Source organism: Balaenoptera ricei, chromosome 15 (genome assembly GCF_028023285.1).
Source record: "Balaenoptera ricei isolate mBalRic1 chromosome 15, mBalRic1.hap2, whole genome shotgun sequence".
NCBI classification, from domain to species: Eukaryota; Metazoa; Chordata; class Mammalia; order Artiodactyla; family Balaenopteridae; genus Balaenoptera; species Balaenoptera ricei.
In genome coordinates this window covers 58,205,641-58,277,729 of record NC_082653.1, presented here as the reverse complement: position 1 = coordinate 58,277,729, position 72,089 = coordinate 58,205,641, and the positions used below count along the sequence as shown (strand labels likewise).

The 72,089-nt window shown below is 45.9% G+C and overlaps 1 protein-coding gene across 1 annotated transcript; it reads right to left on the bottom strand.

The window, feature by feature from the left end:
- Positions 1 to 41,872: 41,872 nt before the first annotated feature.
- Positions 41,873 to 68,355, bottom strand: HAPSTR1 (HUWE1 associated protein modifying stress responses). The gene is made up of 4 exons (XM_059898623.1): positions 67,964 to 68,355; positions 67,270 to 67,350; positions 56,916 to 57,191; positions 41,873 to 44,902 (listed from the first exon to the last, which is right to left on the bottom strand). The coding sequence occupies exons 1-4, from the start codon at positions 68,187 to 68,189 to the stop codon at positions 44,658 to 44,660; spliced, it is 828 nt and encodes a 275-aa protein (XP_059754606.1). The 5' UTR covers positions 68,190 to 68,355; the 3' UTR covers positions 41,873 to 44,657.
- Positions 68,356 to 72,089: the final 3,734 nt, after the last annotated feature.

Here is a 72,089-nt window from a genome sequence, read left to right as displayed (position 1 = left end):
TTTTTTTTTTCTTTTTTGGCCGTGCCTCGTGGCATGTGGGATCTTAGTTCCCCAACCACGGATGAACCCATGCCCCCTGCAGTGGAAGCACAGAGTCCTAACCACTGGACTGCCAGGCAAGTCCCTCCTGACTCTAATTTTAGTTGAGGTTTCCTTTATTAATTTTCAACTGGCAATTCCTTTTTTATTATTATTATTATTATTATTATTTATTTTGGCTGCGCCAGGTCTTAGTTGCAGCACGCAGGATCTTAGTTGTGGCATGCAGGCTTCTTAGTTGTGGCATGCAGACTCTTAGTTGTGGCATGCGGACACTTAGCTGTGGCATGCGGACTCTTAGTTGCGGCACGCAGACTCTTAGTTGCAGCATGCAGACTCTTAGTTGTGGCATGCATGCGGGATCTAGTTCCCCCACCAGGGATCGAATCCCGGGCCCCCCTGCATTGGGAGCACAGAGTTTTACCCACTGGACCGCGAGGGAAATCCCGGCAATTCCTTTTTTAACTTTTTCATATTTATCTAATGGTCAAAAGGCTTACAAATATGTGTTTTAAATTGTTTGCCCCCTTTTTTATGGGTATTTTGTCACACACACACAAAGACAGAAACTCACATAGAAAAGCCAAGGGGTAAAAAGTAAAGTGTCAAATGTTTCTAAACCATTGTATTTATTTTTACACTTAATGTTTATTTATTGTTTGTGATATTGGGTTTCCACTTACAATAGTGTTATAAAGTTTCCTGTTTAAAATTGAATTAATGTGTTCCTTTAATTGATATATATTAGATAGGTTATAAAGTTTCTTGTATAAATTAAATTAAGATATTAATTTCATTTTTTAAAAGAGTCGGATTCATATTCAGGAAATCATAGAATATGGATATGGATATGGCAAAAACTACACAGGTAGTGAATGACTACCTGTGAATGACTCAATTTTAGGCAAGACTGGGAAGGTTGATTCTTTTTTTAGTATTTGGCTTCTTGAATTTTAACTTTTGGAAACAAGAGCCACATTCCCGTCTCAGGACAGGAGGACCCAAAGGCAGCTTGGCTGGCGTGGAGCTGGAAGGGGCGCCGGGTGAGCAGAGCTGCAGAGGACAGCGGAATGCATTGCCACAAGACTCCCAAGTATGTTTCTAGCACCTTGGAGCCAGCAGCCAGCTTGTCAAGGCCCCGCCTCTTGGCTAATAAGCCGGGAACAGACGGAGAGCTATTGTATAGATCAAGATGGGATATTTTAAAGGAGGCCATTTAACGAGCAGTGGTTTGAATTGAGACCAATTTTAATGTCTTTTTTGTTTTCCACCAACCGTCATAGAAATTGCCACAAATGATGTGTTAATTCTGTTCCCTAGTGGGTCTCTGATATGGCGAAGGATGAATTTTAAATTGTTTGATCAGAATTAGCATCATTAGTCACTGCAAATAGCCTTTTGATTTCCACAGAGCTGCCAAGGGGAGCAAAAATAGAATTGGCGAGGAAGGTTCCAGCAGGCAGATGTGTTGGTGGTGGATGAGGCCACGTGACTTTGTTGCTGGGGGGGTCCTGCAGGGCATCTCCAGGTGCCCCGGCTGGGTCTGAGCCCCAGCTTTTGACTTCCTGTGGGTGGGAAGGGGGTGCCCTCCCAGCAGCTCCGGAATCTGACTGTGATGCCCTCCTTCCTCCTCGGAGCTGCAGTGGTCCAACCACTCCTGCCCGAAGACCACACCCCCTCCTCCCAGCTCTGGCTGCATCTTCTCAGGTCCCCAAGGGCACCTGCCACCTGCTCCTAACAGGAATGCCCCATTCCCACCTGGTGCCACCAGAGAGACCTTTTAATTCCTAAAACAGACAAAACACTCCTCTGCTTAAAAGTCTCCAAATGGTTCTCCTTGCGCTCAGACTAAAAACTAAGTTCCAAAAAAAATTTGTTTTAATTTAAACACTTTTTTAAAATAAGATAAAATAAATAAACAAAAACTAAGTTCCTCGTCTTGGCCCACAAGGCACTCTCCTCCTCGCTCTCTCCACTCCCCCGCTCTCTGGCCTCCCTGCCCCTTCTAGAACACTCCAAGTCATTCCTGCTAGAAAGATTTTTCGCTGTAGTATACACCCCCTACCTCACGTTTCCCCAGGCTGGCACTCAGCTCGACAGCCACCCACTCAGGGAGTCCCCAACACCCCACCTAGAACAGGGACCCCTCACTCCACCTGCCTCGGTGCCCCCTCATTTCCTACCTAGAATTCATCATCATATCTAAGCGTTTCTGTGGTTGGTTTGCGTGATGGCATAGTTGCTGTTTTGTTGTACTTTTTCTGTTTGCCCATCTCCTCCCACTAGATTATAAACTCTACCAGGGGAGTTACAGTACCAAGCCTGGTGCCTAGAACAGCATCAGGCACCAGAGAAATCCTCAGTAAATAACCGTGAAAGGAACCAGTGAATGAATGAATGAATGAATGAATGGACAGCCCCATTCTTCCAGGCAACTTGCTTCTTGGTCTGGGTTGCTGTAGCTCCTTCCTCCAGAGCTGGGTTCTGCATCAGTTTTGCCTCCAGCCTCGCTGGTCCACTGCGGATTCAGCCTCCACCCTGGCCTCAAGTGTCACTCTTCTTACGTGCAAATCTCGCCTGTCGCTTCCTTCTTCTTTTTTTTTTTTTTTTTTAATATTTATTTATTTATTTGGCTTAGTTGCAGCACGCGGGATCTTCATTGCCGCATGCGGGATATTTTTGTTGCAGCATGTGGGATCTAGTTCCCTACCCAGGGATCGAACCCGGGGCCCCTGCATTGGGAGCGCAGAGCCTTAGCCACTGGACCACCAGGGAAGTCCCTGTGCTTCCGTCTTACTACCACTCAGTGCTCACCACTGCCTTTAGGGTTAGAACAAGCCCTTGAGCACAACAGGGTTTGGATCTTGTTTATAACTTAGCATCTGTGAACCCGGCTGAACTTCTTAACCTCTGTGTGCCTCTGTTTATTCTTCTGTAAAATGGGGGTAATAGTGACACCTACATTGTGAGGCTGTTGAGAGGATAAAGGGGTTTAGAACAGTGTCTGACACAGTAACCACAGCCAATGTCAGCTCTAAGAATGATTATTATGTTATCATTATCATTATCATTGTGATTATCTGAGCCACACAGAACAAAGCCCAGCTCCAGCTCAAAGCTGCCATGTAATCCCAGGGCCAAGGGCGAGGTCATGGTCTTTGATTTTGATGATGCGGGTTAGTGGTTCTCCACCAGAGGCAATGTCCCCCTCCCCAACCCCAGGGACAATTGGCAATGTCTGAAGACATTTTTGGTTGTCACAACTGTGGGGGGCTGTGCTCCTGGCATGAAAACTAGGATGCTGCTACACTTCCCGCAGTGCACAGGACACCCTCCCAACAGAGGATGATCCAGCCCCAAGTGTCATACACCAAAACCGTGATGTAGGGACTTCCCTGGTGGTGTAGTGGTTAAGAATCCGCCTGCCAATGCAGCGGACACGGGTTCGAGCCCTGGTCCGGGAAGATCCCACATGCCGCGGAGCAACTAAGCCCGTGCGCCACAACTACTGAGTCTGCGCTCTAGAGCCCGCGAGCCACAACTACTGAAGCCCGCGTGCCCAGGGCCCGTGCTCCGCAACAAGAGAAGCCACGGCAATGAGAAACCTGCGCACCGCAACAAAGAGTAGGCCCCGCTCACTGCAACTAGAGAAAGCCCACGCGCAGCAATGAAGACCCAACAGCCAAAAAATAAATAAATTAATTAAAAAAAAAAAAAGAGGGAGATGGGTAACAAAGTTCAACTTTGTATGAACTTTGTATGAAGCAAAGTTCATACAAAGGCTAGAAGACAAGAAAGAGTCTAGGACATTCTCAGATCTAGATATACTTTCATGTTGCTGAAAGTAGGTAAATGAGAATGAAGCGTGTGGACACGAGGGTGGGCAGCAAACAGGTGGCCATGTCCAAAGAAGCCCAGTTGTCACGATTTTGGATTTCTCTAGAGCTTTTCACAAAGTCCAGAAGGCAAGCTCCCGACCTCTGAGAGCCAACAACCAGAAAGGGCCCATTGAGTCTCCATCCACCAAAGCCACGAGGAAATAATGACAAGATTTAGGGCCAGTGGCATGGAGAGAAAAATGCTGGAGCCGAGGACAGTGGACGGATGGGGGAGGGGAGCCAGAGGAAACAAGTGACTCTCTCTCTTTGGGTTTATCCAACGAAGGTGCCTGTCGTGACACAGAGGAAGAGGAGGATGGGAGAGAAGATGACCCGTGCAGGAAGGTGGAAGAGCTCCTGGGAAAGCTAATGAGCGTCTGTTCTTATCCCATTAAACTGGGGCCTTTTACATGGAGTGTAAAAACCCAACCAGCAACTCCCGGATGGTAACTTTGCTCAGCCTGGTTCATCATAACTGTGACGCAGCAGAGCAGCCTTTCAAATTAACAAGCCATGTCTCTATCCCACTGTAGGTTTATTTAACTGCTCAACACACCCAACAGATGCCTTCTGGGAAGGACGAAAATTTTAAGAAGGTGGGAAAGGGGGTGGGGGGAAGTTCATAAAGGGTGTCAAATGAACAGGTGCAGGCTTGTTAGTCACGGGGAATGCGTAAATCTTTGAAATTAATTTCACTGATGGTTCATTTTTCATTAATGTTTTCCTGGCCATAAAAAAGGAACACTCTATTCTCCTGCACCCCAGGGGACAAAGACATGTTCTTGGAGAGAGGAACAGACTCAAACACTACACATAGGTTCTCAGAGACAGAGCCGCAGCGTGTCAGGGAGAAGCAGGACCCACTGGGAAGGGAAGTTGTTGGAGGAAGACCCTGGACCACGAGCTGGAGATACAGATGTGTCTCCTTCACACCACCTGCTGGTTGAGGGGACATGAGCATGTCACTGGCACGTCTGATCCTCAAGTCTTCCCAAAGAAGGGAAAGAAGTCATGCATCACAAGACTGTTATAAACAGGAAACAAACCAAAGATGAGGGGGCAGTGCTTAGTCAACTGAGCACTGAGCTCGTATGTATTCGTTAAGCTTTGGGGTTTTTGCATGTTTGATTCTGGCAGATAATAAAAATTAACTCTGGCTAAAATTAGAGTAATTTTTCAAAAAGAAAGAAAGAAAATGTAATTGGAAGGATCCAAGGACAGCCAAGGTACTGGGGCAACCTAAGTTCATTTATTCTTTCTTCCTTTCATTTGTTCATCTTTCACTGTCCAATAGGTACTTTATGAGGTCCTGCCATGTGCCAGGTAGAAGTTTAGGTGATGTGAACAAGATTAATATAATTTCTGCCCACTCTGAACACACAGTCTGGTGAAGATTTTAGAGAGGTAAACATCTTTCTTGGTAATTGTGGTAGTGGGGTCAAACATACGTGATGAGCACATAGAAAAAAACTTGGTATCTGTCAGCTACTGATGTGTAACAAACCATCCCAAGAGGCACACAATACTAAGTGATCATTCGCATACTCCACTGGGGCAGCTCTGCTTCAAAGTGCAGGGCTGCAAGGACTCCAGGGCCTGAGGTGACTCTGCTCCTTGTCCCTCCTTCCTCAAGGACCAGCAGTGACCCAGGGAATGTTTCTCATGGCTGTTGCAGAAGTGCAAGAGAGCAAGCCCACTTCAAGCCTTCATTTGGGCCATGTCGGCTATCATGCCGTTGGCCAATGCAAAACCTAAGGCCAAGTCCAACATCAATGGGATGGAACAGTCTGTTCCTAAAGTTTCAGATTCCAAGGCCCCACCCCAGATCGACAGAGGCCACCTCTCTTGGGTGGGGCTCTGGAGTCTGCACATCAACAAAAGCCCTGTGAATCCTTACAACACGCGAGTTCTCAGCACAGCCTTGTCTGTTCTTCCGTCCTCCACCTCTTCTTTCTCCTCTGAGCTCCTCTGGCAGGATTTCCTGCATGTCTACCGTCCTTCAAAAATAATAATAATAAATAGACAATCTCTGAAACAATATTCTCGGAGCAAGGACTTCTCCCGTCCACCCCTAAACGTGTCCAAGTTTGGCCTATTTCTGAAGAGCCCTAGACATCTCTTCTAATTGTGGGCACACACGCAACTTAGAAGCACCAGTTCTGTTATCTGCAAGTACCACAGTGCAGGATAGAAGACAGGATAGTTAAATAGACACCCTCTCACATCCAGGTGACCCCAAATACAGGCACCATTTCTTCTCCATTAGGAAAAACTGGGAAGAATGAAAACGAGGGAGGAAAATGGAGTGGTTTAACCTTAAAGTTCAAGGTCACATTGCATTTTCACAATTCCAGGCATAAGTTTCAACAGTCAGTCATTTTTAGGGGGCTAATCCTACAGGTAAAATGGAATCAAACCTAAATTTCTTGACTCTGAATTATAATTATGTAAACATTTGGCCCATCTTCCATTATAATCACCTGTGATTGATACAGGAAAACCTCACTGGTTCCAAAATTGCCATGGTAGAAAGGAAAGTCTTGTATCTATCAGAGAAGTGTTAAATTATAAAACACATGAAAGAAATGCAGTTTGTCTTTTCTTTCAAATACATGCATTAAAAAGAAATGACAAAGCATCACCGAGTGGGAGCCGGTTCAGACTTGCTTACTCCACCCTAACCTATTTACATGTCACTGATCTGTCCCACTTCACCAGCTTAAAGTACAAAAGGAGGTCAGAGTCCTTTTTAATATTCAAATTCAATTACTCTGGGGGCAAAAATTGGTTCAACCTTTTTAGAGGGCAGTTGGATAGCACCTCCCCAAATTTGAAATGTGCTTCCCTTTGAACTCAGGAATTCTCCCTCCAGGAATCCCTCCTACAGAAAGACTTGCCCAAATACATAAAGACCTAAGAGTTGGTTAAAATGTGTTTGTTGCAGCATTGTATGGGAAAGCTGGGAAAGAAATGGGAGCAACTTGATTGCCAATTCACAGGGGACTGGCTGAAAAGAATGAGGTGGGTGTAAATGTGCTTGGTCCAGAAAACTTTCTAGACCATCATCTAGGGATAAGAGAAAGTCACATAACCACCCAGACAACACAATGGCATTCGTATTTAAAAATACACTCTCTGTATCTATTTATACCTATAGATATGTCTATACCTTTATCTATGTCTGTGTCTTTATCCAAATCTGTGTCTACATATATAGAGATGTCCACATCTAAGCTATAGCTATCTATCTATATCTACATCTGTTTATATCTATCTGTGTCTAGATCTATATTCACACTTATAAAATAGTCTGAGAAAGAAAATACCATCAAGAGACAAAGTGAAAGGAAACGATCACGGATCACTCCAAATATTTCTGTGTTGTTGGAGTTTTTTCATCTGTTTGTATGTTACTGGTGTAATTTTCAAATTCACGTGGCCCTGAGTCATGTCCTGTATCCCAGTGAGGAGGTCTTTCTTCCTGCCCCAGGGACCCCCAGCCACAATTGCACCGGGAATGCCAGTCCCGGTCAGTGTCACGGGAGAGGGAAATGGGGCCATGCAGTGGCCTGCCCAGGGGCACACTGCCATGAGGCCAGCCACGCGCAGCCCAGGGCCAGCTCCATCTCCTGAAGGAAGATACCCACCAGAGGCACAGAGCGCGTGGCAGCTTTGCTCGTGCTCCTGGAAGGAGCTCAGAAGTGAGGGACCCCTTCAGAGAGCATCAGGCCTCTCTGTGCGGTGGCGGAGCTGCTGAGGTTGGCCCCTGCATTGGCCAAGACAGAGCTGGACCAGAAAAACGTTGCCACCTTGACTTGCAGGAACCAGACCCAAGGACCAGAAAAACCAGGTCATGTCAGCCCAGAAAGGTGGTGGCACACAGCCGTGACCCCATCAGGCCTCAGCTCACAGAGGCCCCAGTCCCGGGGGAAGGAGCTGGCGAGGACCCCGCAGACGAAGGTGATGGCCAGTCTCCAAGGCAACAGGCTGAGGGCTCAATTCAGGCATGAAGTTACCTTGCTCACACGGCGGAAATTGTGAGCCGAGATCTTTACACTGCACAATGCACACACACACACACACACATGTGCACATGTGCGTGCCAGTGGTCAAGACTCGCTCGCCAAGGCCTGTCTCAGAAGCAGACCCTGAGATGGAAATTCAAGTGCCAGGTGCTTACCTGGGACAGGATCCCAGGAAACACAGGCAGGGGATGAGAAATGAGACTGGGCAGGGCAGACAGTACAGGATGTGCTTGTCACAGGTGATCACCATGGCAAACCGGGCTCCACCTGCCAGGGCCCTCTGGGAGACAGGGTACCCCACCAGGGAGCCAGGGGACTTATCCACAGCTCCCATCAGTCACCGGTGGAAGGATGTTCCCTGCATGTGGGTGTGTGTGTTAGCCCCCCGTGTTAGTTTCCTGCGGCTGCTGAACAAAGTAGCACACACTGGGCAGTTTCAACAACAGACACTTACTGTCTCCCAGTCCTGGAGGCTGGAAGTCCAGGGTCAAAGTGAGGTCGGGAGAGAGACTGCATGCCATAAGTCTCTCCTAGTGTCTGGGGGGTTTGCTGGCGATTGTTGGCATTCCTTGGCTTGTAGGTGCATTATCTTGATCTCTGCCTTCATCTTCACAAAGTGTTTTTCCCATGTGCATGTGCAAATTTCCCTTTTTTCATAAGATCAAAATCGTATTGAATGAGGGCCCACCCTAATGACCTCATCTTAACTTGGTTATCTGCAAAGTCCCTATTTCCAACAGTCACAGGTACGGGGATAGGACTTCAACACAATTCAACTCATAACATCCCCCCAGCTCTCCCAGCCATGCAAAGGCCAGCAAGGAAAGCCCTAGACAGAGTCTCAGGTGTCACAGGTGCTCAAAGATTGAAGATCCTGGGACCAAGGGGACATGGGCAGGACACCAGGAGCATCTGCTCCAGCCTCGAAGCTTGTGAGGCATGTTCTCCTGGCTGCGCTTACAAAGCAGAGCAAATTGGGTTAGAGCCGAAAAGGCCATCAAGCCCTCAAGCATGGCTAAAAGAGTAAGCGTAGTGCCTTAAAACCAAAACCCAAGTGTTTGTTCAGCTCAGCTGCCAAGCGGTTATCTGCCCAGTAACGGGAAGTGTCTCCTAATGGCCCTTCAAATCATTTTATTAAAAGTTGCAGTGATGCCTACAGCTGAATCCGAGTGGTGCCGGGAAGGCCATTAGGTTAATCAAAGTACGAGGAGAGCTCACCATCTACTCGTAATTAACAAATTAGGTCCCACTTCCAACTCAGCAAAACGGAGAGCTGGCCAATGACCCTTGGGGCGGTCAAGATGCTCAGAGCATACTTCCATCACTGACAGCCGGTCAGAACATAAAGGGGGACCTCAGTGCCTGGACAGGTGAGTTGGAAGACCTCCAAGACAGCTTTTTTACCACCAAATACCTACCATCCTCTAATATTTGTTTATCTGTCTCCCCCATGCTAAAATGCAAGCTCCAGAGGGTGACCACCCATCTTAGTTTGCACAGGACTGGGGAGTTTCCTGCAACAATGGAACTTCAGCGCTAAAACCAGGGCACTCCAGGGCACACACCAGGACACTTGGTCACTCCAGCTGCATGAAAGAGCAATTTAGTCTGTTTTGTTCATGGCTGTATCCCCAGGGCTACAATGCCTGACACGTAGCAGACCTTAAATCAATATTAATTGAATGAAAGCATGAATGAGCAAATGAATGAATGAGATTATGAATGAACAAATGAATGAATGAGTTTCTCGCGCTCACCAATCCCACAAAGAAACCAATTCAAACAGCCTGGAATGTATTCTTTCACGCTTTGCTTTTCTTTATGCACGCAGACACACAGACACACAGACACACACACAGATGGGTACACATATTATAGTGTTAGGGAACTGTTGACCAAAACCACCTGCTGTGGCCAGGCCTGCTTGCCTGAGTTGTCTCACAGCAGGAGGTCCTGATAAGGAATAGGGTGTCGCTGAAAACTAACCAGGAGAATTCAGGAGGAGCCAAAAGAGGGAGGAGACAACCAACCTCCCAGAAGCCCTCACCCTGGAATCCATCCTGGCTGAGAGATGCGCGTGCCACCAGGAAGGACCCTGAGTCAGACTATGGGCCGAGCAAGACAACTGGCCAGAGACAACCCGGAAACTAACCCCATCACCGTAAAACCTGAGACTGCGAGCCACGTGGCAGAGCAGTTCTCCTGGGTTCCCTTACCTTGCTGCTCTCCGCCTGGTCGCTCCTTCCCAATAAAGTCTCTTGCTTTGTCAGCATGTGTGTCTCTTCGGACAATTCATTTCCAAGTGTTAGACAAGAGCCCACTCTGGGGTCCTGGAAGGGGCTTCGCTTCCTGCAACAGTAGGAAGGCTTTTTCCTAAAAAGAAAAACAAAAAGAAATCACGTCACAGGCATGAATAAGCAATTTGCTTTTTCACTTAATAATATATAGTACAACCCTCTCCAGATCAATACATATAGATCTACTTAATTCTTTTTAATGGTTTGTGATGCACCATAATACTGAATGCACAATAATTTATTCTATTATTCACCTATTGGAAAAGTTATGTTTCCAATTTTTTCCAGGGCAAACAATGCACCAATAAACATCTTTGCACCCATATCCTAGCATGCTGGCAATTTTTTTGTATTGGGATAGAGTCCTAAAGGTCAAGGGGATGGTGCATTTAAATAGACATCAGGGCTGACCTGGGTTAAGACAAAGCAGAGAAAGGTCACCCCAGCCTGGTCCCAGCAAGACGGTAAGATAAGAAGTCCCGTAGCTGGACTTCCCTGGTGGCGCAGTGGTTAAGAATCTGCCTGCCAATGCAGGGGACGCGGGTTCGATCCCTGGTCTGGGAAGATTCCACATGCTGTGGGGCAACTAAGCCCGTGCACCACAACTACTGAGCCTGCGCTCTAGAGCCCACGAGCCATAACTACTGAAGCCTGTGCGCCTAGAGCCCATGCTCCGCAACAGAAGCCACGTTAATGAGAAGCCCGCGCACTGCAATGAAGAGAGTAACCCCCTGCTCACCGCAACTAGAGAAAGCCCGCACGCAGCAACGAAGACCCAATGCAGCCAAAAATAAATAAATAAATACAAATTAAAAAAAAAAAAAAAGAAGTCCCGTAGCTAAACCTCTCAGATGTTCACTTCCCCAGCCCTCACACAGGACCAAGGTATACATAAGGGATTGATAAGGCCCTGGGGATGCAAATAAAATATAATGTGGTCCTTGCTCTAAAAAATTCCACTGTCCAAGAAAAGGGAGCAGGGAAGGAGAGCTGTCATGTGCTGAACCTCCACTGGGAGCCGGTGCTTGTCCTAGGTGCTTCTATACACAGGATGCTTACTGCAACATTCATTCCATCTTTAAACAATCCTGCAAGGAGGGAAGATTATCTCGATTCTAAGACTAGGAACTGTGGGCCAGAGAAGTGATATGCTTTGCCCAGGGACAAACAGCTAGTAAGTGATAAAGCTGAGATTTTGAACTTGGGTCTGGCTAACCCCAGAACTACTTTAGACTACACCAGTGGGTGTGACCTTGGCTATACTGGAATCACCTGGGGGAGTCTTAACAAACCACAAAAGCTGGTTCCAGCCCTAAGGGGCCTGATGTCATGGCTCTGGGCTGTGGTGCCCGCTTCAAGGCTTTAAAAAGCCAAGTGAACGATTCCAACTTGCAGCTGAGGCTGAAAACAGCTACGGGACCCCACTGGTCCTCACACTTGGGCATGCATGACACCCACCTGGAGGGCTTGTTAGGGGCCAACTGCAACCCCCAACCCCAGGGTCTGATTCAGGAGATTGGGGGTGGCTCCCCAAAATATGCATTTCTAAGAAGTTTCCAGGTGAGGCTGCTGCTGCTGGTCTGAAGTCCATGCTTTGGAAACACTGCCCTGCACCGTGGACCTGTCTGTGATATTTCTCCATCCCGTCTTCACGGATGGAATCATCACCGACCAAGACAACACAGGCAGCCGTTGGGGGCAGTCGTACAGTCTCGCCTCGCAGGTTTCTTTGAGGTTTTAGAGGCTAATAGAGTGTCATTTGTAGGTCCTTGGTGCCCACTCCCGGCTCAATCTTACCATTTTCTTTCTGCCCGGTATCTGTCATGCGTTTACCGGGCCGGGCCTGCCTTTAATTAAAGAAAGCCCTGGCTTTTTTTTCACCATTAATTCCTCTATAAACACATACGTTTTTTCTTTATCACTCCTAACCACAAGGAGTGATAAAGGGAACATGCTGAAACTCCAGAATGACATCCACCGCAACGAGGGGAAGATTTTCATTTTATTTCACCTCCAGGGAAAGGGGGCTGCTCTACCAAGCTCCCGACTGCTGCTAGCTAGTTCCAGGCAGCTCATCCCCGCGTCTCCCTCTGCAAAAAAGAGCTGAGATTCACCGGGCAGAAAAGACGCTCTGAAGTCATCTCGTCCATCTCGCCGCCGTCTCCCATCTCCTGGCTGAGCGCAGCTGCACCACTTCCCGCCACCCAGAAGAAAGCGGTCCCCCGGCGCCCCCTGCTGGCTGAGTTGGGAATGGCTGCACAGCCGAAATTAACGGGGACTTCCAAGCTCTCTCCTACCCTGGCTCCCAGCTCTCCCTGCCTCCTCTTGAAGGATGCAAATTCCCCTGGAAGAGGCTTCATTCTTTCCAAAAGCACCTTGAGCACCTGCAATATGCCTGCCTGATCACATACCTATTTACAACTATTTCCCACAATTGTATCTCTAAGAGAGAGATAGACATTCATTTTCTCACTGGAGGCTACAAAGGTCCAGCCTTCCGTGAGGCACTCACAATATAAAGGAAATTACACATGTTTTGGAGACATTCACAGTCCAACACAGGGGTTGGCAAACTATGGCCAACTGGCCACATCCAGCCCATTGTGTTTTTGTGCAACCCACAAGCAAGAATTGTTTTTACATCTTCAATTTGTTTTAAAAATCAAAAGAATATTTTGTGACATGAAAATGATAGGAAATTCAACTCTCCAAGTGCACACTGTTGAATCGGATGAACACAGCACATTCATTTGTTTGCATACTGTCTGTGGCTGCTTTCCTGCTGCAACAGCAGAGTTGAACAGCTGCAGCAGAGATTGTGTGGCCCGCAGAGCCTAAAATATTTACTCTCTGTCCCTTTCCAGAAAAAGTGTGCCAATCCCTGGCATACTAGAAAGAAAGGAGAGTTAAGAGAGAACTGGGTTTAGTTGAGCACCTGCTATATGAGAATTTCTGGGCCAGGCGCTCTACAGACATGATCTTCTGAATCCCCGGTATAACCGAGCAGGACCCTATGAGGTCTTCCCAGAATAGACCTCCACCCATGTCCTCTGCCTGCCTTTTGTCTGTAGAAAAACTTTAGTCAAAGAATAAATTTAATCAGAGAATTGAGAAAATGCAGAAAGAAAGAAAACAGTCAAGCAAGACAAAATGATACTTCAGCCATTAAACCAAGTCAAGGACCTTTAGTTCCTCCTCAAGGACTACAGATAATATTCTGAGCCATGTCCTTTGAGCTGTTTTGCAGATACTGAAACCCAGGTGGAAGAAGTTAACTTCATGCTGCCCACCAGCACATAGACCCCAGACCGGTTGGAACCAGTAGGTTGATGATGCTGACTCCTGATTACCTCACTACCAACCAATCAGAAGAATATGCACGAGCAGGTCACAGGCTGCTCCTTGAACACCATAAGACTCCTCACTACCCCCCTCCAGAGCGGGACACACAGGCTTGAGGGCATTAGCCCGCTGTGGCCTCCTTTGCTTGGCAAAGCAATAAAGCTATTTCTTTCTACTTCACCCAAAACTCTGCCTCCGAGATTTAATCTGGCACCAAATTTCGGCAACACCAGGACAACCCTAGAGGCTGCCCTGACTACCCATATGTTACAGGTAAGGAAACTGAGAGAGGGGACTCCAGGTACCCAAGGCCACACAGCTAAGAGGTGGCAGAGCTGAATTCACACTCAGGTCTCTCTGACTCCAAAACTCGTGTTTATTCTACTCCCCTAAGATGTCTCCCAGCTCACAAATCTTAGCATCGATTCCCACTTTACAGATGAGAAATCTGTGGCTCACAGAGGTCAGGGGACTTGCTCGCAGGGCACCCAGCTAGTGGTGGAGGAGGGCCTTGAACCCCAGCATCCAACTGCAATCCAGCGTTCCATCCTAGACTGAGTCTCCGAACATGTGATAGGGAATCAGTATATCAAGAATATTACAGATTCTCTGTAATAATGAAATCTTGAAACATAAGAGTAGACACCAAGATGGAAAGAAGTGACGGATTTCACATTATTACTGCCAGCCCCAGACTGCCGGTTCTTCTGCAAATTGGGTACAACCCTCTGGGGCCGTGGTTCATAACCTGTGCTCTAGGGAAAGCACCAAGGGCCGACAGGTTAGGTGAGAATAAGGATGTCAAAAGAGTGGAAGCAGGCAGCTCCTCCCTCGCCTTCAATCAACTGGAATAATCCTGATTTTCTGTTTGGTACACTAAGCTGTCAGATAAGGCTTCATTTGGAAAAGACAGCTGAGTGGTTAAGGAAGTAAAGCTTGAAAACGACCACTTGCACGAGTCATTCCGAGCTGGCTCAGGGGTCCCGGAGCAGAGTGGGAGTGCGCATCAGTCTCAGGGGCTGCACAGCGAAGTACTGCTGACTACGGGGCAGCTTCAGCAACAGGCATGTATCCTCTCACAGTCCTGGAGGCTGGACGTCCCCGATCAAGGAGTTGGCTGGTTGGTTTCTTCTGAGGTCTCTCTCTTAGGCTTGCAGGTGGCTGCCTGTGCGTTTACATGGTGTTTCCCTCTCTCCGAGTCTATGTCCACATCTCCTCTTCTCATAAGGTCACCAGTCATATTAGATTAGGGCCCACTCTTATGACCTCACTTTAGCGTAATTCCCTCTCCACAGACCCCATCTCCAAATAGAGTCACATTCTGAGGTTCCGGGGTGGGGAGGACATTTTCGCTCATAACAGAGTACATTAGGGCAATCAGGGTCACCTGGCCCCCCTCTCCCACGGGGCCCATCCGAAGGGACAGGAGGGATTGCAGGGCAGGGGGAAGGCCCGGAGGGTCCCCTCAGCGGGCAGGGCTGCTAACGGCCAGAGCAGGTCCAGCACGGCTGCGTCTGATGCTCAGCCTGCCGGGCACCCAGACTTAGCTGCATAGGATTGATCACCACAGTCACCAGGGTACTTAGAGAGAAGCAGGCTGTCAGGGGCAGGTCCCGAGGACAGTATTTCAGCCTCGACTCCCTTGCCCAAGCCCCTCCATACTCCATGAGTTATCACCCCGCACCCCCCGCCCTCACCTCCCATCCCAGGCTGTGCAGAGACGGGTATATGTCTTTATGAAGGGCTTTTCAAGGTCGTCTGTTTGAGCAGCCTGCCCTGGTCACTCTCTCTGAGGGGTGCCCCTACCTGACGGGCCTGCAGCTCAGCTGCACCTCCACAGGCCTGATTTAATGGATCTGGGGTACGGGACTAAGAGCGACACAGCCCTTCTCTCAGGACCCCAACTCCAGATCTGAGCAGAGAACTGCCCAAGTTCAGATCCCGCCTAGCTGGCTCCAAGCTCTCTCTCTCTCTGTCTCTCTCTCTCATCGCAAGCAGGAAGCCACATTAAAAAGTGTCTTCTTTGGGGCTTCCCTGGTGGCGCAGTGGTTGAGAGTCTGCCTGCCAATGCAGGGGACACGGGTTCGAGCCCTGGTCTGGGAGGATCCCCCATGCCGCAGAGCAACTGGGCCCGTGAGCCATAACTACTGAGCCTGCGCGTCTGGAGCCTGTGCTCCGCAACAAGAGAGGCCGCGATAGTAAGAGGCCCGCGCACCCGATGAAGAGTGGCCCCCGCTTGCCACAACTAGAGAAAGCCCTCGCACAGAAATGAAGACCCAACACAGCCATTAAAAAAAAAAAAAAAAAAAAGTGTCTTCGCCTCCCCTGCTGGGCTCCCATCCTAGCCCTGGACCCCTTCCCCCTCCCCCAACCTCTCCCTTTTGCATCCCCTCCCCAGGTGAGAGGCCACCTCTCAAGCCTCTGGCTCCCCTCCCTGGTCCCGTGCACCACAAGACTCAGACAGTCCCTCTGGGAAGATATCTCATCCGGGCCCTTCGCCCTGATGGGTCACCAAGAAGATGTGAGCTGTGAATCAGGAAGAGATGGGGGCCCTCATGTCCACCTGGAACCTCAAAAGGTGACCTTATGTAGAAATAGTGTCTTTACAGATGCAATAGTTAAGATGAGGTCATATTGGATTGGGGGAGGGGAAGGCCCTCAATCAAATGATTGGTTTCTTTACAGAAAAGGGAAATTTGGACACAGAACACAGGGAGCGCACCATGTGAAAACGGGCAGAGATGCAGCGAGGCCACTACCGGTCCAGGAGCACCCAGGATTGCCGGCGCCCCCGGAAGCCGGGAGCGAGCCAGGGGACGGATTCTCCCTCAGAGCCCCCCAGAAGGAACCCACCCTGTGGACACCCCGATTTTGATTTTCTGGCCTCCACAACTGCAGGACAATGAATTCCTGTTGCTTGAAGCCCCGCAGTCTGTGGTCTGTTGTTATGGCAGCGACAGGAAACTGATATAGAGCCCAAGAGGAGGTGCAACCAGAAAACCCCAGACAGACCTGGAACAAAGCTGACCTCAGACTTTGACAGCCAAGGGGTGGGGAACAGTCCCAGAGAAACTGGCCTGCGTGGTGCCAAGTGAGAGGTACCAGGGATGCCCCCCCCAACAAAGAGACACACGATTCAGGGGAGTCCTGGTGTCCAAACGCGGGGCCAAGAAGGACGTGGCGGCTGGGAGGTTTGCATGAGATCCGGATACTCGCTCAGCCTCAGGTCTTCCTCCCCGAATTGGGGTGTGAGCATCTGCCCCACCGGCTGTGCCGTGGTTGGCAGGCAGGTCAGCGTGTAGTTGATGCCCAGACCCCAAGGATGATGTGAGGCGCAGCTCTGGGACCGGGGAGGAGGGGCTGGGAGGACAGTGCCAGGATTTCATCCGGTATTAAATCACTCTAGGACACAGCTAACACGGGAACCCTCTGCCCCCAGCCCATCTTTAAATACCTGGCAGTTCCGTTACTGTCTGTACCAGGCAGACACCTCATAGGTGAAATTTACTTTGAGGGTTTTAATAAAAAGGGATCTTACATGAGCTTCAACTGATATTCCCAAAGCAGAAGGCTCAGAGCAACGTGGGTTACCCAGAAAATTACATAGAAAAACATCATGAAGTTCGATTGCTGGACTTCCCTGGTGGTCCAGTGGTTAAGAATCCGCCTGCCAATGCAGGGGACAAGGGTTCAATCCCTAGTCGGGGAAGATCCCACATGCTGCGGAGCAACTAAGCCCGTGCGCCACCACTAGTGAGCCCACACGCCGCAACTACTGAAGCCCGCGTGCTCTAGGGCCCGCGTGCCACAACAAAAGAAGCCATCGCAATGAGAAGCCGGAGCACAGCAACGAAGAGTAGCCCCCGCTAGCCGCACCTGGAGAAAGCCCGCGCGCAGCTACAGAGCCCCAGCGCAGCCAAAAATCATAAATAAATAAATAAAAAGTTCGACTGCTGACAATTCCATACTCCTTGGCCTCTTGGAGAAGAGTTTCAGTGGGGACACAGTGACTTATGCCTGAGCGAGAGCCACACCCCAGAATAGAAAAATTCCTAAGTGTGAGGTAGAGACCTGTCAGTGGCAAGAGCAGCATCGGCCTGTGTCGATCATGCTGGGGCATCAGTTAGGTATCAGAGCCCGCGACGCAGGATGAGTCGGGGGGCGTGCTGGGCTCTTCCTGCACCTGAACTCCAAGGCTCATCCACAACCTGGCGGGTCGGGGAGCAGCTGCCCTGATGGCGGCGACAAGAGACGGTATCTCATCTACACAGAGCCGAAGCCAAGAATGAAATGGACCACAAGATGGACTGCTTTTTATCCTCACCATCGCAGTACTCTTCCCCCAAAATACCTTCGCTGGCCTAAGTTCCAAACAGTTGCTGCCGTTAGTTACCGCTGAGTTTTCATAACAGACACATAAACTTCAAAGCAGCACGTTTTTATTACTGATACTTGTCCCTTCATAAACATTGTATTCTAAATGGCAATTCATTCTGAGAACGCCCAGCCACACAGCCAGCCAGACTCAGCTGCCCACATTTGTTTTGGGAGTAAGTTCCTACATGCTGGGTGTCACCCTCTCCGGGTGCAGGTCGAGACACTGACAACCCCCTGGTGTTTAGTACGCCGTGTGCAAACAGCAGAGTCCATGTAAACAAGGGGGGCCCCGAGACGAGGACGCCAAGCTGGAGTTACCTCCTAAAATCTTGGCATTTTGATTTGTGTGGGCAGTTTTGCTTTTGGTTTTGTTTTTTGGCCGAGCGGATCGTCATGTGGGATCTAGTTCCCTGACCGGGGATTGAACCTGTGCCCCCTGCATTGGGAGCTCATAGTCTTAACCACTGGACCACCAGGGAAGTCCCTGTGTGGACAGTTTAGGACAGTGAGATGGGGGAACCCTCGAGGTGTCCTATTTTTGTTCAAATAAGTGCAAATTCTAGTTCACACATGAAACACCTTCCTGAATTCAGATAACATCTTTAAAAATGAAACATATGCTTCTCTTTTACTTGTTACTCGCTTGTTTTAAAACCAAAGAACGAATCCAGAAGATGATTGTTACCGACATCACAGAAGATCATTTTGTCATAAAGAGGAGGTGCTAACGTCATTAAGGCCACTTAAAAATGGTCAAAACGCGAAATCATGCAATATATATTCCATCACAAGTTTTTAAATTACTATGCCAAAAAACATTGAATTGTACTTTCAATGGGTGAATTATATAGGATGTGGATTAGATCTGAATAAAGCCAAAGTTAGGGGGGAAGGAGTGTTGTTTTTTATTTTTAATGACCCGCTCCAGGCATCATATAAGCTAGATATGCCACTAGGTGGTGGTATTGCTGTTCTATAGAAGAGGAAACAGAGGCTCAGAGAGGTGAAGTGATTGCTAGAGGTCCCACAGCTGTTAAGTGGCAGAATCTGGATTCCAGGTCAGGTCTGTGTGAGCCCTTTCTGCTCTCCCATCCCGCAGCCTTCTTTTTTTTTTTTTTTTTTTTTTTGAATTTTTGAATTTTATTTTATTTTTTATACAGCAGGTTCTTATTAGTCATCCATTTTATACATATTAGTGTATACATGTCAATCCCGATCTCTAAATTCATCACACCACCACCCGCTCCCCGCCACTTTCCCCCCTTGGTGTCCATACGTTTCTTCTCTGCATCTGTGTCACTATTACCCCGCAGCCCTCTGCACCTGCCGTGGCCCCTCCCACAGAGACCTTGGCAGTGGGGGGCTAGCCAAAGCAGCCACGCCACAGCTCACCTGGAGAAGGGAGTCAGGGCCAAGCGTGGCGACTGAGGGAACAGGAGGTGACGTGCCGTGGAGCTGCGCATCGAGGACAGGGAGCGGACCCACACTTGGGTTTCTGGGGCAGCACCTGATAGCTTAGCATTTAGATGTGACTGACCCCAGGTACATCAGCCCCCTTGGCCAGAGCCCAAGCCATGGAGAATTCAGGAGACCCCTGGCGCTTAATTTGTTCACTGGGTTCCAGGGAGAGACAGAAAGGCCCGGGATACGCAGTAGTTACCCATCTGCTGAGGCAGCTTTTGGAAGCCAAGACACAGGCCATAGGCCGCTGTCACTCGTGTTTATCCAAAGCCCAAAAGAAGGGGTCTCAATGAGAGGAACCTCCAGGTTTAACAAGCACCCACCCCGTGATCTTGCAGGTGCTCTGAGACCCACATGGGCAGAACAGGCCAACATTCTTCTTGGCCTCGGTCCCCGTTCCCACTCTTTTGCCAGCTCACGGTTCAACCCCATGGAAACTGAGACGGGGGCGGAGTACAGGCCAGAAGAAATGCGGGTGATGGGGTGCAGCCTGGCTTCCCAGCCCTGGGGACAGTCAGCCCTGATTACTTGCTCGTGTTGGCCAGAGACAGAGAGAGACAGTTGATGAGAGAGAGACCGAGGGATGAAGAAGGGGACAGGCCAGAGGTTCTCCAGGCTACTGTGTCCCCCAGGGGGCAGCTGGCAGTGTCTGGAGACAATCTGTGTTGTCACAACTGGGGAGGGGGTGCTATTGGCATCTAGTGGGTGGAGGCCAGGGTTGCTGGCCAGGTGCCCTGGACGGCCCCACAACAAAGAAGGATGCAGCCCCAAATGTCAATATCGCTGGAGTCAAGACAGGGATAAGGAGACAGAACAGAGAAACAGCAAGTGACACAGAGACACAGACACAGGAACTGGCATCATTTGGGGAGAACAAAACCAGGAAGGAGCTCGGCGGGGGGGGGGGGGGGGGGGGGAGGAACTGGGGAAGGAGGGATGGGGAGGGGAGGGATGGGGGAGAGATGGGAGTGAGGAAAAGAATTTGGTCCAAAGGCCCCATCGGATTCAAGTTCCATATTCAATAGACTAATGTTTCAAAGATTTAAATAATAATAAGAATGCCTGCTCTTCAACAGAATATATTATCTGTATCCAACCCAAAGGCTGGCAGAGTTCTGCCAGCAGCAGTGCAGGAGAAGGCAAATGAACTAAATTCAGCCACTGGTGGGCACAGGAGAAAAAGAGACCCAGGCAAACAGTGGGCTTCAGTCACCCCTAGGAAAAAAAATTTTAAGTCATTTCTAATAAATAAGACTCTAGATGTTGAAAGGGTGTATTTGTCTGCTTCCAAAAGTTTTCAGAGCACCCATTTCTGGTCCCAAACTAAGAAGACCCAGATACAACCCCAAGAACTCCCCAGATCTGGCCCCTTTGCAAAGCCCCAACATCCCCCAAGTACAGGGCTGAGCTCTTCGAGGTCTGGACTGTCCCCAGTACCAGATAGTTCCTGGGACAAGGCAGAGCCCAAAAAATATGAGTGGAATGTTTGCAATGGCTAAACTTGAACTCTTTGTAAATCCAAGATCCTTCCAGCAGCCTCTGTGCCTCTCTGACTTCACCTCCTCCTCCCTCTTTTCTCTGCTCCCCTGCTCTCCTCCAGGCACACTGGCTTCCATCCTGTCCCTCAAACCCACCAGGCACCCTCCTGCCCCAGGGCCTTTGCACGTTCTGTGCCCTCATGGCTCACTCCCTCCTCCCCTTCAGGTCTTTAAATTGCCACCCCCTCTCTTTCCCTTTCTACCTCCTTCCCATTCTTTGCTTTGTTTTCCCTGCAGCACTTATATCCTTCCCACTTGCTAAATAAGTCCCTCATTCATTTGTTTAATATTTATCTCTAGATAGACTCCTGCAGTAAAAGACCGCAATATATATTTGTTGAATGAATAAATGGGCTTTAAGCCTCATAATGACTCTCTGTGATGGGGAATATCATTCACCCCATTTAAAGATGGGAAAACTGTAGCTCAGGGACCTGAAGTTGGTCACCCAAGATCACACATCCGAGAAGTGAAGTCAGGATTCTGATTGCAAGCCAAGCCTCGGTGCAGGACAAGGGTCACAGCCACCCTCGGAGGAATGGCCCTGAGATGGACAGCAATTGGCTAACCCTTCGTGAACACTCGCTGCTCGCCAGGCCCAGTGCTGAGCACCCTGTAAACGGCCCTTCTTCTTTTTAAAAAAAAAATTTTTTTTAAATAGGATAATTATTTATTTTATTTATTTATTTATTTTGGCTGCACCGCATGGCATGCGGGATCTTAGTTCCTCGACCAGGGATGGAACCCGCGCCCCCTGCAGTGGAAGCGCCGAGTCTTAACCACTGGACCGCCAGGGAAGTCCCCAATATGGCCCTTCTTCTGATCCTCGTGATTGTGAGGAAACTGAGGCTCGGAGAGGTCATGCGACCTGCTCAAGGTCACAAAGCTAGCGAGTTCCACAGCCGGATTCCAGCTTAGGCAGGTGGCCCAAGGTTTTCCTTCACAACCTGTGGCTATGGGGCCTCCCAGGCAAAGCCTTTCCCCAGAGTCCTGTTCTGTCCCTGGACCGGGACCTTGGGCAGGTTCCTTGCCCTGGGCCGGCTCACCTGGAAAGGGGACCGTCTGGATTCTTCAGAGATCCTTCAATGATTCCCACACTAGAGATTTCGTAAGATTCAAGTGCAGTTAGCAGCCCCCTTTCACATGGGTAAATACGGAGCTCTAGAGTGATGTGATGTGGAATGTGGAAAGTTAGAGAGAGCTGGGAGCTAGTCCCCGCTGGCCAGACATACACTGTGGGGCCTCCCTTGAGGAGGGTGGATGCTTGGGCCCCCTCCCCAAAAGATGTCAAAGTCCTCACTTGCAGGACCTTGGAATGTGACCATATTTGAAGATATCAGATTAACTGAGATAATCAATTTCAAATGAGGTCATTAGGGTGGGCCCTAATCCAATAGGGCTGATGTCCTTATAAAAAGGGGAAATTTGGACATAAAGACACAAACAAAGGGAAGACAATGCAAAGACACAGGGAGAAGACGGCCATAAGTCAAGAAACACCTCAGGCCACCAGAAGCTGGAAGCGAGGCCTGGAGCCGTTTCTCCCTCTTTTCCCCCATAGGGAGCCCCCCTCAGCACCTGGATTTTAGCCTCCCAGCCTCCTGAACTGTGAGAATAAATGTCTTTTCTTCCAGCCAGCCAGTTTGTGGTCATGTGTTACAGCAGCCCTAATCCAGTGGATACCCCAATAAATTTTGAGTTCTGCGGAAAGTGAAGAAAAAGAGAAGGGGGTCACTGCATACGTGCTGAAATCACACACAGTCAGGGACTTCCCTGGTGGTCCAGTGGTTAGGACTCGGCGCTTCCACTGCAGGGGGTACAGGTTCGATCCCTGGTCGGGAACTAAGATCCCGCATGCCACACGGCACAGCCAAAAAAAATAAAATAAAATAGAATATACAGCATGAGAAAGAAATATTATTCACACACACACAAAAAAAAAACCCACAGTCAACTTGACTCAAATTCTTGAGGCAAAGTCCTTGTTCTATTTGAACTTCAATTCTATCCTTGACTCCTGACTGGATGGTTCCTGCACTCTGTTCTCAGAAATTCTCTTGGCTTTTATCTCTAGATCCACTCTTCTGATTCTTCATGGTTTCCCATTAAGACACAAGGCAGGGACTAACCTGGTGAGGCAGTGGTTAAGAATCCGCCTGCCAATACAGGGGACACGGGTTCGAGCCCTGGTCCGGGAAGATCCCACATGCCGCGTAGCAACTAAGACCGTGAGCCACAACTACTGAGCCTGTGCTCTAGAGCCCGCGAGCCACGACTACTGAGCCCGCGAGCCACAACTACTGCAGCCCATGCGCCTAGAGCCCGTGCTCCGCAACAAGAGAAGCCACCGCAATGAGAAGCCCGCGCATCGCAATGAAGAGTAGCCTCCGCTCGACACAACTAGAGAAAGCCCACGTGCAGCAACGAAAACCCAACGCAGCCAAAAACATAAATAAGTAAAAAATAAAAATTAAAAAAGACACAAGGCAAGGTGTCTGATCACAAGCTACTTATGGAACATGACTTACTCGATTTTATTCTTGCCCAGATACTAGGGATGCTTTAATAACAACCAAAAAACTGTTCATAAATAGGGATGGGTGCCTTATCAAGCACATTAAAAGTATTCGGTACCTGTTCTTCAGGGAAGGGCAGCTAAAACCTTGATATGGATTGGCCTAAAGAAAAATAATCAGACGAAATACAAGAACAAGAAGGACGATGAATAGGAATTTCACTTCACACAACTTAATTTTAAGAAAAGCATGGTTATCTCAATAAATGAAGCTAAAGTTTCTCCTGGACCTCAGAACTCGAACCATATTTATAAGTATATAATTCAGCTACCATTTAGTTTAAATGGGCCTGTTGGGCTAGCTTGGGAAATGTTATTATTTTACTATTTTCTACAGAGAAAATAGCTTCCAATTTACCTGTCGAACGATTGATGGGCTGTTAAAATACAACCCATTTAAAAATTGAGTTAACATATAAAATAGTGCTTTCTGCCATAATAAAAATATTAGTACTTACAGGTTTGTTTTAAATTATATCAATGTAGAGTAGTAATAGGCTTTATCCACCCCCCCAAATGTTACATTTAATATTGTTGATTTTGAAGTTTTTTTTTGTTTTTTTTTTGTTTTTTAATTTTTATTTATTTATTTTTGGCTGTGTTGGGTCTTCATTTCTGTGTGAGGGCTTTCTCCAGTTGCGGCAAGTGGGGGCCACTCTTCATCGCGGTGCGCGGGCCTCTCACTATCGCGGCCTCTCTTGTTGCGGAGCACAGGCTCCAGACGCGCAGGCTCAGTAGTTGTGGCTCACGGGCCTAGTTGCTCCACGGCATGTGGGATCTTCCCAGACCAGGGCTCGAACCCGTGTTCCCTGCATTGGCAGGCAGATTCTCAACCACTGCGCCACCAGGGAAGCCCTGAAGTTTTTTTTTAAACATTAAAGAGTAACCATCTTGGTCTGGGAAGATCCCACATGCCGTGGAGCAACTAGGCCCGTGAGCCACAACTACTGAGCCTGCGCGTCTGGAGCCTGTGCTCCGCAACAAGAGAGGCCGCGATAGTGAGAGGCCCGCGCACCGCGATGAAGAGTGGCCCCCGCTTGCCGCAACTGGAGAAAGCCCTCGCACAGAAACGAAGACCCAACACAATCAAAAAAAATAATAATAATAAATTAATTAAAAAAAGAAAAGAGGGCTTCCCTGGTGGCGCAGTGGTTGGGAGTCTGCCTGCCAGTGCGGGGGACACGGGTTCGTGCCCCGGTCCGGGAGGATCCCACATGCCGCGGAGCAACTGGGCCCGTGAGCCACAATTGCTGAGCCTGCGCGTCTGGAGCCTGTGCTCCGCAACGGGAGAGGCGGCGATGGTGAGAGGCCCGCGCACCGCGATGGAGAGTGGCCCCCGCTTGCCGCAGCTAGAGGGAGCCCTCGTACAGAAACGAAGACCCAACACAGCCATGAATAAAATAAATAAATAAAAAACAAATACTTAAAAAAAAAAAAAAAAAAAAAAAAAAAAAAAGAAAAGAATAGCTCTTTAAAAAAATTTTAAAAAAAGAGTAACCATCTTGATTTTTATCTTCTCTTTCCTTTCATCCATTGATAACAAACCTTGTTACAATTTTCTTCCTTCAGTTTTACTCTGCTTGTGCTTTTTCCCTTGGGATTCCTTAGGAATCAAGGTTTGCATTCTAAAGACTTGCAGTATTTTGCAGAATCAAAATACTGAGAACGTGAGAGCTAAACGGGACCTTAGAAACAGCTGAGTCAAACAAATGTTAATTGGACACAGTAGATATCACTGAATATTTGATAAATAGACCACCCATAGGTTACAAAGCACAAAGCTGAACTGGGGCCATTGACTCTGGGAAAGCGTTCCAACATGTTTTCTAAAACAGAGAAAGCCAAGGAGAAGAATGCACCTAAATTGTTTTGAAAGGCTGGGTTTCAAATGTGGAACAATGGAGCTATGTGTTTGTAAACACAGCTATTTAAAAGAATGTATGCTTCCTGCCAATGCAGGGGACATGGGTTCGAGCCCTGATCCGGGAAGATTCTGCATGCCGTGAAGCAACTAAGCCCATGCGCCACAACTACTGAAGCTTGCACCCCTAGAGCCTGTGCTCCGCAGCAAAAGAAGCCACCAAAGACCCAATGCAGCCAAAAATAAATAAATAAATAATAAAATTTTTAAAATAAAAGAATGTATGACTTATCTTGCAATTAAAATACCATGCAAACTTGGAAAGCTGAGCTTTGTCAGCTAAAGCTAGTAAACAGAAGAGCGCAAATGAAATCATTTCTAACTGAATTCGTTGTTTATGAAGATGATACTGTTGGGGTTTTTTTGGTTGTTTATTTTGTTTTGTTTTGTTTTTGGCCGCACCACGTGGCTTGCGGGGTCTTAGTTCCCCAACCAGGGATCGAACCCAGGCCCTTGGCAGTGAAAGCGCAGAGTCCTAACTACTAGACCGCCAGGGAATTCCCAGATACTATTTATTGTTTGGAACCAACACAGTCTTGATCATGTTTCTTTCCGGAAGGACTCCCCTCTAGAGCTCTCATTGGAGATGAGGGACAGCTATTATAACTAGATGCTAGAGAAGTTACAACAAGAAGCCAACATTTACTGAGTGTTGATAATGCGCTCGCTAGCTCTTGCAATAAGCAAGTTGTACATAGTCTCTCATTTAATCTTTCCAAGAACTCTATGAGGTCATGCATTTAATAGGCCTAAATTCAGTTACAAGTAACAGAGACCCAAAATGACAGTGGCCTAAATAAGATAGAAGTTTACTTTTCTGTGACATAAAAATCTGTTATGGAGTGGTCCAGGGCTGGTGTGGCAGCTCCACGGTATCACAGAAACAACTTTCTTCTGTCTTGTCCATCTACTATGCATGCCCTCCACTCTCCACTCCTAAAACGACTTCACGTTCCAGACGGCTGCTCCATCTCCAGCCATTGCACCTGCAGTCCAGCTCAGGGGAAGGAGGAAAGGGGAGAAGAAGGGCAACAGCCCATCTCAGAAGTTCCCCACATCACTTACGCCCTATTGGTCAGAACTTGGTCACAAGGCTAAACATAGCTGCAAAGGAAACTGAGAAATGTAGTCTTCATTTGGCATAGCCCTGGCTAAAATTCAGGGTGGAAAGGATCTTGGGGGAAAATGAGCAGTCTTTACCACAGGTAAGATATTCTTGTTAATCCTCTTTCACAGATGAAAAACTTAGAAGTTAGTAACTTGACCAAGGTCACAGCATTAATAGGTGATGAACTAGGATTTGCAAAATCCTATTTTGTGACACTTTTTCTCATGTACCTGGCAATGGTAAGGTATTAGTTACTAACTCTACTATGTTGCTCAGAAGAGAGAAGTTATACAAACACAGTACATTTAGAATTTTACTCTATTACACTCAAATCACTGCTTATTTTATCAATCAGAAATTTTTAAAGTGCAGCTATCCCCATGACAGAGAATAGTGAACAGACTAACAAAAAATAGGGTTTCCCCCTTCTCCAGGGTATGTGGGTGAAAGAGCCAGCCCCACTCATGCCCCAGAGGGTTTATGAGGAGCAGATCAGCATTCTCTCTCTCCAGGGCTCACTGTGGCTATGGCTGCAGCATCTTACACCCTTCACAAAAATTAACCCAAAATGGATCATACACCTAAATGTAAAACTCTTTTTTTTTCACACACACACGCTATATTTTATTTTTACAAGAGATAAATAGACTGACACCAAGCATTGTAAATAGATGACCACAACAAAAGCAACAATGATTGCAATTACCAAACACGAAACACACTCATACTATGTCATAATATTGACATTCAGTCCAGTAATCCTCCACTGTAACAGCTCCTTTACTTTGCAGTGAAAATTGATTTGTATAGTAAAATGTAAAACTCTTAAAACTCCTAGAAGATAACACAGGAGAAAACCTAGATAGATAATCTTGGGCATAGTAATAACTTTTTAAATATAACACCAAAGGCATAATCCATGAAAGAAATAATTGATAAGCTGGACTTCATTAAAATTAAAAACTTCTGCTCTACAAAAGACAGTGTCAAGAGAATTAGAAGACGAGCCACAGACTGGGAGAAACTGTTTGCAAATGACACATCTGATAAAGGTCTGTTATCCAAAATACACAAAGAATTCTTAAAACTCAGCAATAAGGGGCTTCCCTGGTGGCGCAGTGGTTGAGAATCTGCCTGCCAATGCAGGGGACACGGGTTCAAGCCCTGGTCTGGGAAGACCCCACATGCCACGGAGCAACTAGGCCCGTGAGCCACGACTACTGAGCCTGCACGTCTGGAGTCTGTGCTCCTCAACAAGAGAGGCCGCGATAGTGAGAGGCCCGCACACCGCGATGAGGAGTGGCCCCCGCTTGCCGCAACTAGAGAAAGCCCTCACACAGAAACGAAGACCCAACACAGCCAAAAATAAATAAATAAATAAATAATTTTTAAAATAAATAAAACTCAGCAATAAGGAAATAAATAACCTTATTTAAAAATGGGCCAAAGACCTTAATAGACACCTCACCAAAGAAGAAACACAGATGGCAAATAAGCATATGAAAAAATGCTCCACATCATATGTCATCAGGGAAATGCAAATTACAACAACAGTGAATACCATTACATACTTACTTAAATGGCCAAGATCTGAAATATTGACAACATCAAATGCTGGTGAGGATGTGGAGCAACAGGAACTCTCATTCATTGTTGGTGGGAATGCAAAATGGTACAGCTACTTTGGAAGACAGTCTGGTGGTTTCTTACAAAACTGAACATACTCTTAACCATACAATATCCAGCAATCTTGCTCCTTGGTATTTACCCAAAGGAGCTAAACACTTAGATCCCCACAAAAACCTGCACGTGGATGTTTACAGTAGCTTTATTCGTAAGCTGTGGTACATCCGGACAATAGAATATAATTCAGCACTAAAAAGAAATGAGCTATCAAGCCATGAAAAGATATGGAGAAATCTTTAATGCATATTATTAAGTGAAAGGAGCCAGTCTGAAAAGGCTATGTACTATATGATTCTAACTATATGACGTTCTGGAAAAAGCAAAATTAGGGAGACAGTAAAAAGATCAGTGTTTTCCAGGGGTTGTGGTGGAGGGAGGAATGAATAGGTGGACCACAGGGGATTTGGGGGGCAGCAAAATACTCTGTACGATACTATAATGATGGATACCTGTCATTATTCTTATGTCCAAACCCATAGAATATACACCACCAGATGAACCCTAATGTAAACTATAGACTTTGGACAATTATGATGTGTCAGTCTAAGTTCGTAAGATGTACCACTCTGTAGGGGATGTTGATAATGGGAAAGGCTACCTGGTGGTGGTGGGGGCTATAATATGGGAATCTCTGTACTTCCTCTCAATTTTGCTTACCTAAAACTGCTCTTTAAAAAGTCTTAAAATGGAGTCAAGGAACCTCCTAAAATATATCTATCTATATGTATGTTTCTAGGGTCAAAGGCTCTATGCCAAGCTCTGACCCCCATTAAATTATAAAATATCAATGGTCTATCGATGGCTCTCAAACCTCAATGTGCCACAGACGTAGAGAACAAACGTATGGATACCAAGGGGGAAAGGGGCTGGCGGGATGAATTGGGAGATTGGGACTGACATATATAAACTATTGATACTACGTATAAAATAGATAACTAATGAGAACCTACTGTATAGCACGGGGAACTCTACTCAATGCTCTGTGGTGACCTAAATGGGAAGGAAATCCAAAAAGGAGAGGATATATGTATGCATATAGCTGATTTACTCTGCTGTACAGTAGAAACTAACACAACATTGTAAAGCAACTACACTCTAATAAAAATTAAAAACAAAAACACACTTCAATGTGCATCAGAATCACCCAAAGAGCATGTTAAAATTCTAGCTATTCAGCACCCCTGCCCACCACCTCCCCCCAGCAAGGTCTGATTCAGGGGGATTGGGATGTACCCTGGATCTTTACTATTAAGTCTCCCACCAGCTGACACAGATGCAGGTTCAAGGGCCACATTTTAAGAAACACGGCCCCAAAGGCTTCCTTGATCCCTGTAAGGATCTTGACTTAAGGGTCTTTCTAGCATTGACCAAGCAGACCTCCCATGGGGCGGGGTGCAGGGTTGACCGGGCCCTCTCCACCCCTGGGGCTGGAGCCCAGGGTCAGAGGGCGGGGCTGCAAGGGACAGCTGCCCTGTGGGCCAGGGGCCTCTAGATGGCAGTGCTCAGCCAGAAACAGAGCCAGCTGATGGTCCAGGGACCCCCCCCCCCCCACAGGGGGAAGGAGCCTGGGGCCACTGCTCTACAACCTTCCCCAAATGGCTCACACAGGGTGGACCAGGCAAGGAGCCGGAACACTGATACGCGTGCAACTGAGCGATGAATGAATGAATGATCATTGGAGGGTTTGACATCACCAATAATGATAGTAGCTCACATTTACTGAAAACTAGCTGCCAGGCACTGTTCCAGCCAAATTAAGATCATGCTGCATACATTTCCCATTATATTATGAGCATTTCCCCATTTCTTGAAATAGTCAAGAGCATGCTTTATAAAGACTTCATAATTTTCCACCTAGTGAAACTAATAAGATGTGTTTATCAGTCCCCTATCACTAGGTTTTTATATTATTTCTTTGTGTCTTCTATTCCAAATAATACTACACTTCATATTGTTGCATAAGAAGCAGTTTCCACAACTCTGATTATTCCCCTCTTGGGGTAAATGTTTAGAAGTGGAATTATAGGATCAAAAGCTAGGACCAATTTTAAAGATCTTGATACAGATGGCCAACTAATTTTTTGGAATATTGGAAGTTTGCCTTCTCAGGAGCAGCATGTATGAAGGTACATCACCCCGGACTTCCCAGTGCTGAGTAGTATCCGCTTATCATTTCAAAACTGTATTCAAAACGCAGTATCTCTTTTTAAAATTTGGATTTCACAAAGTAAGGATGAACTTTCTATTCACATATTGATTCGTCATTTGCATTTCTGCCTATGAATTCCCTGTTCCTATTTTTCCTTTTTGGTGTATTACATGTCACAGTCCCATTTTCCTTTCAATTTTGTTCATATTGGTGATGAACAAGAGTTTAAATTTATGCTCACAATCAATTTTTTATTTTTAAAAAATATTGTCCATTTCTTTACGCTTATAAGGTTAAGCGTTCACAAACATTTTCCTTGTTTATGTTTTACGTTTAACTTTGTAATCTCTCAATATATCTGGAAGCATGAGATGATGCTCTAACAATTTTTCCTCCAAATATTGTTTCCCCTGACACCACTTGTTGGCTAATCCATCCCTTCCATCATTTGTGCTATTTTCTGATGGAATAGCAAGTACATTTTCTGGAGTATCTCTCCTGTTTCATTGTGCCAACACCTAACTTTTTTTTTTTTTTTTTTTGCCGTGCCTCCCAGCTTGCTGGATCTTAGTTCCCCAACCAGGGATCAAACCCGCGCCCTCAGCAGTGAAAGCGCGGAGTCCTAACCACTGGACCGCCAGGGAATTCCCAACACCTAACTTTTAATTATTACCATTTTATAAGTTTTAAATTCTTTTATTTCAAAATTTCCTTAGCTAATCTCAGCTGTGAATTCTTTCAGCTGAACTTAAATAGCAATATTTCTGATGCGTTTCCAAAAATCCCTTCAGACTTTTATGAGAAATATAAATTCAACTTTGTACCATAAATTCAAAGTTAATTTGGCAAGATTCAACCTTCAAGTGTGGAGACAATATGGGAAAATGGGTGCTTGCAGACATTGCTGGGGGTAGTATAAACTGGGCTTTTTAAAAAATCTTTACTGGAGCATAATTGCTTTACAACGTTGTGTTAGTTTCTGCTGTACAATAAAGTGAATCAGCTAGACGTACACATATATCCCCATATCCCCTCCCTCTTGCATCTCCCTCCCACCCTCCCTATCCCACCCCTCCAGGTGGTCACAAAGCACCGAGCTGATCTCCCTGTGCAATGCAGCAGCTTCCCACTAGCTATCTATTTTACATTTGGTAGTGCATATATGTCAATGCTACTCTCTCACTTCGTCCCAGCTTCCCCTTCCCCCCTGTGTCCTCAAGTCTGCTCTCTACGTCTGCATCTTTATTCCTGCCCTGCCCCTAGGTTCATCAGTACCTTTTTTTAAGATTCCATATATGTGCATTAGTATACGGTATTTGTTTTTCTCTTTCTGACTTACTTCACTCTGTATGACAGACTCTAGGTCTATCCACCTCATTACAAATAACTCAATTTTGTTCCTTTTTATGGCTGAGTAATATTCCACTGTATACACGTACCACATCTTCTTTATCCATTCATCTGTTGATGGACACTTAGGTTGCTTCCATGTCCTGGCTATTGTAAATAATGCTGCAGTGAACACTGTGGTACATGTATCTTTTTGAATTATGGTAAACTGGCCTTTTGAGAAGAGGATTTGATAGTCTCCATCAAACTCTTAAACGTATGTATGCTTTGACTCAGAATTTCTATTTCTTGGTATCTAGAAATCTCATACATATACACAAAAGGATCACTGCAGCACTTTTTGCAATAGACTACAGGGAAATAAACTAAATGACATCACAGAGATGGGCTAATAAATTATGGGATGGCCAAACTCTGAAATACTAGCAGCAGGCTGGTCTGCGTGTGGAGAGATCTTTTTTTTTCCTTTTTTCTTTTTTTGGCCATGCCACGCGGCTTGAGGGATCTTAGTTCCCCAACCAGGGATTGAACCGAGGCCCTCTGCAGTGAATGCACCAAGTCCCAACCACTGGACCACCAGGGAATTCCCAAGGAGGTCCTTGATTTAATACTAAGTGAAGAAAAGCAAACTGCTAAACAAATGCCTACAATTCCTTTTTTTTTTTTTTTTTTTGGACCAGAGAGTAAACATTTTGGGCTTTGTGAACCATAAGGTCACAACTATTCAACTCTGCAAATGCAGCCCTAGACCATATATAAGCAAACGAATGTAAATAAAACTTTATTCACAAAACCAGGCGGGGGCAGAATTTGGCCCTTAGGCTACATACAGGCTGTAGTTACTGACTCCTGGTCCAGAAAGATAGGTACCAAAATAATGTCAAAACTATTGCCTCTGGGATAAAAGTGGGAGGGGGTGGAGGGGGGTTCTTAGGGAAAAAGAGAAGGACTGTGGGATCTGGTGGCAGACTCCCTGGACCCAAATCCTGACTCCAGGGTCCCTGGGCCCATTCATCAGCACCCACTCACCACCAGGAATCCCCAAGACAAGCCTGCCCTAGGGGTTTGAGGGACCAAGGGGGCTATTAACTCTATCTGTTATGGGTGAGAACCCTTCCTTTTTTGGGGGGGCTATGCCACACGGCTTGTGGGATCTTAGTTTCCCGCCCAGGAATCGAACCTGCCCCCACCCACCGCCCCCCCCCCCGCCCCCGGCAGTGCTAATGTGAAGCCTCAACCACTGGACCGCCAGGGAATTCCCCCTTCCATAGTATATTTATCCATTCTATCACAGTAAAAAAAAACACTTCTACAGTGCTTACTAGATGGCAAATGCTACTATAAGAACTTTAGATTATTAAGTCATTAACTCCATTTAAGCCTCATAACAACAACTTATCTACATTTTAGATGAGGAAACTGAGGCACAGAGCAGTTAAGTGGGTTTGCTCAAGGTCACACAGCTCAGCAGTGGTGGAGCCAGGATATTCAAATCCTGTGTCCAGAGATCGTACATCAGCATTACTTTTTTTAGTCCTGCTGTGTTGTTCTGTTTCTTTAAATAGTGTGCCAGCCATTCTAATAAAGAATTCCATTTTTATACTAAAGAAAAGGCATGATTGAGTGGAAAAGAAGCTATTCTCTCTCTTTATGCTGAGACCACGAAACATCACCATTTAACTGGAGTGAATATAAAGCAAAGTTAAACACATAAAATGATCCCGAGTGACACACTCCCCACCGGATCACAAGTTCCATGACAACAAGGATTGTGCCTTGATCAGGTAAAGGAAAGTCACACAGAGTCTGGACTAGAGAAATGAAATTCCAAGTTTGAGTGCCAGCTGGGTATCCTCAGACAAGTCACTCAACCTTTCTGAGCAGCAGCTTCTCCACTGGCAAAACAGACACATACACATGCCTTAGGGGTTGCAATAACCTTGCAATGGGATATATGCACGTAAAGCACCCAAGAGACAGTGGAGAAATGGGGTTACCAGCACAACTGGCCTTTCATCTCCCTGTAGGCACAGCACAAATTCCTGCAGGATTGGCGGACTTCTTGTTTGTTTTGGCCAAGAAGCCCAAGCCTGCTTTGCCCACAGCCATGTGTTTGTCTCCTGCACAGGCTAATGGAAGGATTACAGCCACAGCTGGGACTAGGAAGGACTTCTGAGGCAAAGCCCTGGAGGGCAGACCTGAGGCACCACCAGAACCCTGGCACAGTCTGGGGATGGGAGGGAGTTTGCGGGGGCGGGGTGGCGGGGGAGAGGCGGGTGGTCCAGGAGCAGTGACTAAACCCCGAGAATAAGTAAGTGCGAGTTACAGCTCATGGATTCCTGAGTATCCCAAGCCAGGACCCCAAATCCAGGGCCGGTGAGAGGGCCCATTTTAGAGGTGGGCAAGGTGAGGAGCCTGAAGAAGCCTGGAAAGGCATCCACCCATTCTCCTAGGCGCCCTGACCCAAGGGAGGCCAAAGCCAGCCCCACCCACAGAAGGTGCTCAGTTGGGCCAACAGCCTGTGTTGAACTCAAGCTTCCTTAAACCGTTGTGCACTCTGCAATTCACCTTCATCCTGGGGATGCCAGCTGCACTCATGGATCTGACCCTGTCAGCATCTGAATGGACCACCTCCAGCAAACAGGACTTCATGGAATTTTCACAGCCAGCCTAGGGTACTGTTACCCAGTTTGACAATGAAGGCCCAGACCAAAGTTCAACAGAATTAGGGAGTGAGGTCCTGGCAGTGTGGGTCCCTCCAAAATAGTCCAGCAGTTGGATTGGGCACTGGGAGGTGGTGCAGGGTGGGAGGGGGCTTGGGGCGGTGTCCTTAGGGGAAAAGAGGAGCACTGCGGGATCTGGCGGCAGGCTCCCTGGGCTCAAATCCTGACACCAGGGTCACTGGGCCCATTCATCAGCACCCACTCAGCACCAGGAATCCCCGGTACAAGCCCTGCCCTAGGAGGACTGTCCCTTTAAGGCTCTGGTGGGCGGGCCCAGCCATTTCCAAGGAGCTGACCCTGGCTGTTTTTCAACCTTCCAAACTCCAGGCCCAAACAGGAAGTGAGTCGCTGCAGGAGAATGCCAGCCTCCCAGCCTTAAGGGAGTATTCAAGGACGACCCTAGGTGCCCCCGGGGGAGGGGTGGGGGGCCAGGACTTTGCGGGGTGCAAGCTCTGTGGGTGAGGGGACACGATTTCAGCATCTGCTTGCATCACTGAATGGTGTGCGTCTGAAGGAAGTTCTCAAACTCAGTCCAAGTTCATCCAGCTGACCAGGTCATGCAGCTCACATGGGCATCCTCCAGTCCCTGGCCAGGCCCCCAAAATACGAAGTTGTTGCCTACAACCCCAGGAGGTAGTTAACCAGTGTCATCCCTATTTTGCATGAGGAAACTGAGACTCAGGTTAAGGTAACCTGCTCAAGGTCCCAACCCTCTTGAATTTGAACCCGAGCTTCAGCTGGACAAGGAATGCTCACAAGTACATTCTAGACAGAGCGGAAGCAGACAGATATGGGTTCAGCTCCTGGTTTGGGCACCCCCTTAACCTTTCAGTGCCTCTGTCTTCTCATATGTAAAATGGGGATCCCCTCATCCCATCAAGTATGGTTAAGGACATCCACTCGGTGACAGGCACAATGACAGTGAGTAACATACATGGCCTCCAGGAAAGGCAGACACAACGCAAAAGTAAACCAGTAAATAAAACCACGACAGGATGAGAAACAAGGGGCAGAGAGGATGATGGGGGAGGAGAGGGTCCTATGAGATGACATGGAAGATGAACCAAAAAGAATAAAGTCACAGCCTTCTCAACAGTGGGTGAAAAGGCACCCCAGGGGGCAGACATAAATCAAAAAAATTCCAGTATTTGCACAACTTTGAGCAAATGTTCACAAGGAGAGGCCTCTGGGGAAGGTTCCAGTGGGGTGGCCCCCGAGCCCTGCTAGGTCATGCCCAAGAAGGGAAACCCTCATCGCTGGCACCTGCTGAGAACACCAGCTGGGGTGACAGCTGACTCCAGCCTCGGACGAGGCCACCTCGGTGCCCAGGGCCTGGAAATAACTCCCTCGGCCTTCAAGCCCCCCACCCCTGCCTGCCGTGAGCCTGTACCGGCGGTGACCCCGTTGGTCGCCTACCCAAGCCGGGACATCTGGAGGGGAGCCCACTATGTGGGGGCAGCCGCCAGGTGCGCAGAGCCAGCCGGTTTAAACCGGGTTTCATTGGGCAACTTAGTCTCCCGGACGTCAGGTCCCAGGACGTCGGGTCCCAGGCGGCTCCGCAGAGCCCACCTGCCGCGCTCGTCCTGTCCTTGGGTGGAGGCCCAGGCCTTCCCTTCGGGGCGGGTCCGCGTCCCGGTGCCTCTCCCCGCCGACCTCGGCGGCCCCCTCCTCCCCCAGAGCGCCCTCCTCTGGCCTGGGGGCCTCAGCGTCCACCGCTGTCACCACTTTCCAGCCTCAGGACAGCCGCTCTGGCTCCCCTGGAGAAATGGAGAATGCTCTCTTGCGGCCCCGGTGCCAGGATGAAGAACTCGGTGCTCACTGTGAGGCGGGTATCCTTCCGTGTGAGGCGGATATCCTTCCATGTGAGGCATCACCCCATTTCATCCTCCCTTACGGACGGGGAGACCGAGGCAGAGTGGCCAACACTTGCCCAGGTGGGTGGGTGACTGTACCCACGAGGCTCCATGTCGTCCGAGCACAGTGGCCAGCGCAGCCCCAAGGGCTCCCCAGGAGCCCGCTGCGCACCCAGCCCTGCACACGGCAGTGGCCGCCAGGCACCCAAGCTCTACTCTCCTCATCCGGAAAATGGAGCTGGCAGACCTGCCCCACGAGCTGGCAGGTATCTTCACCCTTTTTCATTACAATATTCATTACTAATACAAGGTACAGATCTGCACAGGCTGGCAAGGGAAGAGCTCCAACTTATTTTTTTATAATTTACGGCTGCATTGGGTCTTCGTTGCTGTGTGTGGGCTTCTCATTGCGGTGGCTTCTCTTGTTGCGGAGCACGGGCTCTAGGCGCGCGGCCTCAGTTGTGGCTTGCTGGTTCTAGAGCTCAGGCTCAGTAGTTGTAGCGCCTGGACTTAGTTGCTCCGCGGCATGTGGGATCTTCCCCGGCCAGGGATCAAACCCATGTGCCCCTGCATTGGCAGGCAGATTCTTAACCATTGCGCCACCAGGGAAGCCCTCCAACTTATTTTAACTGAAAACTAAAAGTGCAGTTGAGAGTGTATGTGACCCTTTTCGTATAGTTTTTCAGGAATACGTGTATTTAAGTACATGTACAGCAATTATTTTTAAAGTGCGCCCAGTTAACTCTTGACAAGGTAGGGAGACCGGGGGTCTGCACAGATGAGTGTGGGATGCACCCCACCCTGATTTCCTGCAACGGGGAACTGCTCCTTGAAACAGGATTCCAAGCTGAGTGAATGCAATGGCTGGCACACTCTGGGACCAAGGTCCTTCATTTCCTGCTGTGCCCATGAGCCCCGGCCTTGGTCCAGCTTCCCTCAGTGGCAGGAGGCCACACAACTCCAGGCTCACCTCCACACATGACAACATCCCGGAGGAGACAGCTCAGGAAGACTTGTCACCTTGAACCTTTCTGTACTATTTTCCCAAGTGCATGTGTTATCAATGAAATTTTTTTTTTTTAATTTATTTTTGGCTGCATTGGGTCTTCATTGCTGCACGCGAGCTCCCTCCAGCCGTGGCAAGTGGGGACCACTCTTCATCGCGGTGCACGGGCCTCTCACTATCGTGGCCTCTCTTGTTGCGGAGCACAGGCTCCAGACATGCAGGCTCAGCAATTGTGGCTCACGGGCCCAGTTGCTCCGCGACATGCAGGATCCTCCCAGACCAGGGCCCGAACCCGTGTCCCCTGCATTGGCAGGCAGACTCCCAACCACTGCGCCACCAGGGAAGTCCCCATCAATGAAATTTTTAAAATGTAAACAGAGGTAACCAGGTAGTAGGACTTAGGACCCACTCTTATTTTTTAATTTGCCTTCTTTTAAGAATAGAAACCCTGTCCCCACCCCAGACCTTTGGATTCTGTGTGTAGGTGGGGAGTCCAGGAATCTGTATTTTTAAACCTCTCCCAAGGTGACACAGCCCCGCCAGGTGCAGGAGAGTCATCTCCTGGGGCAGGACTGCTGGGTCACTCCTGGTGAGTCATGATTCACAGCACCCTGGGCCTTGTGGGTGCAGCACCCTGGGGCCTTGTGGGTGCAAACTTCCCCCTGCCACACCCAGTAAAACAGCCTGCCCCAGAAGAATGCGCTGGCCATGTCCAGACTTCCTGAAGGCCTAAGGGACTGAAGGTGGCTGGGCAGGCAGCTAAGGGGAGGGGTGGGGTCCTCTGACAGGAGGACCAGCTGCCCTCAGCCTCAGGGCTGGCCTGAGAGCCCGGTGCCACTGGCCACCTGCCCAATAAGCAATCTGGAAAGGGCCAAAGCACCATTCCCCTCTACATTCTCTGCAGAACGCACCAGAGGTCCTGCGACAGTTGGTTCTCACTAGATGAGCTTGAAAAATGCTAGTGCGTGGGTCCCACCCCAAGGAGTCTCATCTAGTCTCATCTAGTCTGGGGTACACCTGACCATGGCTGATTCTGATGTGCAGGTAAGTTGAGAACCACGGAATTGGAGGGAAGAGAGGAAATAGCGAAAGGAGCTGGAGGTGAGCGGAGAACCCAGGGGAGACCCTTCTCACTCTCTGGAAGGGGATTTTATCCAGCCAGGTGGACAATGGAGGTGCCCATATTGAGCGGCTCCTGGGTGTGCCTCCCACAGGCAGCTGTCATCCCAGGCAACTTCACCTCACCTCGGACAGGAGACAGCGCCCACCTCACTGACCACCATACCCTGGTTCTTGACAGACTGTGAAGGTCCATAGGGAAAAAGAGGGACTTTTCATGAAAACCTAGAAAACTTCAAGCCACCTTTATCTACTCACTCATTCAAGAAATGTCCAAGTTCCTACACTTTGTGCCAGGCGCTGATATCCAGAGCTCCCAGGTTTTCAAACTGGGTGGGAAATCAGTGTAGTAGTTCACAGACAGCATACTGTTTAGAGAAATAGCAAGAAACCATAAAGTCAAGTGCACCACACACAAAACGGTAACAATTCTCTACTTGTTTCAGTTGGGGGGGGGGGGTGCGTGTGTGTGTGTGTGTGTGCGTGTGCGTCCACACTAGGTCTTGAAGGGAGAGGCGTTTCTTACTGTGGATCGCAGTCCAAACACTTGAGAAACACTGAGATGGGCAAGAGACAAGCCTTAACGTGCCCAATATAATTGTGTAAGCAAACACAGTTCTGTAGACATTTATGTTAACCAAAGAAGCCCCAAACAGCACATGAGAACTTCGTGGTAGTTACCAACTTGTAGATACACCTTGAAATCAACACTGCCTTTGTGGTCGCAAGGCTCACTGTAGAAGAGATGGGTGAGAAGAGCAACCAACCTCCTCCATGATTTGATGAATGTTCTCCTCTCCCCCAGGAATTTCAGTCCAGCATCACCACCACCCCTAAGGAACAGACACCAACGGTCTGAGAATCCTTCCACAAATCCCAAAGGTACAGTGGCACATACCTTGGTGGACTTACGGGGGGCATCTGGATTAGGAGCCCACCGGGCCCGGGGGGCTGAAAGCACCCCAGGGAAACCAGTGGGGGCGGGCTGCCCCAGCACCCCCAGCCCTTCTTCCTCAGGCTGCACGCCTGCCGAGCCTTCCTCATTGCTGCAGCTGCATAAAGCCTAGGGCTCCTGGCGCTCTCGATGACAGCTCCATGAATGATCGGACCCTAAACACTTCAGGCAGCTCAAAGCACACACCCACCAGATCCGCAGCAGAGGACTACCCCAGCCCTACCAAGCGCCGCTGTGCTGCAACCCACAACCGGGCCCTGCAGTGAACGCAGCGCGGACACGCCCTCCCAGCACCCGGTCCCCTGGGTTCTGGAGGCCTGGCTCCCCAACTCGAGGATTAAGGACTCATAAAGGAGGTCACCTGTACTTCTTGCTGGCCGGTGGCATCCTAGGTAGGCGTTCAACTTCATTCTTGAAAGTAGGATCTCGCGAACACGTGGACAAGCTTTTGCCCTAAAAACTAATCATTACACAGACCGCAAGCTTCACCTCGTGCTTGGTACCTACCCCTCTGGTCTCAAACTGTCCCAGGACACGGTGAAATCAGCCCATTTTCAAGCCTGGAGCTTCCACGTTCCAGTCTCTCACATCACTCAAGTGTGTGATCCAGCACTAACTCCTACACAGAGTCAGCCAGCACAGCTGAGTGGCCACACGCATGAAGGACTTACAAACCTACAGAAAATTGTTTGGAAGGTTACTCTCCAAAACTATCCAGTTTTTACCTTTGGAGAGGGCTGAAAAAGGAACACAAGCTGAAAGGGCCTTTACGCTAATGTCTGACATTTTAATTTTCTTTATAAAAACGCATGTGTTAATCTTTTCAATGGCACATTAAAAAAAAAAAACAACTATCAGCCACATTCCAGAGTTAATAAGGGCTCCACTGATGGAAGGCAGATTATAAATGCAGATGTAAATGTATCCACAGAATTCAAGTCACTAAGCTTCGCATCATTTTTTTCTATTTCACAGATGATGAAACTGAGCCCAGAGAGGCAAACTTACCCAGGCTCCCACACCTAGTGAGTGGAGGGGTCAGCATTCAAATCCACATGATTTCAAGCAAAGGTTCCTCCTTCATACAAGGGGGCAAAAGGCAAATGGAAATAGTGAGATCATTTCTCTCTGCAAGTAGTACAGCTACCCAACACTGGCTAAGATGTAGGGGGAAAGGCACTCTTATAACCATGTTGATAGAAGTATTAGCCGATCCTCCTTCTTTGTTAGGACATATCAATATTTTAATATTGAATTTTAATATGAAATTTAAAATGAATTCCTTTGAACCAACAACTTTACCTGCAGAAATTTATCCCATAGGAACCTAAAAAAAACTTGACTGTTCACTGCTACTAACTATGGAAAAAACTGGGACCCACCATAAAGGCCCAGACATACCATGGAATTCTATTTAGTCACAAAATACCACCATATATATTCTTTCAGAAAGATCTGCATATACTATAAGCTGCTGTGTGGCTGGATTTCTGCAGTTTAAAAAAATTTTTTTAAGCATTAACTCAACACAAATAAAATGAGGGGCCATCAGAAATTTGGAATAACATCAATGAAACTTCCCCGTTTTGCCGAGGGCCACAAAATTTGTGCTGGACTCTCAAAACCCTCTTGCATCACAGGCTACTCTGTGCTGGACTCCACAGAGAACATGCAGGTCCCGTCACAGGAAGTAAAACCCTGTCAAGTGCATCAGTACAACAGAGTGACCCCACTAAAACATCACACACCTCACCAACATTCCAGCGTGGGGTGTGGTCATCTGAATTGATCAAAGTTGTAACAGCTTTCAAGGAGGGAGCAGGTACTATAACAACATCTGATCAGAATAATCTCCTAAACTTAACTAAATTAAACATATGAATCTTAAGTTTAAAATAAACAAGGGTTTCTTCTGGCAGAAGCTTGCACGTCACTGCACTCCAAGAGTCCAGAACCTACCTATGAAAGATTCCCAGCCTCCTAACTAGACACCTAAATAATCAATCTAATGGATGAAGTGGCAGGTAGTAGCAAGCTATACAAAATAAAATGTAATGAAATTAATCTAACAGTCACTATACCTCTCAAAAAGTTCAGGTAGTAATGGTGCCAAAAACTTACTGATCCACTCATAATCATTTTCTGAAATTAACTATGCTGCCTGTGTCCCCAGCTAAAGGCCCATTTCCAAATCATCTCTTGGCATCTTTCACCTTCACTGCACTGAGGCTAGCTCACCCTCTTGGCCAGGCCTTGGCGACCCCCCTTACTGTTCAGCAAATTAGCCCAGCTTTCACTGCTGTATGGCAACCTTAAGGCCCAAAAGCCACAGTGACTCAAGTTTAATGAGTTCCAGCAGCCCTTGGGAAAAATATTTCGGCTAGTTATTTTTTAAGCCTGAGCTTCATTTGATTATGTCAAAGTTGTTCAGATGTGATGACCAAAACAAAACTGCAGACAAGCCCCAAAGTTTTTTGGTTTTTTAAATTATTTATTCATTGAATGATTTAAGGTGTGTACCACTACTCCAGTTGGGTAAACCACATTGAAGAATTTGACTGCAGGTCTTTAGATTCAGCCAAATGCTTTCCATTAATTTTGCTCTATAAAATACCAAACATTATATACTTAAGTTTTTAATGCTTCAGCCATGCTCAGAACACTGCAGTTTAAGGATAACTCAACCCACTCATGCCAAGTTAGGGTGACAGGAACAGAACTCATGAGCTATGACATCTAAAAGAATCAGAATCTAGCTTAAGATGAAAAGAGGTTCTGTTCCCCCAAAGTAAACTGTCAGCCTACACTGTTCTCAAGAGACTGAAAAAAAAAAAACATTAAAAAGTATCACACAAATATGCAATCTTCCATGATTTGTTTTGCATCTAAAATGGCACAAAGAAAGGCTGCAAAAATCTAGCAGTCAGAACTAAGTTTTCCTAAGAGAAATCATTTCCCTTTCTACTCCTAGGTCTCGGTTTATCCTGTGCTCGGGTGGCACAGGAGAGCAACGGGACGGAGATGGGGGGAAGAGTTACTGCTGGGTGACAGAGCATTTAGAATTAAATGCAATGGAAAAAAGTTAACAAATGCTTAAGTTTTTAAAAAGTTTAATGGAGCCAATAAGATAATATAAATTGTGTTCTGGCAGACGTGAAGACCTGCTTTCTCTTACCAAAGAAAATGGCACATGTTCTATCAAAATTTGACAATCGAAGAGTAAAGGGTACTGAGATTAAGCTTCAGAGCACCAACTAAAACAAAAACCACCAAAAAAAAATTTTTTTTTTTTGTTATTAACTTGGAAAGAGGACCTAGAACCAAGGCATAAAGGGGAGATTAAATATGTGTTCCTCAGCCTCAAAATCCTTTAGGAAGAGGAGTTCTGGCTGCTTGTGAGCAACGCTTCACACCACCAAACCCAATTCCAGAATCTAAATTTACAATGATAGAAAAACAAAGATAACTCCAGATGCATTTCTTGATATATTCCAAAGGGAAGCCTGAAAGTATTCATAATACATAGGCTCACCCGTTTCCGGTAAAATGATACATTGCTATAATTCTTCCTATCATATTCAAACAAAAAAAATGATCCCTTTTGCAAAAATTTAGAAATGCCTCACTTTCATTCCTAGGTTTAGTATGGAATTGACTTTTTTTAAATAAGGGCTGTATCTATAGTGAATACAGAACTTCTTCAGTTCACACATTACATTCACATCCCACCCAGTCAATGAATATTATGGTTAACTTAGCAAAGTTTCTTCACAGAAAGATTATTAAATGGCTGAAGAAATAGCAAACTTTAACAAAGTGCTGTAATTACTGGAAAAACCCTTACACTGATTTGCAATGGTCTTTTAAGGATAAAAACAAAGTAACTGATACTGAGCTACAAGTTTGCAAGGAAACATTTTCACTGTCCTAACTTGATACATTTATAATAATATGATAGAATAAATTACAGTACCTGGCAGGCTGACATCAGTTCTTCATCTAAAAAAAGACTACCATTCAGTTCAAGATATTAAAAATGAAGATGAAACATGCTCTAAAACATTGTAGGTACAAGAGGTCTTATATTTACTCAAAAGAGGAATCTATTGAGAACTTTAAGTCTACCTAACATCTAGAGAACCTCCATGCGATTCCATCTTCCAGAATGAGATTCCAAACTGCACTTTATAGGAGAGGGATTGGAGAGTTGGGTTTTGCTATTTAAGGTGTGATCACATTATTAGCAGATAAAAGACCTTTATCTTCCACCCATTCCAATGGAAACTGCACAAAGTAGAACATTCATGAAAAATGTAAAACAGAATATAACAGACTAGAATACCTAACCCTCCCACCATCCATCTCGCTCTCACTAATACTGAACCAAAAAGGAAGCCCATAAAGTTCATGACCTCTCTACTTTAGGTCACCATGAATGCAGTCTACATGTTTACATTTACCATAAGGACAGCACCCTGCATGGGAAGTAGTACTTGTCTTAAAAATGAGTATTTTAATCCTACAAGGTTAATCTGGGGGGCAAATTAATAATAATATTGCTACTTTTAGAGCACTAACACACACAAAGTGAATCCAATAAAGTTCCGTGTATTGATTTGATATTAAGTATTAATTGCATGACCATCATAGCACCTCTTTACATCACACAATCACCAGAATTAGAAACTGCTTTGAAAACTAAAAATAGGGCACAGTTCAATAATCAGAAGTTGCACACTGTTACTAGAGAGAAACCAGGTGCATGGTACAGTGCTGCTGCAAAAATGGAAGCCTGGCGATTTGACGAGGAAGCCAAATCACGTGTTTTAGACAATTTTAGGAACCTGGCAATACTGTTGAAGCAAAATACTCAACACAGCAGGAAATGGACCCCCCCCCCCAAAAAAGCATTCTATAACCAAATAAACATCTGATACTTCCTTTCCCTTTGAGAATAAATACAGTTAAGGTCACTTTTAGCCTTGAAACAGATATATGTTTGCCTATGATGATCTTGCTAACGACTACACGATATCTGATGTCCTCTGCTAGGACTATAGTTTTAAGAAAGCCATAGTTACAAGAGGCATCTACTGTAAATACCTAGAACTTCCTTTTATGGCAACCACTATAGAATTCACTTGTCTTAAACAGTGAACAAGGGAAGATGGCCTCATGTTTCCTTTGCAATAATAGTATATGTTGAGGATCAAGTGGCTTTCAAGCAGCATGGTGGGTGTGAAAATGTTTGCAGTTTAGATCATTCTGTTGCGTTTATGGGTTGGTGAGTCTGTAATGACATCGCCACACTGGGCTGAGGTACGCTTTCTAGTTCCACCATTGTCCAAGTGGAGTGCCATTTCTTCTGATATGAAAGTGTTCAAATCGACATCATGGAGTCCATTTCTCCTTCGACTAGCATTCGATCCACTGCTTACATGTGTAGGAGAGCCTGGGGTACTCGAACGCACGCTTATACTAGCCATTGCACCACTAAGACCTAGGAAGAAGAAAAAAGGTTTTAGAGTTGCTCGATTATTTAACCCTCTTGAAAGCAACCCAACTTTACTTTCAACGTCGTCATAGTGTCAAAGGATGTCTGCCTATTTTCCTTGCAAGGGGATCACCGGGGAGCAGTTTTTTCCTGGAAGAACGAATCATCTGGCTTTGACATAGGAGATGTTCACTGGTAATACTACCAATATTTACAGTATCGGTTACTACCAATTACTGGAAGCTTATTATGCGGCAGGCACCGTGCTAGGTGTACAACTCCATTATGAAATCCTGCCATCTACTCTACTAGGTATGGACTATATGTAACTTAGAGCTGAGGAAGGAGGTGCTTGCTTTAAACAGGAGAACATTTTGGTTATCCAAAGTCACCGTTCCAATAGATCCCTGTGCTGTGTGTGTGTGTGCAAACAGGGGAGCATGCAGTCACTTTCAAGCCTGAGTGGGCTTATTCTGACACTTCTATAGATAAGGAGACTTTTTAATTTAGCATCTAAAACAGTACGCTACTGAACATGAAAAAGGGTCACTATCAAGAATGATCCTGGGACATCAAATACAAAGTGATTCTGCCCTGGACAAATCAGGCTATATGACCACCCCAGGTCTGGACTATACTATACTTGGTAGATACCCCTTAGGGCAGCCTCACTCAGCATCATCCCTAATCCTTCGGGGGGCGGGAGAACAAGGGTGGTATAAAAAATCCTGCTGCCTTGCCTTCAAGGTTAAGAGTTACTAAATCCAGAGTATTCCAGCACTCATGGTGGGACACTCATTCCTTAGACCCCTGAACAGTTAAAGGAGGCCAACGTACGTTCTGCTTCTAAATGTTCAGGATACACCTGTGAAAGGCATGAGAGAGGCCTGGAAACAAACCGCAGCATTGAATTTAATAACCTGACATCACCGCCTGTGGATTTTCCTTCTTACGGATTCCCCCTTGGGCTATCCTAGCCTCATATATGGATTTTGTTAGTGCTTGACTAAACTGATATGATCTAGTATAATCAGTGTTTCCCAAGAATAGGACTTGTACCTTAAAGTAAGCTTAGAGGTTGGTTTCGTAGGGGCCCATTCTCATTTACTCCATAAATGTACTTTAAATTTGAACACTAAGTTGAAAAAGGACTCTCTGCTTCCTACCACACCGAAGCTATTAAATTCCCTTTGACATTGTTCTCACTCTACAAATACTGTGAACATTCCCAAACCCTTGGCCTCAACCACCTCCCATATATGCTGATCAAGTTCTGCAGTCCACACCTCCTTTCTAAACTGCTCTCAACTCCCTACGCTAGGAATCAACCAGTCCCCTCACTGGTCGCCCTGTAGAAGATGCATCCTCTCCCCCTTCCGCTGGTGGCCAGAGGAAATCTGATCTCACTCCTTTCCAAGGCTAGTGCCTATTAAAATAAAAGCACTAATACTGGAGTACTTCCTATGTCAGGGACCGTATTAATAAGCACTTTTTAATTTCATCCTCAAACTAAGCCTATGATATTTGTGTTATCTTTTTTGCAGACGAAAAGCCAAGGTTAAAAGGTTGAGTAAGCCACTCAAGGTCACAGAGCTAGTAAGCAAGAGCTGGGACCCAAGACTCAAACAGAATCTAAATTCCTACTCATGTTATGCTACCCACCACTTCGAGCCTGTATTATTTCAGCCTCAGGATCTAGGGCCCGGCCTGCCTCGCAGGTCTGTCTCTGAACAGCTAAAGCTAACTCTCCCTTCTGCCCTCTTCACTCCCATCCTAAGGCTTAATCATGCACTGCCAATATCAACTCATCTGCAGTTCCTAAAAACGGCCCGGGCTGCACCTGCCTCCCAACATCTGTTCCCCACTGCCTGAGGCCCTAGTTCCTCCAGCACCGCCTCGCCTCCCAGTCTGCGGCTACTTTCCTGGTTCTCCTCCCTCTCCTTTGAAACTCTCCTCTTTGCTGTTGTCCAGCCTGCCTGCTCCTTCCTCACTGGCCTTTGCAGGCTTCTCTTCTGCCCCCCACAGGCGGATGTCACCCAGGTGAGAGCCTTGGCGTCTTAGCTTACCCACAGGCATCATTTTCCACATCCGTGCCACAGGAGCAGACATTTTTCCTGAGATCAAGGGCCCATCCATATTTCTAACTGCCTTTTGACCCTCTGAAACCTAACATCTTCAGAAAAAAACCACGCTGCTTCTTCCCCAGCCCACACAACTTTATTAGAAGTTAAAAAGAAGGGAAAGAAACGCCTCGGGCTGATTTCACATAGCACAGCACCATTGCTCATCTCTTCCTATAGACACTGTGTCTTTACATCTGTATCTCATGAACACAGTGCCTGGCACATAACACAATGCTTCAGAGCCCTACCCGTCACTCTGAAATCCAAAGCTGTTGATGTTTATTCACCTCTCCAATGCCAGGAAATATACCCAGGTGGCTCTCTTCACTTAAATCTTTGACATGAAGTTAAAACTCAATTATTCGCAACTTCCTGGGTTTGGTTTTTTCTTTTTCTGTTTTTAAGTTCTCCACCAAGACTGTAAACTCCTTGAGGGGAGAGCTGTGCCTTTTTTCCTAATCTCGCAGCCTGTAACATACTGAAAGGTGTCCGCGTACTTGAGACCACCTTTACATACCTGTTTCATAATGCAGGAGATTCTACGGTAATTATGCTGCAAAATATGGGCCCCTCAGCAATAAACTGGGCTACTTCAGTAATTAAACTCAGGATCCCCTAAGCATTTGATACCCAAAAAAGAACTCAACAAACCCTGCTCCAATGCCCCTCTTGTTAATGTAGGAGCCACGTAGCTGTATGTTTAACACCCAAGGCTCAAAACGCTCCATCAGAAGTGAAGAGGCACCTCAAGCAAATCCTTCAACTGCTATCCTCCATGAAAAAAGAAGAGAGATTAAACATCAATTTGGTCAATTTGAAAATTCCCCAGTAACTTCCAGAAAACCACAATCTTTTTTCTGTTGGGTGTATGACTCTGGGCTTAGTTTGACAGCTAAAGCAAAATCACAATGTGCAACATTACCTATTTATTATTATCTACTCTCAGCAGTGAAAATTCTTTTCAAAGTTTAACTGTCTAATCTTCCCCCAAAAGACTTTCCACAAGTGTCAAAAAAAAATTAAGATTAACAACCAAAAAATATATATTTTAAACAACCCAAATTTTATTTTATAAACCAATGACAGCTACTAGAAGATGCTTTAGGAAACCTTAGCTAAGCCACATGAACAATCAGGCCTATACAAGTACAGAGAATCTAAACATGCTTCAGAACTAAAAACTAAGTTGTATGGCCCAAGGGCATACAACTTAATTTCTACCAAAAACACACTTTTTCAAAAGGGCTATGGGAATATCAATTGACAAAAAGCAGTAGAACAAGTAGTACGATTAGACAGAAAAGTCTCCATTGCTTAATACAAGATAAACTTATCAGTTTTCAAAGTTTCTGCATTCATTTTAAAGGATTAGTGCAGGGGTGGAAAAAAGATCAGGAGGATTTAATCATACTTTGAAAAGAAAGCTCCCACATGAGCTAAAACAAAGTTACAGTCCAAGTTATAGGAATCTAGGTTACATGGCAAATTGTTAAAAAGTAGCACAGAACTATTATTTTCATACCAAGGTCATGCTCAGGGTCATAAGGAAATCCTGTTTTCAGAATTAATTACATGTAATTCCAGTTTACCAGCACATAGTTAGGTCACACAGAAAGAGCAAACGCAGAGCCCAGCCAGCCTCCCTTCCTCCATCCGGCAGCCCTGGAAGAGGCCTAGAGGCCGCCTCTACCCTTTCTGCTGGCCTCCCAGGCCCCTTCAGCACCTGCGAGACTCGCCCTGGAGGAGACAAGGCAGACTGTTTACTGTGGTTCCACTCAGCACAGGTCCAGGACCCTCTGCAGGTCTGCGCCACCAGCTCTCTCATCTCCGGCAGAAGGGGGATGTGAAATCCCCGCAACTTGGACAAGGTGATTAACATTCTGACTGGGAACCCTAAGAAACAGGCATTCTTGCATTTGAAATGAATTGCACTATTCAAATGGACATACACTCCCTTTGCACAAAGTTGTATTCTGAGGTTTTAAGCAAGCAAGCACTTGTGTGTAAATGTCGTGTTTTAAGTGCACCAGGGGAGGAGTTCAATCCTGGAAAAGTGAATTCTACTAGGAAGATTTGGGTAATTTGAAGTAGATACCACTCCCCACCCCAATCTGTAAATTGTAATACTGAACTTTTATTGAAGTAAAGCACACTAAATCAAACCAATTACAAAGATACATGTGTCACACCAAGAAAACATTTTCAGTTATGCTGACAGCCCAAAATGCTTTCAATTTTTCAAAGACAGTTTTAATGCCATGGGAAAAATGCTCACGACGTTAAAATGAAAAAAGCAAGATACAGTACCATATACGCAGCATGATCTCAACTATGAAATAATTTTAATATTTATACATTGAAAAAAAAGACTGGAAGAAAATGCACCAAACATTTAACTGCAGTTATCTCTGTATAGTGGGAAAACAAGATACTGAATTTTTTACTTTTTGGAAATTTTCAAATTTTCCAAGAAATCAGTATTTATAAATCAGAAAACTAGTGAAAAAAAATAAAACTTAAATGTTAAACTACCAATGGATTATTAAGGAAGTACTAAATGAGTAAACTGGCTTTGAGGCATGGCTACATGGACTTCTTCACCTCAATGAAAAAAATGTCCAAGAAAATTTTACTGCAAATTCGTAACAGTTTTGTATTATTAATGTTGGAAGCTTTAGTTAAGTCCTACCCACAGAAACTTCAGTAGCTAATATCTAATCTTAATATACAGAAAATGCCAACTTTTCGTCAAAAATTTAATGCTATCTTAATTGCCTTAATTGTTGTTCTCAGAGGCTGGTCTGAACAAAGGGTATAATTTAAAAATTCCAGCCTTCACAAAAGTTTCCATTAAAGAAGATTACTTGAAATAATCAATCTTAAGCAATTAAGAGATGAGATTTGCTTTTGGTGCATTAATCTCTTACATCTTAATTTCCAAATAAGTTTTTAAAACATTTTACTGTTAAATGACTATTGACAGTTCTGTTATTTCAAGAAGATGCAGAATGCAACATTCAACAAGCATTTATTAAGAATCTACTGTGTTCCACACATTGTGCTAGGAGTGTGGGCAAGAGGAGGAAAAGGGATTTTGAAAGGTGGTTGGAAATAAATCCCCCACAGGTCAGTTCTAATTAATTCTCTACAACAGAAAATTGTCAAGTTTCTTTCATACTGTACCATCGGTTTAAAAGCACTTAACCTAAGTATTTGTGTGGCTGTCAATGTTTGTTTCTATATATTTAGCTTTATCAACGGAAGGAATGAAGAGTGATAGAAAAGGGGAGAGAGACAGAACCAAGCATAAATAATCAAATTTCTTCTTAAATGTACAGATCTCAATTTTATCAGGAAGATTTGTTCTCACCAAAATTTGGTAACTTCTCTACTACACACAGGCCAAAAAATGTTCTGACAAAATAACAAAAGCTACAAAACCTGTGGCTCGAAGGAGCAAGAAAATCCTATTGGTCCATGCTGCCTAAAATCACAGCTTTCCAAAACTCTAGAAGAAGGGATCCATTTTATGACATATTCGGAATCTGCCTTACATTTTTTTCTAAGTAAAAAATTCCTACCTGACCTTACACCCTTGAATATGGTATCAAATTAATGCACTTTTCTTATATGGCCCTATACCCAGTCTCTCTAGATCCAAGAATCTTGTCAAGCAATTTAATGATTTACGAGACTAAGGATCACCACATATGCCAGAAAAAGACTTTGTTAGACAAAAAAGAGAGGCCAGATATAGAGCCTATTAACTCCTAAAGTGATGGCACTGTGCCTCAATCTGATTGCCTGGGATTACGCTTCAAACTGTCTAATAATACAATTTTATTAGGCTAGAAACTCCTTGAGAGATTATGTGATTCATCTTTGTATCACCTGCCCCTATCACTAACCTCTAATAAATAGAATGCTTGGCTGTTTACTGTGTTCAGTAAATGTTGGGCAATAGGAAAGGCTACAGAATAACAAGATACACCCGCATTTTTAAATGACCGCACCTTCCACAGAAGGGTTTTAATTGCAGAAATCAGAACTCATAACACCACAGCCAGCCAAACACACACACACACACACGTTTCCAGACTAAAAAGCTTCAGACTTTAATCCTCGCTAAAAAAACTATCTTTTAACACACACAGTGTTTTCTCAAAAACAGACAAACATAACAAAACCCTTTTCTTTTGTTACTTTCCTTTTTCGGGGGAAATTCTCCAATATCATATTAAAGGCTAGACTGCCTGCATTTGCCTAAGACTCTTTCAGTACTTACAAATGTAGTAGCCCACTCTCTTTTTTAAACTTTTGTTGTTTAAACACAAAAGGAACTTGAACTTGAGCAAGGAGGTATCTTAAAGCCAAATGCCAGTGACAGCAATGGCTCCCACCAGTGACTAGTTTAACACCCAGACCCTGTGTGAACTGATGAATTTTACAGAGGATCAAGCCAGTCCCAATGGGGTTTTAGTTCCCTGTACTACAGTCAAGAATGCCATCAAAATGACTTTTAGAACTACTGATAAAACCAAGTGTCTCCAATTTTTATGGAACAGTCTGAACCAGGGCCAAAAACCTACAAAGTCCACCTATAAAATGACTGAGTGAGAGCAGGTTTTTAATAAAGTTAGCAAATGAGTGAAGTCTGACTTGGCACCCGGCTTACTCTCCCATCCAGGTCTCTATCTTCCACATATGTGCCCCATTCTAGCTCTGGACCCTTTTTACCTAATCCCCATGATGACAAACACAACTCAAAATGAGGAAACCAGATTTCAATCTAAGGCTTTCTAGACACAGCACTAGCTTGGGCAAGTCAGCTCAGAATCTCTCCATCCAGTACACAGAATATCACCAACTTCACCAGTTTATACCAACATAAAAGAAGCTCAAGATCTTAGCAAGTAATATAAGTAGGTAGTTAACACTAAGTTTTAAATTATCCCTTCCTCTGGAATGATTATCTGCAATTTAAAAAGCCACCCCTCCTGAAAAGGGAGAAAAAGTATCCTCAAAGGCCACCTGACCTCCAGGTCTGTTTTTGCAGTAATGCCATCCAGAGGCAAAGAGGGCACTCAGGACTTAGAACTAACCAGAAGTCCTCCTTCTCTCAAGGCAAAGAACACTTTGTTGAAGGGTGGGTACTTTGCTTCTCACTTTATGTATCTCCTTTTCACAGAGGAGACTGCCTTGGAGAGGTTAGCCATCTTGCCCAAGGTCATGCTGCGAATGCAGCCTATGTACAAGCCTAAATACTCTTCCTGCTAAAATGAACCAGAAATACAGGTCAAAAGCCATTCATCTTCAAGCCTACTTACCCAGATTCACTTATGGGGAAAAACCCCAGCAAGAAACCAAACTTATGTATATAGTCTGATGTCTTTAGGGAAGAAAAAATAAGCCTAGAGACCTCTCCCACGCCACCCACAGCCCTACTAAGGGGGGGAGGGAAAGAAACCCCAAATGTACACATGTAGAGGTACTGAATTTGGGAGCCAGACAAATCTGGAGTATCTGTTCTACCATTTACTGACCTGGTCTATTTTAGACAAATAAGCCTTCTTCACCAATAAAATGGCAATAATCCAGGGGAATTATTAGTTTTAAATGAGACTCTCCTTAGCAGGATGCTGACATGAAGTAAACACTGAAAGAACCGCTCTAAAGGTACATCACCCTCAGGCCCCACTCCAAGACTCAGTTGTTCAGTGTGAAGAGCTGACTTTGCAGCACTAAGATATACCCGCTCTGTTCTCCATTCTCCTCACCCTCCTCATACTGAAGTCACCTGGGGATCTATAAGCCTCAACTCTTTGGAAAGGTTCTCTGCCCCCACTGTGTTGACTTAGCAGACCTCTGAACCCCTGTGTTAAGCTCAGAACACGTCTATGCCAGGTTCTGTTAAAGCCAGAAGCTCCAAGACACGGCCCCTGCACCACTGGCCCCTGCACCAGTCTATGGGAAGGGATAGCTATGGAAGCAAAGCAAAAGGGGAGAGCAGACACCCAGCTCAGGGAAGGTTGGAGAAAATGGGGAGAACTGAAGGAAAGCTTCGTCACAGATGTTTGATCAGTCTGAAGGGATGAACAGGCAGAAGGAAAAGCTTAGAAAAGAGCATGAAGGTGTTCAAAAGATTACACAGTATGGCTAAGATATCTGACCCAAGGTCAGATCAAATCACAAGGGCCTTACAATGTTGTGCTCAGTTCAGACTTCACCCTAGAGGACACAGGGAAACAAAGGTTATTTTTCAGTGAAGCAACAAGATCAAAAAGATCACTCCAGTGGTCCCAGAAAAGATGGACTGGTGAATGGGTCAACTCAGGACTGGGAAGCAAGAGCACTGAAGATTATTCCAAGCGCCCAGAACTTACCTCCTCCAGAATAGCCTTCTCTGAACCCATGGCCAGGCCGCACTGTGAAATGTCCTTTTCTGACCCCAGAACACCTTACATATGACATCTAAATAAATTATCCAACTATGCATTGGCCTCAACAGAAAAGGAAGCACCCTATTCAATCATATATTCCCTAGAAACTGCACAGAATCTGCCACGTACGCATCTGCCGAGTGGTAAGGTGAAGAAAAGACCTGTTTTTGCTGTTGTTGAGGCTGAAAGGATGAGTCCCTCTGAACGCCTGCAGGACGCCCTGGTGGAGATGTCCGCCAGGGGACAATGGGGCATACGTGTTTCGCAGTCAGGAGAGAGGGTCTAAACATAAGGACCAATTTTGGAAATCAAGACTGAAATGGCCCTTAAAGGGATTGCAGGAGAAGGTGGCTAAGGGCTAAATCCTGGGGAATGTAACCTAAGTCACTGAAAAGTCAGAGGTCAAAGTAGCTTACATAGAAGACAAGAAAAGTCTCTAGAAGAGAAAAGATGACTAAGAGAGGAATAATCAGAAAGGCAGGCAGGGAACCACAAAATGGTCCAGATGATTTTTGGTCAATCTGAAATTTGTTTACATAAAAACAAGGTGCCAGCTATTAATCCAGTTCTCAGTAAGTTTTCGATAATGTTCTTATTTTAAGACAAGGATGAATAAGAAAAGGACAGAAATCAATCTAGCACATGCATATGCATTTCTTTGATTTCTCTGTTGAGCTTAGCATCCAGATAAGGAGATACCATGGTACACAAAAAATAAACATATGTTGCAAACAAGTGCCAAAATAGAGCACTGGATTATATTCCTTAAACCTCCATAACCATTAGTTGACAGTTTTGATTGAAACTGTTTGATAATCATTAATTGATGTACTTTTAATTGCAACACTTAAGTCGAAGGCTCATGAGGGTACTGATCGAAGGATCTTATCATCACACCCTCACTGTCTACATGAAAAACTCTACAATTATCTTATATCTTGGCCATCTGTCTTCTTATAAAGAACATATTTTAAGCACATATGGGTGGCATTTGGCGGAAGTGAGAATTTAGGAGCCGATAAAGAAAAAAAGAAAAAATTACAGGGGTAACAGTCCTCTCTTTTAAGGACATGAGGTTGTTTATGGATAAGAATAAATCAGTGTGACTCCTACACTAATGTTTGCTTTGATTATAAACTTAAGTCAGCCTCAGTATACCAATTCTTTTCCTGTCTCCCCCTGGCATCCCAAAACTTCATGAATTTAGACTCTCCCTCCAGCATAGAACCCCAAGAACTTCAATTTGACCTCACAGTTCATAGATCTGGCTAAACAAATTCTATGCAAAACCAAATTCTGACCAGTAAACACCCTAATTAAGATGAATTTCCAAATATATTTCAAAAGATCTGAACAGTTTTGACTTCAATTTACAGCTATTCAATAAATCAGATCATGAGGACACCTGGTTACAAAGTTAGTCATTAATCTGCTTTACAATTTAGTTAACAATGCCGTATTATTAGAAATCATTCAAATTACTAAAAATACTCAAGTCAGACTAGCATTCCCAATACAGCTATGTCCTCTAAAACCAACAGAACACAAAACTAAGTATATAATTTGCTTCTGTGTACTCTTTTCAAGGGGCCCTATTACTGCATATCAACTTCATGTTTTAACTACATGAATTCAGTTTACGAACCCTAGGAATCCAATGTATTCTGGATTGGCACTACTTCGTAAGTTTATTGAAAGGAAAGGTTATTTTTCTATAGCTTTATAATTGAACTTTAAACCCTCACAATTTAAACATAAGTCAAAATTATAAATAGTACCTTCCTAAATCTACATCACCACTAAAACTCCCAAAGTTCAGTAAAATAATAAATCATAAGTTGAATAAACTCAATTTAAAAAAATGTAATGGGATTTGGAGAATATAGTAGTTGCGGGGGGGAGGGCTGCTGGCTTGCCCTTTTTACAATGTGTACAACTGCATTAAGATTTTATAACAAGAGTGGCATTTATGTTTCTTAAAACTACCTTCTATAGTATAATACAGAAAAAAAGACATTTTAACAAGAGAAATATGGAATGAATCATAAATCCACTTGATGACAAAGGAAATCAAAATGCTTAAGGAAAACAAAACTACATCAAATACTACCATGCACTAAAATTAATCTGACAAACTATGTACACTTCTAGTAATTTTTTTCAAACAATGGTAAAAGATGTGAAACTCTAATTCAGTAGGAACAGATCAATCTCTATTTTGCCTGAGTTTCAAACTTTCTGATAGCATCAACTATTCCACTATATTAGAAACAGCAAGCAGTCTTAAGTACTGCATCCATACGTCATGGACTTTGTTGAAATAAAATGTTTTTGTGTTTTTAACTTATCGTAAACAAACTCACAATCAGGAGGGGAAAAAAAAACACTTTTTCCAATTCCACGGTCTGAATGGAGTTTTAGATAAAGAATCAATGTTTGCCAAAGAGAACAAGGATCTCTGTAAGCATTAAAGCTTCGATGATATAGAAGCCCTTTGTATACATCCCAGTTTTTATTAGCAGGTTATTTCATCTTAGATGACCTACACTATGGCTCAGAAATGTGTTAACTTTTAACAGGACTCATGACCTAACTCACTAATTACTTCTATCTGCTTAGTCACTTGTACAATCCACGTGTTCATCTTGGCTTCAACCAAGTCTTATTATTTTGTTGTTTTATTTTTACAGCAGTGTTGAATGTCCTATAAGTACCTCTCCCAGTTCTATCTGGAAGCCTGTATTAGAGAACAAGCAACAACAAACTTACTGACTACATACCCCAGGCTTCTCCAATAATACTTAAACCCCTCAGCCAAGAATGTCTTTTTATGGCAGGTCTGGCCTGGGGAGACGGTGATGGACCTGCTCTCACAGTCCTGACTATCAAAGCAAGGCCCTAAGGGACAATAGACATAAGGAAAGTCAATTTAATTATTCTTACATCTGTCCACTCCCTCTTGGGTCATCAACGCTCAGGTTCTACAGGCACACTCAATAACCCAAGGTGTCAAAGGGAGTTCCCATGAGAACTAGCCCAACAGTTATCTGCCTTACTTGCCTGTCACTGACTAGGCTCTCCAGGTAATTACAGATGCAATAGAATTCTTAACACACAAGAACTTCCTCTTTGACTCAGAAGAGTAAGGAAACATGTAAAATATAAGTGTGTAAAGCAATAAATTCTAATCAATGTTGCAAAAAATGCTGTTATTGTAACACCAATCAGCTCAAACTAACTTTCTAAAAACATTTTTTTTAGGATAGGCTGGCTAACATTCAAAAATTGCCCATGTAAGTTCTTAGCTTACATTCTATTTAAACATTTCTAGAGCAAGTAGTAACTAGAATAGACAAAAAACAGACAATATATCTGGACCTAAACCTAAATGTGAAATTGGGTCCACAGGCACACTCTTAACCATTTTTCCAAAGAAATATGTTTAAACGGCTTTACCATGCAGAGCTATGGCTTCCCGGAAGGGTTGCAAATCAGTCTCTACAGATGAGCTAGTTTCCGTTGAAGTAGCTCGGTTAGGGGACACTACAGTCAGTCTTGGGGGAGCTCTAGAGTTTCGCGGTGGAGGAACTTTTCCACACAGGAAGCTGATCAAATCTTCTCTACGAATAGTTCTTCTGCGCTTTTTAACCCAAGCTAACACATCCTTATTGCGTCGCTGATAGCCAATCTGAATTCCAATATCAAAACTTCGCTGATGGGTATCCACGCTTTCTGTTAGGAAACAAGAATAAGAAAAAGATACATGATGATCAGTAGAGCCAAGCTGCATTCTCTCCTAAAGAAAACCACCATTTTACAAGTTCACCAAAATGAATGTCATGAAGTACAGGGCTCTTTAAGTCTACCAGTAATCTATTAAACTGAACTTCATTCATGTTTAAAATATCATACCTGACACCTAATCATAATGTTCTAAATTCAGTAAACACATCACATAATCCTAGAGCTTCTGCCTTGTTCTTTAAAAAAAAAACTAGATAAAAACAGAGGAACTACTTGTCAACCGAATTACCATTTTAATAGAGCTATTTCCTTAAAAAAAAGCTTACTTAATCTAATCAAGCTAGTTTATTAAAGGCTTATTGGTACTATACCCAGCTTCACCTGAAAAAAAAGGTACACGAATACCTTGAGAGCAGTACTACTGTCCCCTCACCGCAACTGGGCAAACAGACACTGAGTAACTCTACCACAGTATTCAAGAGCTGGAATTTTTGTTCCAGAGTCTGTGGTTCTTAACCACAAAGCTTTGAGAAAAGACAGAATTCTCAGGAGTTCTAAACAGGAGCGTTCACATCATTCAACAGATGACTAAACACCGCAACAAGTCACTCAGGCGGTGCTCACCTTGCATGTACCATGTCATTTCGGAGGTGTACTCCTAACTGACAGGTTCAGCACCAAGAACTGGAAACACACTAAAAGCAGTAGCAAACATTTTAGAAATAACAAGGGACAATTAATTCTGATTGACTGCTCAACAAAGCCAAACAGCACTGTGGAAACAAGAAGCTTCATTCATTTCCCAGGAACGTTTTCAATCTGCTTCCAGTTCCCAACAGTTTTCTGTAACTTATAACCATTCCCAAAAGACCCTGTCTTAAAATCTCTCAGACTGGTCTCCTATTCTCCCTGTAGATACTGCCCCCTGTACATATTGAACCCAGATTTTCAATAAAATGATGCCTGCCCCTTTAGTGGCTTTACACAATTGAAAACAATATCAATACTTAGAAATTTAAGTCACTGCAATTTATTTTTAGTTGAGCTGCTGTGCTAGCAGGAAAATCACCAATATATCTTCATTCCTCTATTACTTTTCCTGACCTGGATTTTAATTCTGTCTGCGACATCTAAAGTAGATGCTGAAAGGATAAGCAAACCAGCGAATGAAGACCTGTGTCCCAGAAAGACAATAATCCAGACATCACAGAGGCTCACAGAGGCTCCCAAGCTGCATGAATTTGCATTATTAAAAAAGATGGCAAGAGGGCAGCACAAACAGAACTTTATAACAAGGCCTCTTCCTTAGATGATCAGTTCTTATTGCTAAAAAGTTAAAAAGAAAAATGAAAGAAGTTACCCACAGAAGTACTCTTAAATATTAAACTCCATCACAACTTTCTAACTTTACAGATACAAAAAAAGCTACTCGTGGGACTTCCCCTGGTGGTGCAGTGGTTAATAAGACTCCGCCTTCCAATGCAGGGGGCCCGGGTTTGATCCCTGATCAGGGAACTAGATCCCACGTGCATGCCTCAACTAAGAGTTCGCATGCCACAGCTAAGACCCGGTGCAACCAAGATAAATTAAATAAATAAATAAATAATAAATGAGTCTAAAAGAAAAAGCTACTCATGAATGAAGTAATTTCTCCAGTGTCTCACTACTAGAATGCCCAAGTTACAACGTGAATCAATGTGTTCTGATTTCTCATTTCATCATAAACAAAACAAGCACGAACCCCATTTCAAAGGTAAAATAGCATTTAGGAAGCTAATACAGCACTTTCCCATCTCTTAGTCTTAAAGACTTAGATGAAGCCAACCTTAAAGGATGCATAATCCCTAAGATGACCTTGTAAAGTTGTATGTAGACCTTAAGTGATTCTGAAAGAGCTAGAAGCATTTTAAGAGAAATCAAGTCATTGAGTAAACTAAGCCCATCCCATGGGACCACAGAAAGGAGGATCCACTGTTATGGATCTACAAGCAACTAGGTTTCTACAAAGCTGCCTTACCTAACAGAGTTGTTACAATCAAGCTCTTAACCAGAGAAGTTTGTTTCCAAAAAGAATGACTCAGGAAATCTTATTTTTCGAGAACCAAATGGAGGCAGGTCCAGAATTGGAAGTACAGAGGAACAAAAAGTTGAAAGGGGTACAAGAAACAAGTTTGAAGCTAGCATGGATAGTGCAAAGTAAGATGAAGCAGGCATGTAAATGTACACCTAGCAAACCAGACAGCAAATAAGAAAAGCTGAACTTGATACAAAACTCAAGAGCCAAAGGGAAGGAACCAGATGAAGCAGTTCAAAAAACAAAAACAAAACAAAAAAAACCCTGACAATCCTGGGAGGAAAGAGCTTTCATTTGTTTTGATTGAGGACACAAGGAAAGCCCAAAAGTCAGATCGGCAACAGGCTGATGCTTTAATCACAGAGTTGAACAAAGTTGGAAAACTCAATATTCATACTTTTGAAGGAAGGCAGTTATGTAAGTAGTTGTGAATCTCTTTTAAAATATATGCAACTGGGCTTTTCTGGTGGCGCAGTGGTTGAGAATCTGCCTGCCAATGCAGGGGACACGGGTTCGAGCCCTGGTCTGGGAAGATCCCACATGCCACGGAGCAACTGGGCCCGGGAACCACAATTACTGAGCCTGCGCGTCTGGAGCCTGTGCTCCGCAACAAGAGAGGCCGCGATACGCGCACCGCGATGAGGAGTGGCCCCCGCTTGCCACAACTAGAGAAAGCCCTCGCACAAAAACGAAGACCCAATACAGCCATAAACAAATAAATAAATAAAAACATCTGATTGTCTTTAAAAAAAAAATGTATGCAACTGACCAATCATTTCACCTCAAAAATTCTGCACAAGTCTCAACAACACAACCAACCAAGAACACGCTAAAAATCAAGTATTTTGTAAACAGACTTTTACAGACTAAGAAGTACAGGAGGAGAAAAGCTGATTTAACATTTAAGGACTTCGGGTACATACACGCTTTTGCACTGTCTGGGCATAATTTGGTCTTATACCATTAACATATCCTGAAAGCCAAATCCAATTACTTTACCACCCAGATTAATCCAATCTCAGTTATTTCCTTAAACAGAGAATCTCATATTGACACTAAAACATAGTTTAAAATATAGTTCGTATGTTTGAGAACTTTAAAGAGTTACTTGGTTGAAAATAAAACCCTCCTATCACATCTTGCACTAAGTAGAAGAGATCTAAATGCTTATTGGAGAATCTTAGGAATGACCAGACTAGATTTTAATCACTGCTTAATTTAGTGTCCAGTAAAATAATAAACGTACACACAAAGATGGCCTCCAGAAGGCTCTCAGCCAAAGATTGCTTTGAATACTCCTGAACCTTGACAATTAGACACCCAAATTCTAGAAATGCACAGCACAGAAAACTGTGGGGACAGTCTTGTGTCCAACACTTTTACTGATGCCAAAGCCACTGTGGAAAACGGCCATGATCTCGAAGGTTAGGCAAAGCCCAAGGGCATCAAAATGTCAATCTAACCTTTAATCACAACACATTCATTTCCTTATTCAAGAAACAAACTGGGGCTTCCCTGGTGGCGCAGTGGTTGAGAATCTGCCTGCCAATGCAGGGGACACAGGTTCGAGCCCTGGTCTGGGAAGATCCCACATACCGCGGAGCAACGAGGCCCGTGAGCCACAACTACTGAGCCTGCGCTCCGCAACAAGAGAGGCCGCGATAGTGAGAGGCCCGTGCACCGCGATGAAGAGTGACCCCCGCTTGCCGCAACTAGAGAAAGCCCTCACACAGAAACGAAGACCCAACACAGCCAAAAATAAATATAAATAAATAAATAAAACAAAACAAAACAAAAAACTGATTCATACAAGTCATGGTAGACATCTTTGTTTCATATTTTTTAAAACTGTTTTTATATAAATAGGTGAAATTGAATTCAAGGGATTTTTATTAGTCTTCATTTTCCCACTGCTGGCAAGGGGCAGTAGGCAAAGAATCATACTGATTTCTGAAATGAAGACCAAATGCAGAACTTTCTTACATGAAACATAATAAACACAATCAGATTTCACTATCTATAGTTCTTTGATACTCACAAACCTTATGTGAGTTAGCCAAAGCAGATATCTCAATTTCATAAACAAGGAATTGGAACTGAGGCTCAAAGGGCCTTGCCCTAAAAAGTTACTAAATAGCAAAAGTTCTTTCTACAATTTCTTCCTCAACAATAGAGAAATCATCTCCCATTCTCCTTAGAGGATCTACAAACCAGAAAATCACACTGCTAGATCAGAGTACATTTCCAAGGAATACTAGTAACTACAAAACATTTGAACTTAGAACTCAATCTGCACTAACCAACTAGTCTGCTGCAGGAGAAAATATGTATTTTAACTGTTTCATTAGAAACAAATATCTAGGGACTTCCCTGGTGGTGCAGTGGTTAAGAATCAGCCTGCCAATGCAGGAGACACAGGTTGGAGCCCTGGTCCGGGAAAATCCCACATGTCGCAGAGCAACTAAGCCCGTCTGCCACAACTACTGAGCCCACGTGCCACAACTACTGAAGCCCATGCGCCTAGAGCCTGTGCTCTGCAACGAGAAGCCACCACAATGAGAAGCCCACGCACCGCAATGAAGAGTAGCCCCCGCTCGCTGCAACCAGAGAACGCCTGCACACAGCAACGAAGACCCAACGCAGCCGAAAGTAAATATTTTTTTTTTAAAAAGGAAAAGATATCTGAGTCATGACCAAAATAAAACTGCCTTTCAATTGTTTTGTTTTTTTAAATATTTACTTATCTATTTATATTTTATTTGGCCGTGACAAATCTTAGTTGAGGCATGTGGGATCTTCACTGCGGCATGCGGGATCTTTAGTTGCAGCATGCTAACTCTTAGTTGCCGCACGTGGGATCTAATTCCCTGACCAGGTGATTGAACCGGGACCCCCTGCATTGGGAGTGCAGAGTCTTAGCCACTGGACCACCAGGCAAGCCCGTTTTTCAACTGATTTGAGGAAATAATTTCTATCTTCCCTAACAAAGTGGTATCCAAAAATAAACACGAACTTCTAGGTAACTTACATACTGACTTACATCTTCACCCAGCACGTACAAACAGCAGGAACCAGGGAAGGATCAGAGTGGCCACGGTTCCCTACCATCCAGTCCTCGTCCTCCCTTTCCTAAAGGTACTCCCAAGTTTTTGTTTGTATAGTTCTGAAGAAAAGCTTCCTTCACATTTGCTCAAGTGGTGAAACTTGTGGTTTAGTCCCAAACAAATCTGCAGAACCCCGAAACTGTGGCTATGATACTGGTTCTGAATAACCATGTGACCCAATTCTGGCCAAGAGACAGAAGTCATTTACTCCTGGGAAAGAAGCTTCTGGGCTCTTCTAACCTTCTGTGAGTGACCCTAAGATGTGAGGTGTGAGCTGCCAACACACTGAAACTAGCCTAACGACAAAGCTGGTATGTGCAGGCCCACACGTGGAGTACAGAGAGCTGCAGAGCAGGGAGGCCTGAGCCACTGGATTCAATCAATCCCACCCTCAGGCTTCAACGCAGAGAGCAGCCAATCCATGTCCAGCTTGACTTGTGTTTTCTGCTATTTGCAGCCAAAACATCCTTTTACAGAGAAGTTACACATCAGAAACTGACCGTCTTCTATAAAAATTCACAAAAAATCTACAAATGGTATTAGTAATGATAAGGCTGCTGCTTAGTAAAATAAAACTGAGGGTATTCAACTGTAATCCATACTAAGGTGTTTTGAACACTCTCAAAGTGCAATAGTTTTCTGTGACAGGAGTCACAAACCAACTCCACAAAGTCAAAACATAAGCTGAAATTTCATTATCTGCCTCCAGGTAGAACATGCTTTCTCTGACCAGTTGTTTATATACCAATCACTCATCCACAAATTTTCAGTATGTTCCGTTCACTTTCAGTTCACATAGAAGCCCAAGAAGGCCACAATGAAGTGACTACACACCATAAAAAGGATCTGGCATCAAGATGTCTCAAAAATAAGGACTTTAAAGGGCATCATACTATTTTTCTCCTGTCAATTCTATTTACTTTCAGCCCTTTCAGGGAAAAATGAAGACACACCACAAAGGTTATTCCGACAGAAATTTTAAAAAGACAAAAAATAATAAGAATTTCTTCCCTTCATCTTAAGCACTGCCCATAGCCAAATACACCATCTGAAAAACAGAACCTGACCACCAACACAGTCCATGCTTGAAGACTCATTGCATGACACACTAAGAGCCTGCACTCTAAGTTGTGGGTACTTACTCCTACTTACAATTGAGAAAATGAAGGCTTACAATAGTGAAATATTTTTTGTTCCACTATCTGTCTCCAGGACCATACAACTAAGTAAAAGTAACAGTCTAAAATCTGAACTAGAACAATCTAGCAGAAGACTCCATGATAATGATGCTGCTGGCCTTCTCCAAGTACTGCTAGAGTCACACCTTGGGGCAAATGCTGTTCAAGGAGAAAACCAGAAACATCTTTAACATAAACAGTATCAAGAGAAAGCTCTTAACATATGTGGGAGAAGTCGGTATGCAACTAAAGTTTCAGACAGTTTTAAAATGCAGAGGAGCTTAACATAAAACAAAAAAAAATGGAGCTTAACATAAAACAAAAATCAAAAAAGAAAAATATTACAAAGTTGAGAGAAATGACAATGAGAGAAGCAGTGAGAAGTGGCTCTGGGGGATGTGGGTGAGCACTGGCTCCCAGGCAGCTGCTGCAGAGCAAGCAGGGCCCCAGCGCCCACCTCCGCTGACCACGAGGCTCCAAAGGACGGCTCTGTCCTCGAGAACAGCCACAGGAGTAGCCTCTACTGAGCAAGTAACCCCCACACTGTAGAAGGAATTCAGAATTCATTATTTTCCTAATGAGGAGTCAGGAGAGAGGTTGAAACCAGTCACCCAAGGAAATGGGAGGTGGATTTAAGAGGCAGAAAAAGATGAGCTTGACAAAGCATTTCTCAGATAAGCATCAACCAGGCAAGTTAAAACCACCTCAGTAACTTCACTCCCTTTTGCTGCAGACATCAAAAACCGTACTAAGCAAGGGGACACACCACCACTGAATATTTAACAAACATTACTTCCTTTAGATTTATCAAAGCAAAGTAAAAACAAAAACCAGCCATCAGAATTTTCTTCCCTTCCAAAAAAGGATGCCAATGTCTGACTCAACTTACTACGTGGAGTAGAAGGAACTCCATTTTGCTGAATTCTGTCCACACTGAGGACACCCCAATTCACTCTCCTCCAAGTCTCCAGCCACATTCAACCAAACCAACTGCATCGTTCAATGTTTCAAGACGCCACAGGCAATCAAAAGGGGCCCTCTGCTAGACTTTTACCTCAATTCTGACCTTCCTATGTGCTCATCTTAGATGTTATCAGGAAGCTGGTAAAAGTACCAACCTCTCCCCAGGCTGGGTGAGGGAAAATGAGCCATCTTTGGCTTGTCAGGTAAGCGCTTAATCATACAAACTGCCAGAGCATTGCCCATTTACAAGGATCCTCCAAAATCTCCCCCCATCCCCGCCCCCATAAATTACATTTAGATACTGAATCAGAACTGTGAACACTCTAAATTTACCACTACTTACAGATGCATGCACTGTGACACTACCTTGCTAATTTTATTGGTTCTATTTAAGGTGCCCAATTATTCCTACAGCTGCATTCTTGTTCTCTAAAGACCACACCCTGAAAAGAAAGAAGAATGTGAGGATCTGCAGAGCTTATCCACACTTTCCTCGAGTCAGCTAAGAACAGAATAATGTTGCTATACTACCAAATTCCACAAACCACAATTAACCATTCCTCAGGTAAAAAGGGGATATATTTCATTTTACAGAAATAGGATACAAAATAAAACTAAGGTTGGACAATCCAGCATTTGCCATAATGCAAAAACTTCATGTTTATTTAAAAAGAAATTTTATATCTTTCATTACGTTTTCTGAACAAAGAAAACTAATACATTATAAGAAGCATTTCCAAATCAAGAAATCAAATTAGAGATTATTTCAGAGTTCAGCTTCTGAGCCCACTTTTTTATATGAAGAATTAACACTAAAGAAAACCGTCAGCTACAGTCCTAAAGAGATGCATTCCAGGAGCGCACAACAGCACCAAAAACTGAGAAGTCAGAGGACATTCATATTTTTCTACGGCCTAGTCGAAGAGCCGGGCACACAGACGAACTAAAAATATGTGTTGCCTTCCCCTTAAAGCAAAAAATAATTGCAAAACCTGAATGGATAAACCGTGATACCTCCACACACCAGAACACTACTCAGAAAAAAAAAAAAAAGCACTGAACTATTTATTAATACCTGCAATGTGAACTGAATGGATCAATCTCAGAAACATGAAAAGTGGATAGAAGAACCCAAACACAAAAGGCTACCTACTATAAGGTTCTATTTATTACATTATGGAAACACAAAAACCATACACACAGCAGTCAGATCAGCGGTTGCTGGGGTGGGGACGGGGACCGGGGGACGGGGGGGAATAAATATATTCCATTTACTAACAATGCATGTTTGTCAAATTCACGCCATACACCTTAAAACAGTGATTTTACTATATGTAAATTATAGTCCAAGAAAGCGGAGTTTCCCAAAAATATGAGTTTCAAGTATTATTTCAAAATTCCCTGTCTGGGTGAAACCAAGAGCCATTCCAGAGAATGTTAAAAACCCTCAAGCAGTAATGAATGTTAGAGTCAAAATTTAAGGAACTCAGCTATATAAAATCAAAGTTGACCACTGGGGCACCATTTTATTAGGTTTCCCTTTTCTCAGTAAGCCTAGACTATTAGTTCCTCATTCCCTGAAATTAACATTCTATTCACCAGGTTTAGTTTACGTTCTCAAATTACCATCCCAAAAAACTGCAAGGTCTACCAAGGAAATCCAAAATAAGGGATTTTTTTCCCTGAAGAAAGCTATCTTAATTTGCTCATTCATATGCAGATAAGAATCTGAGAATCAAGTCACTCCACAGCCTGTTTCAACCTATTTAGATAATTCTGAAAAACACAAAGCTCTACTGCAATTATCAACAGCCTCTAGCAGTTTAAAAGCATTTATTTTAATTACATTTTTACTAAAATTAACACTCAAATTCAAATCCTTTTCCCACAGAAACCTTGCCAAAAATCAAACCCAAATTTCCAAATCTTCAAAACAAAGCACAAAATCTAAACCCACTGTTGCTGAGAGAACACGATGGGCAAGAACATTTACTCACACATCTTCACGTGGGGGGCGGGGATTAACTGCAGAAAAGCACTGCCATGAAACACGAATCTTGATATTAACTCAAACTGATCAGATTTCCTGCCAACAATGTACGGTCAAGCAGAAAGCAGCTTGGAAGGCAAATATTTGACGGAGTTGCTATGGAAGACCAAGTCCATCAAATATCTGCATCTTAATGTGCATACAGATTATTCCAATTAGCTAGCTTTCGACGCACTTAAATCATGCTGTGCCACCATCATGCTCGAAATTGCCTAACTCAAGAAAAACTACTCCAAGAGGTGCTTTTCCACAAACCAGTTGTCCCTCCCACCTGTGTGTGAGACACACTCTTCTTCCCTGGGTGCCTAAAAAGCACATCCCACGGTCTGGAGCTCTGGGCCTCTCAACCTCGGCACTACCGCCATTTGGGGGTGGGGAGGCTGCCTCGTGCACCGAGGACGGTTAGCGGCCTCCTCTCAGTGATGACGCTCTGGAGTGCCCCAGACGTTGTCAAAGATCGCTATAGGGTGAGGGGACCAAACGCCCCCGGCTGAGAACCCGTTATCTAGATATGACATCACACCGCCGGAATTCTCAAGTTGCAAGGTACTGAGAGTTAGTGGCTGGATTCAGGGGCAGAAAACACTCCGGCGATTCCTCCAGGTCAAGGTGGTCAATGCACTAAGGAACGCAGGACTTAAACCCCGATGCAGGCCGCCCTTCCCCTTAGCCGGCAATGCAGCAAGGTTGTCCTTACCTTTGTAGAGATTGGTGACGGCAGTGGCTGCGTTTTGGAAGGGAACCCAGAGAGAAAGTCCTGGCTGCTGACACACTCGATCTGAAAAACGACGAAAGGAAGGGGGAAAAACAAAAAAAGGAAAAGAAACACACAAAGACAAAAAAGAGAAAGAAAAAACCATGTTACTTGGGCGTCAATCACTCCGGAACGGCCATATTAGGTTTCGCCATTTTGTTCAAGGGTTCCGGGATCCCGCGCTAGGTGGGGGGCGGGCAAGAAGGGGGTCGCGGCGGAGCGGGAGGGGGAGCCGCGGGGCCCCCGGGCGCAGCCCGGGCAGAGGCGCGGCAGAGGGAGGCACCCCTTCGCAGTCCCCGCCCCGAGGCCGGCTCCGGCACAATAGGGCCCCCGGGCCGCCTCCCTTCGCCATTTTGTGACCGGGGGCTCCTCCCCTGCCTTCCCCGGCCCAGGGGCACCCAGCGGCCCGGCCCCAGGAGCGGGAGGGCCCCCCCGGGCGGCCCCAAGCCCGGCCGCCCCCCGCGCCGGCCCCCGGCCGCCTCCCGAGGGCCCGCCTCCCGCGGCGCCATCTTGCGGGGAGGGGGCGGCGAGGCCGCGGCGCGACCGCCGGAGCCCAGCCAACCGCCCCCCGGGCTCTCCGCCGACGGCCGGGCCCGAGGCGGGGGCGGCGGAGCAAAATGGCGGCGGCGGCCCTCACCTTTGTAGAGCTGGGCCACGGCTGTGGCCGAGTTCTGGAAGAGGTGCCACAGCTTCTGCTGCTTGTGCTCGGGCTGCGCGGCGGCCGCCGCCTCCTCCTGCAGCTCGGGGGGCAATTGCTCGTCCTGCTCGGCCTCGGCCAGGCACTGCCGCTCCCACTTGGAGAACCAGTGCTCGGGCCCGTGCTCCTGGATCTCGGCCTCGCCCTCCTCCTTCCGCTCCTCCATCCTCCGCGGCCTCCCGCGGCCTCGCAGCCGCCGCGGCCGCGTCCTCCTCAGGCGGGGCCCCGGCGGGAGCGTCGTCGTCGAGCGGCCCGGCGGCGGGGCCCAGCGGCCTGCGGCGGCTCCTCGCGGCGGCCCAGGCCTCCTGCACCCCGACGGCCTGCGAGCCCCGCCCCGCGGCCCCGCGCAGCCCGCGACGACCCCCGCCCCGGTCCTCCCCACCCCCGGCCCCTGCCGAAAGGCGCTGCGGACCGGATGAACACCGCCGCCTCTCGCCTCGCCGGCCTGAGCACGTCTACCGCCCCGCCATGGCGCCGCGGCCTCCCTAGGGCCACCGCCGCCTCAGACCGCCGACCGCTCCGCACAGCCCTGCCGGCGCCGCCGAGCCTACCCCGAAGACTGAGGAACGTCGTCGTCGCTGCCGCCGTCGTCGACGCCTCTGCGGCTGCTGGTCCCCGCCCACATGCTGACGGGGAAGCACCGCCCACTCGGCCCCGGCTCCCCTGCCCGGTTGGGGCGCGCCGGATCCGAGGGCTCCTATTGGTCCAATCCGACCAGTTCCGCTTGCCGGCCTCTAAACACAGCGCCGTGATTGGCTCATCGGCGTGTCCGCCTGACGTAACCAAAGGGCGAGGGGAAGGGAGTGAATGTCAGGAAGGGTGAAGATGGGGAAGGAGGGGGAGGAGCTGACAGTGGTTGCATCCGAGCCAACCTAAGGAGGGAGGGGGGGGAGAGGGAGAGAGAGAGAGACAGAGAGAGAGAGACAGAGGGGAAGGCAGGGGGAGGCAGGGAGAGAAAGAGGGGGAGAGAAGGAGAGAAAGAGGGGGAGGAAGGGAGAGAGGGAGGGGAAGGGAGAGAGAGGGGAGGGAGGGGGAGAGAGGGAGGGAGAGAGAGGGAGAGGTAAAGAGAGAGAGGGAGGAGGAGGGAGAGGGAAAGAGAGAGGGGGAGAGAGAGAGATGGGGAGGAGAGAGGGAGGGGAGGGAGGGGAGGGGGAGGGAGGGAGAGAGGGAGGGAGGGGAGAGAGAAATGCGCATGCGCACTTGCTCGCTGGCCAGAGGCAGCGGGCGGGAGTCACGTGACCCGGGCTCCGAGACCGCACCCCACAGGAGGGCTGTTCCGGTGCTTCCAGGCCGCAGGGGACGCAAAATCAACTCCCGTGACCACTCTGCAGGGACGGAAGGGTGTGGTGGGTGGCCTCCCGCTACTCCAGCCCCTTGGGCTTCCAAAGGGAGGAGGGAATTGAAGAAAGTGAATTAAACGCCCAACTTGAATCCAAGTTTGCAAAGTGCTTCGCCAGCTGTTTATTTCAGAGACCCATTTCTTAGATGGGCAAGTTGAGCCTCAGAGTCCAAAGAAAAACTTCCCAGATGCGAAGCCCGCGGGCTCCCACCAGCCTTCTGGGCAGACAGCAGGCACGCGGCTCGCTGCGCGTTGCGCGTGGGGGACCCTCTGGCCCACCCCCTTAAGACGCCCTGGCGCCCTCCGAGGACACCATCCCTTGACCAGACCGCAGCGGCCGCGAAACTGAAAATAAACCTGAGTGGGAGACGGGGTGCCGAGGCCCGGCTGCGTCTGCGCCTTCTCGAACTTGGCGGCCCCCGCACCTGTCCCGAAAAGCACACTCCTGGGCCACGTGCGGCCGCCTGCCTCACGTTCCAGCCCCCGCCCCCCCCCCCCCACCCCGTCCTACGGCCGGAATCCGCGTGGCCGCGCCGAGTGGGAGGCCCCGCTTCCAGGGGGAAAGTTCTGCGCCGACTTCTTGTTCAGTCGCCCTGCGCAATCGCCTGGTCAGCCTCCGCCGACCTGGGCTGCGCGACTGCTGTGGGCCAGGCGCGGGGCTGCGCGCTGCGGTCACCCAGCCAGGGGCGTCCCCAGGAGCTCAGGGTCTGAGGAGGAAGCCGCCACTTAAAGGGGCGATGACCGCACAGAGGCAAACTGGCCCTCACAGGCTGGCGGCGGAGGCATGAGCCACTGGGGCTTGGAGAAGTCCCACGAGCTGCAAGAAAACCCTTCTACAAAGCAATTTGGCTGTAAAGCCATCACCTTGGGAATAAAATCTGACCTCCTCTCTGTGGTCTACAAGTCCCTGCAGGACCTGGCCCCGCCTCCTCTGTGTCATCTCAACGCCAGTCTCTGCTTGGCTTGGGCTGCCCAGCCAAACTGGCCTTCTTTCTGTTTCCTCGGAAACTGCCTTTTCCCTCGCAGTTCCCTCTCTCTCTGGAATCTTTTCCTTTTCGTCGTCATTCCTCAAGGTTCCTCTCAAATGGCCCGCGAGCAGAGAGAGCCTTTGTCAGACCAGCCTCGTTAAAGCACCACCCTCCACACTCTCCTCTTGCCTGGTTTTGTTTTTTCATAGCCTGTATCAGTATCTGAAATGATTACTTATGTGTCTCCTTTCACCAAAAAGTAAGTTCTTAGAGGGCAGGGATCTTGGCAGTCTTGTTCCTGGTTGAATATTAAAAGATAAGGTTTAGAAAGAAAGGGGGATGGAGGCCATGGCAGGAAGGACATGCCAGGCAAAAGTAGGGCTTATAGAGGAATCCCAAGTTCTTTGGGTCGACCAGAATGGGAGGGAGCAGGAGGCAGGGCGCTTGTCCACTCAGTATTAGAGGAACACAGCCTAGGGTCTGTTTTGTACAGGCACTACAAAAACAATTTATTGATCCTATAATATGAAAATGGGGCTTCCCTGGTGGCGCAGTGGTTGAAAATCTGCCTGTCAATATAGGGGACACGGGTTCGAGCCCTGGTCTGGGAAGATCCCACATGCCGCGGAGCAGCTAGGCCCGTGAGCCACTATTACTGCGCCTGCGCGTCTGGAGCCTGTGCTCCGCAACAAGAGAGGCCGCGATAGTGAGAGGCCCGCGCACCGCGATGAAGAGTGGCCCCCACTTGCTGCAACTAGAGAAAGCCCTCGCACAGAAATGAAGACCCAACACAGCCATAAATTAATTAATTAATTAATATAATATGAAAATGTTTTTTCAATACAATAGGAAAAATCTTCAGTTATTTTTACAGCAAATAATTATCGTCATCATCATCATCTGAATGCATTGTAACGTTTTCTGTGATAAGTGAGATTTTTCTGGGAGCTACCAAGGTCTTAAGTGAATCTCTCTCTCTCTTTTTTCTCTGTCCCACACAAACACAAACACACACATACACACAAAATGACTGGAGACCAGGCTACTGGCTACTGGCAAATTAGTTTTTTTTTTTTTTTTTCATTCTAAACTGCCTTTTTTAAAACCTAAGCAACATTATTACACATCAACACCTGGTGGGTGCTCATAGCCAACCTGCAAAAGCTGTGGGGTGAGTCTCACAAGTGGCCACTGTGAAAATCAGCATGTGCCAAATGCTATTTCCCAGTGATGAGAATCAGGGAAGGCTTCCTGGGGGAGGAAGCATTGTAGCTAAGCTATGGAGCACAGGCAAGGCTCCCTGAAGGGAGAGGCCCCTCAGAGTGGAGGGACCCATAGATTCAAAGGCACAGAAGTAGAAAGGGCTCCAGGAACCAGGAATGATCTGGTTTGACTTGAACTACATTCTCTTTCTGATGATGGTGAGATGGTGCCATCTCATTTGGCTTTCTAAATAATTGTACAGGCACTTCCTAGCTGAGTGTCCTTGGGCTAATTACTAAGTCTCTCTGAGCATAATAAATGGAGATGATGTTAGAAAGTCATAGGGTTAAAAAAGGGGTTAAAAGTCTCAGGATTAAATGATAAAAAGTGAGGAAAGAACCAACTCCTACAATCCCAGCACACAAAATCACTCAACAAAGACTAGCACTCAAGGGGCCTGGGAAAATGCTCCTGGATTAGCCTCCAGCCTTGGAATCGGGAGGCTGTATGAGCCACAGTGAATATGACACCTTTCAGCTAAGATCTGGAAACTTCA

What these genes read in the sequence shown, in the direction of transcription:
- HAPSTR1 (XM_059898623.1), bottom strand. Translation starts at nt 68,189, where the DNA reads ATGGAGGAGCGGAAGGAGGAGGGCGAGGCCGAGATCCAGGAGCACGGG. An exon ending in CGTGGCCCAGCTCTACAAAG is followed by an intron (nt 67,351 to 67,963) that starts GTGAGGGCCGCC and finishes GTCGTTTTTCAG; the next exon opens with ATCGAGTGTGTCAGCAGCCA. An exon ending in CGTCACCAATCTCTACAAAG is followed by an intron (nt 57,192 to 67,269) that starts GTAAGGACAACC and finishes GTTTCCTAACAG; the next exon opens with AAAGCGTGGATACCCATCAG.